The 72,089-nt window shown below is 37.7% G+C and overlaps 1 protein-coding gene across 3 annotated transcripts; it reads right to left on the reverse strand.

The window, feature by feature from the left end:
* Positions 1-2,300: 2,300 nt before the first annotated feature.
* LOC109863857 (transcription factor Sox-19b) lies at positions 2,301-31,828 on the reverse strand. Of its 3 annotated transcripts, XR_002251387.1 has the most exons (7): positions 31,309-31,828; positions 28,011-28,279; positions 20,642-20,836; positions 13,493-13,641; positions 9,569-10,039; positions 5,834-6,625; positions 2,302-5,748 (listed from the first exon to the last, which is right to left on the reverse strand). XR_002251387.1 is itself a non-coding variant. In XM_020444490.1 (6 exons), exons 1-6 carry the CDS (start codon positions 31,314-31,316, stop codon positions 6,605-6,607), a joined length of 1,113 nt encoding a protein of 370 aa, XP_020300079.1. In that variant the 5' UTR covers positions 31,317-31,828; the 3' UTR covers positions 2,301-6,604. The 3 variants fall into 3 exon arrangements, 2 of the variants coding, with proteins under 2 accessions (XP_020300079.1, XP_020300078.1); XM_020444490.1 differs by having other exon boundaries at positions 2,301-6,625; XM_020444489.1 differs by lacking the exons at positions 2,302-5,748; positions 5,834-6,625 and having other exon boundaries at positions 9,023-10,039.
* Positions 31,829-72,089: the final 40,261 nt, after the last annotated feature.

Raw genomic sequence — 72,089 nt, forward strand, 5'->3', positions numbered from 1 at the left:
AGAAACATATGTTTATCCTTGTCTCTCTCATGTCATCTATCCTTGTTTTGACTCGGTCCCGAGAAATGGCGCCACTTACCCGATAACAGCGGTTGAGTAGAAGCTGAGCGAACTTTTGCCAGCGGTTCAGCATCCTCTTGACACTTTTAGAAACAATTTTATATTGTTTCCACAAAACGAAATGCTATATAAGAGTTTACAAATTTTAAGTAAACGCGCACATCAGCTCAGCAAGATTATAAGTAAAAGAATCATAAGTAGAAGAATTTCGTCAAAAGATCAGTCATTTTTTTACGTGGAGCAAAAAATAATTCTACTAAAGTATGAATAGTATATACAATAGGTATATAGGTATATATACCTATATTATACTACACGAAGAACTGCAGGTTGTCGATCGAAACATTTATACTAACTCACCGTAATGATGAATGCAATGTAAAGACATTATGAATTAAAGAAAACGGTCGAAACGTTATTATACATACACATTACATCTTTAAATAAAAATCACCTTCACGTGTTTGCACAACAACATCCGTGTTTGCTTCAATTGCCTCTCATCTTGTTTTTTAAAGATATTATGTTTAAAGAATATAAAAATCCTGCAGTTTTTCGTGAACTATACATTTCTTTCTCTCTCTCTTTCTCTCTCTCTCTCTCTCTCTCTCTCTCTCTCATGGGAGAAAAATGTCGATGAATTAAATGCTACGTGATGCAATCCGACGATACTATTCATTCTAATTATATGACGTGATGACCAATATATATAGGCATACCTATATATGTGTAGTCATATATATGTACTATATATACATACACGAAGAAGTAGGTGACAGATTGTTCTATATGTATACTATATACAGCAAAATATCTTGTATATATTGTATATACTTATATGTATACATACAAGGTGTCTGACAAATTTCGACACAGCCGAAGATAGATTGGGTTAATCTGAAACTAGAAAGTTACGTTAATTTTGCAAAATTTGCAATAGTTATTGAGTGATTAATTAATACACGTGACCCAATTGTAAAAAAAATGGCTTACTTCATGCAATCTCCTAACAGCAAGAGGCGGAGTCTCAATAACATAACAAATAGTTCGAGATACAACTAATAAAGAAAGCAAACGTCATAAGAGTTTAAACCATCGCTTCTCACGCACTCATTTGATCACATGTATTTAATCACTCAATAACTATTGCGAAGTTTGCAAAATAATACATGATTTTTTGGTTCAGATTAATTCAATCTACCTTCACACTTCGGCTGTGTCAAAATTATTCAAAAACCCTACATATAGATATATACAATTATATAGATATATAAACTAATTTTTATCTCAAAAAATTAATATCCTGGAGCAAAGTATATTAAAATTATCAACAAAGATTAATATTAACAATATGTTATTAACATTGTTTTATCTATAAGATAAAAAGAAGTCCAATCATTTACTCTTAAAAAAAAACAAACAGTTATTCTGTGCCTATAATTCAATCTCAAACATGGAATTAGTCGTATTCTCTTCTTCCGTTTCTTTCTCTACTTCCGTTTATCGAGTTATTATGAACAGACATTATTTTGACCAATAATTTAAATTATTATTATTGGGTGAGCTGAGAACATTTGTAGCAATTTCTGAATACGGTTTTTGAGTTGAAATCACGGTAACGTTATTTTCATACCGACGTTTTGCGGGCATTTCAGTTCTCACTTGATAAGATTCAAGAACAGCTAAATGTTCTTACAACACATCGCGTAAACATCATATTTGTAAAGCAGATGTTACAAAAAAATCAAACGATTCTGTTGCAAATGCTCTAACTATAAAGTTTTAGCAAATGCTAAAACTATAATCTCTTCTTTATCACTGTTATTTCCTATGGTCTATATATACTGTTGATTGTTTCTATTATTTTTCTTTCGTGTGAAATCTTAGATTTTTATAAATATATATGTTCTTATATTAAGAACTGCGAAATAATCATGAAACGGTAAGAAAAACAAGATAATGATGGTAATGCTAATTTGGGTTTCGATGATAAAAATTTAGCATGTACTTCGAATTAAACATGTAAATAAATAACTAAATCTAAAAACCTAATTCTAAAAAACTAAAACTAATCTAGCATCTACTTTCTAATACAGAGCAGTGAATATCGAAATGTGTTGTTATGTGCCTACGTGTTTTAAGTTTTTAATTTTTTATAATTTTATAATTTTTTAATTTTTTAATTTTTTAATTTTTTAATTTTTTAATTTTTTTATTTTTTAATCGTTTTTTTGTGCGTGTGTATATATGTATATACACACCACGTAGTGATTTCGAATTAAATATGTAAATAAATATAACTAAATCTAAAAACCGAAATCTGAAACTTAACTACATCTAAAAGTAAAACTAATTACATGTGCTTTCTAATACTGAGCAGTAAATATTGAAACGTAGCCGCAACACGTGTACAATTGTATACAATTGTGTACATGTGTGTTGTTGTGGCCACGTTTTTTAATTTTTAAGTTTTAATTTTTTTATTTTTTTATTTTTTAATCGTTTTTTTTGTGCGTATGTATATATGTATATACACACCACGTAGTAATTTCGAANTAAATATGTGAATAAATATAACTAAATCTAAAAACCGAAATCTAAAACCTAACTACATCTAAAAGTAAAACTAATCTAATCTGCTGTACTTTCTAATACTGAGCAATAAATATTGAAACGTAGCCGCAACACATGTACAATTGTGTACATGTGTGCTGTTGTGGCTACGGTCTTTAATTTTTAATTTTTTAATTTTTTAATTTTTTAATTGTTTTTTTGTGCGTATGTATATATGTATATACACACCACGTGACATATACAACGTATGTCATTTTACGTAGTTATCACTACATGGATAATCGACTTAAGCTTAATTTTTTTTCACTTGTAGATAAGTTCTCGATAACTTTACCTAAAAGATGAAGTAAATATATTTTTTTTATATATCTTTATCTAAAGGATAGTTATCGGGAGATATAAAGAAATCGACACTTACAATTAGTAAGTCGAAGTTATGCAAGAACATTGCTACAAAACCAATATAGAGCAATGTCCGAAAAAAAGGAAGACAATATAATTTTCGTCAAAACCAAATTAAATCGCGATCCTTTTAATACGTAACAAGAACGTCTCGGCATCTTCACCTATATCCGAAAGTTAAATTCCATTCACGCATCATATTATATGTCGCGGACGCGGACGCGAACTCTCTGAGTAGTTTGAAAAGAATCACTCGACGAGTCGTTTCATGCTCGAGGAGTACGACTGTAAGTCGTTTTGTTCGGAAACGAAATTGATCTTCAGCATTATATACAAACATCAAATTCGCAATGTATTAATGCAGGTTTGTTTAGAGACGTTTCGATCAAATTTTTTAATTGATGTGATTAACAATATTACTACTGACAAGTCATTACGGAGACCGTTTAATGCGCGTCAGCAAGTACAGCGAGTCAAAACAATCGACAACATAGATAAACAAACAATAAAGTATGTCTATGCACGCAGGTTCTTAACTGCAAAATTAAAAACCGAATTGAATTGTCACCATATTCGCCAACACACAAAGAAACGGAACAAAGCATGACCGTCTTGCAGAAAATATACACATCAATAAAAAAAATCAGCGAATGAGCGTCTATTTACGTGCAAAATAATATCTCAGTGTTTCGCGCGTTCACACTGTGTCTAGCAATAGAATAGGAGCTAATATAAACAGTCTATAATACATAAACAATGCTCATGAAAATAAAGTAGCTTATCACCACATTACTTCGAGCGATTCGAGATTTTGGTAACAGAACTCGTCGATCCTCAAAACCATTTACATGTTTAACTTTTAGACCGCCGGGATTTTCCGAAATCCAAAATCATGGATATATATATATATATATATATATACATATATACATGTATGTACAACAATTTTTTTTTATTTTTTACTTTTTTAATTGTTTTAATTTTATTTTTTATTTACTGTTTTATAACAGTAAATGTCTTGTATCTGTACAATTATATACCCAATATATTTTGATAAAAACTTTTGTTGATATCGAAATAGATATATATTACTCTGAAAAGACACTCGCATTAAATCAGATTGAGCGTCTGTATATGTAAGAAGTTTCATCACTGCTCCTAGACCTACTCAAAAATTTCAAATAGGTGCTTTTAGTAACAATTGAGTTTCCTCCCACGCGATACACGGCCGTATTTCACAGTGGACGTACCTATCTGTGTCGGGCTCGTGCTCGGGTTATCACCTTGGAAAGAAAATTAATTCGGGTGTAATCTCTTTTTGAGGCCTGATTCAATTCACCCATCATTCAATCGATTTATCTGATTGAAAGAAATTAGTCTAGAAAAAATCCTAGAGTGATGAGCGAATTTGAAGTCGCGGAACCTCCACGTTTGCAGCTCCTGAGAACTCAGACTGCGAGACTAGTGCACGGTCGTCCATTGATTAGATGAACACAAACACAGATTAACACATAACAGACAGACATACACACTGCTGTACAGATTATAAGAAAACTAAATATAGAGGAAATCGAGGGTCGGCCCAGTGGTGTCGCGGCCCTGAGTGTGATGGCTGCGAGCGGGAGATGATGAGTTCGAATCCACATATCGCGCGGATTTTTCCGACCGGTCTCTTTCAAGTCAAATTTGGATTTGATTTAAGTACAGGGAATTGATGAATTTTTGATTAAAAAAATCGAACTGAATCGAGCCTTCCAATCAGTTTGAACCCTGACGGAGTTACAATAAAAATTTTGTTATGTAAAGGAAATTATAATGGAAGAGAAGTGGCCAATTCGAGGTAATAACCAGATCTTTGCTTCAATAAACTTCTTTATTTTGAAAAATTTTTGAAACAAACGTTTCGACCCCTAATTTAGAGTCTTCTTCAGTGTGAGGAAGGTTTGCAAGTATAGGAAGAACCTAGTCTATCAGTCGCGCATCGCCGTCAACAACACTCGAATTGGCCACTTCCCTTCCATTATAATTTTACACGAAAAAGAATAAAGAAGAAAATTATATTTTTGATCAGTAGACTTTGCGCACACTTGATGAGTAAATTGCAATATCTCAACTTTTGATTTATTATATCTCAAAGACTAGTCATTTTTGTGTGTATTGGGATATTTGTGATCGGGACGATATAAACTACATTATCCTAAATTTTCAGCTCATTTCACCGAAACCCAAATTTTATTAAAAAAAAAACAAAAAAAAACAGCAGGGTTCTATGAACAAAATTACTAAATTTAAAAATATCTTTAATATTTACAATTAATTAGAAGATCGTTTTAAAGTTGCAAATAAACAAAAAAGATGTTTACGTCATTTTGTATACTGCTTTCTCTTTAACGGTTACGAGTCCGCGCGCTTCGGTATGAAAATCGGTAAGAAAGCGAATATTTACGTGCAGAAATCCGGAAAAGCCATGTTTTTGCTACATTATTTACACAGAGGCTATGTACAATGTATTCTTAACACATTTAGGTCAAGACAGTTCTTATATAGTCACAAATTCATTAGTCACAAAGCGAAAGTTCTTCCAGTCTTCGTTGTTATTTGTAATGACTTCGGTGTCAGGTTTTTTGAAATAGAGCGTTAGTCAAGTTAAGTTTAATAATCTTGCTGCATCGAGATGATACTGTTGTTTGTCCGATTCAATGGTGTTTAATTCTGTAATATAATTATTCAATAAAAAATCTTCAATAAAAATCAATTTAGATATCAATGTGAAGTCTGATGCTCGAAAAAAGCTTACTCAAATTGTTGATTTTGAAATGTTTCCTAAAGTAATCTTTTATCTATCCATTATCCTCTGTTGTAATAAATTATCAATGGGTCCACTAATTAATTTGTATAGAATCTTACCAATAGAATTTCTTCACTCATCTTAGACCTATTTATTTATATATTTATTTTTGTTAAAAAAAAATTTTTCATTAATTTATTTTTCTTGAATATAGTTTCAGTTGTGTCTTAACAATCAGAGTCACGTCCCTATTTTGTCTCTCTAATCTTTGCTCCAGCTCTATGACTTCTTTGCTTCCAGTATGTACTGCATCGTACTGATACCGTATTGTACTATCTCCTGCTTCTTCGTTTTTTCTCTTTTCCTTTCAGCTCGTCTTCGATATGTTGCTGCTTCGATTAATTTGAATTGAAAAACAGTGTCATTGCTATTTCAGTATGACTAAGATGTGCAGCGGAAGTTTGCACGCGACTTGTCGCTTATTCTTTCACTCTTCGAAAAGTCATGCGCAAATGCGTTCCAGATGTACTGATAGTAAAAATTCGTTTTGATATTAGCTGACAGTCCACTGCCACAGCATCTTAGTTTCATCATTTAATGACGTGATAAACGGTAGCTATATTGTACTGATATTTTTTCTTTCCATTCTGTTATGTTTTTTGTAATAAATAAGTCGTATTTGGAAAACGGATGATGCAGCAATTCGAAAACCGAAGGTGTTTATTTACCAAAGTAAACACTTTCGATAATGAGCCGTCGTCTGATATTTTCTTTGTTCTTCTAAACAATGTAATCTGAAACCTGTTAATGACAACAGCAATGTGATTTGCTATTCGCTATCTATGCGTCAAGTCGTTTCGAAGTACTTATCAATTGCTCGTTCATATCAATCGACTACTCCGTATTAATTTATAAAGATCCGCGAATGAGCATGCATTCAGTGTGAAGAAACAGTCCAAAAGTTTCGCTCACGATTGCTAAGCGCGCGGTGACTCAATAGGAGAAATACTCTATAAGCAATGATTATTAATTATTTGTTGAAATAAAAAACGATTTAATGAATTATAAATAAATTAATTTAAATCAGGTTTGCCGATGGTCCAAATTTATCGAAACGTTCCATTTAGCATATATGTGTGAGTCACCCTATATAATTTCTTTAAGAAACCACCACCATCTGTGAACCATCGGCGAACCTGGTCTAAATTAATTATTTATTCAAATATCAAATCATAAAAAAATTAATTATTTATAAAATGCAAATTAAGCATCTCAGACAAATATCCGAACTGAATACAATTTGAATGAATTTCTATGTGTATTTTGCACGTTTAAAAATATATTTATACACACACATTCAGCAAATCTACTAATTATTAGTAATTAATTATTATATTTATTTGGGAGATATGCATTTTAAGTCACGCCTCATTGATTTCGATGCGCTTTAAAAATATTGCAGATCGTACTGAGAAATTTCTAAAATTTTTGCGGGGGGACGGCCTTGTGGTTTAGAAAATATGACAATTTGAAGTTTTAGAACTTTAATACTTTACTCTAGATATTATTCATAGGCATATTAAATGTTCACGGAGCAGATGTGAATTTAAAATTCGCGAACGTATGTTTTTTACGCATTTACCGGAACCTATACAAGTGTTTTTTTTTATATTAAACCAAAACATTATCCGCCTCCAATATAAGGAAAAAAATATCTGTATAAATAAACTTCCTTCAATATAAGAAAAAAAAAATATCTGTAAAAATAAACTATCTGTAAAAAAAATCGAAAACCGAACTTGTGATCGAAACGTTTGGCGATTAAATAAATTTACTTCTTTACAATATCAACTTGTATTCACTTCGCATTGGTTCTCAACTCTTAAATTTGACTTTTTCACAAGGTCTTTACTTTTACTTGATTTGCATATTTATCATTTATTTTTTGACAAAAACTTCTCCCATTGTGTATATTTTATATCTGTATATATTTGTCAAATTTCATACTTAACCTTTTCGCTCCGGGGATTTTTCCTTTAAAATTGACCTCGCATTTTAGCTGAAAAAGTTAATAATAACCTGCTATCTTCCCCCTTCAAAGTTAATTTTGAAGGTCAAAGAAGTAACCAGGATTTTTTTCAATTTTTTTCCTAAATTTAGTGCATTAAATTGACCTTATAAACATCTATTACGTTCGCTTTTCTTGCTGGTCCATATATGGACCAGTCCCGGAGCGAAAAGGTTAATAATCTAATAATACACTCTGTATTTTAGATGTACTTTATCAAGCAAAATCGAATCTCTTGATTTGTCTCTAAACACTATTATTTTCACACAAAATGCGCGAAACTTTTGGCATGTTTTCATGCAATTTCAGACTGTTTTGTGACGTACAGATGTAGATCTTCGTATTGCTTACACTTAGTTTGCACTTTAGTTTGTTGTCTTTGTCTTTCCAAAATATGAACATAAATAATATTGTTGCGATTACTCGACTTGAAAAAAAAAGAAGTTTAAGAGATTCTTGCAAACTCGTACTTTATTTACAAATCTACAAAATTTCGTCAAAATATTCAGAGATCAAGACTTTCTTTCGATTAAATTGTCATTTTTTGTTACTGGGTGTAGATGCACATTTCGCAACAATATCTGTCGTATTTCAAGTGCAAAAATGATAAAAAAGTGTAAACAACGCGAACAAGTCGTTGCACAGTGAGCCGAATTCAAGATTTAGGCGACCAAAACTTAAAAAAATAACAATTAAGACTTAAGGCTCGTTGAAATTGTCAACAAAAAATATATAAGGCCTTACGAGCCATTCGCTTTTAAAATTAGTTAGGGGGGTATCCCGGAGTTTTTCATATGTGAGATGCAAATCCAGCATTCCGTATGAATTTAAGAATTGAGATTTCAATTCAAAAAAACACTTACTTGTAAAAATTTACAAGTAGAATTCGTTACATGTATATACGAGGGACGGTATTCCCTAGCAGTAAATATTGTAATTGGTCAATTCATCGAAATCTGCTACAGTTAGTTAGTGCGGCGCCCGTTGGCAGTACTTACTCCTAGGGAATACCGTCTCTCTTACCCCTAGCTCCCGGGGCTACGAAACGATTCATTGACGCCGACTGTACACGCACAGTTTCCGCACAAACATCCTGCGAATGGCTCGTAAGGCCTTATATATTTCTTGTTAAAAAAATTAATTTCGTAGTATAAATAAGCAAGTTAATTTTTAAAATAATCAAATTATCACGTTCTACCATTATATGTTTGCAAATAATATCACAATATAATTATCTTCCGATCTCTCTTTCTTTCCTTTGTTCAACTATCTGACTCACGTAAACGAGTCACAGTTCACAACTTCACTACACGTTAACTTGATGTTTGGCAATTGGTTTTGATTTAATAAAATCATCAATATTTAAATTTTGCCCGCTCAGATCTGAGCTCACTGCACGGAATCAACTAATTCCATATTCCACATTTTTTGTGGATGTTTGACAAAATCTGTTTTGAATAAATGCTATCAGGATATTTCGAGAGAAATCAAATCGTCAGACTTGTGACGTTTGACATTCTCTTTCAACTCGCGATTCAAGCGAGTCGAATCGAAAACGAAACGATTTCTTTAATTCAAAACTACGGCCTATCGGGTCAGAAGATGACCGTCAACGGTCGCCGAACAATATCGTTTGGTGGTTGTGTTGTCGAGTAACCACCATACGCCTGACCCACCTGTGGAGGTAGCAACGCCTGAGTAGGCGCTGGGTAATAAGCTGGCAGAGATGCACCTGGACTCGCGGCTGATGACGTCGACGTCGAACTTGTGCTGGACGATCCTTGATCCGCCGTTCTTTCGTGGTGCTTGCTTGTGTCCGGAGATTCCGCAGCTGGTGACCTCGTAGGTCCACTTCCGACCACGCTTCCTGGACTGGATTCTTCATAGAGCTTATTCGGTTCGTAATTTGGCCGATTGTAATCAATCCCAAGCGGTTTTTGATCCATGTAAAGCTTTGATTGTTCGAAATACGCCTTTGCCGAATCCAAATAGCTTCGGTCCAAATACGGTTTGGGATTGGAATCCAGGTATTTAGGATCCGGGTACATGCTCATTGCGAGACTGGTACTAGTGGGATGCGACATGTATGCAGCTCGATATTTATCTGGATCAACTCCGTATTTCATTGCATCCATAGAAGTCATCACCTGGAACAGATGAAATAGCCGAAATATTTAACAAATAGTTGTGTTATTTTTTATTTTTTTATTTTTTTAATCCCGTCGCGATCGCTGTATCACAAAACTTCGCCGTATTCGAATGTTTACCTAATTCTATGGCTTACGCGACTTATCGCTCGCAAATGTAGGTCAAGGAACGGCCTTGAACACAGCTGATCGCATTGACATATGAACATACTTTCGCGGAAACGCGTTGTTTTTGAGTTATTGTCAGTCTTCTGTTGAAAGTTGCTGTGTTTCGAATTTTTGATCAAAATTAAAAAAAGAAATGATTAGTATATGAGTTTTATAACATATAACTAAAGTCAAATAAAAGTGGCGGGCTGGTTTGGTATTATCCGGGATGCATCACGTGGAGGTAGCATCTTTTCTCTTGTTTTTGAGTCTCCAATCACCTCACGAGTGATTGACTTCGAGATATTCTGTATATTTTAATTAACTTGATAATAGAAAAAAAAATAATATCGTTTATCACACAATTTGTAATATTACAATCGGTTATTATCACATCAATTGATAAAAAAAAATCATAATCTCACAAAATAGCGACAGCCTTGTAACATAGAAACGTATTTCGTCGACATTTTAACACGAGCGGATTTTCCGAAACGAATCCTTGCCAAAATATTGAAGCGGCTATAATATCGAGGATCGTGACATAATGCGAGGGAGTTGACTTTCTTGTTCTCTCTGTGCTCTCCCACCTCTTCGAGGCCATTTGGAAAATAAAGTGTGCTCATTCTCTTTCGCTCTCGACTTCGACGACACATGGCGCGAAAGGAGAATGCCAGCTCTTTTGTGAGCGAAAACAGAGGCGAATGGTATATGGTGTCATTGTCCTCTTTAACAGCGACATTGCAGCTGGATAATTAAGTCTCCTAGAACGACGGCATAGATGAAGGAACGGATTGTGACAATGACAGGAACAGACGAAACGGATATGTGACGAAAGGTTTGCATATTTACCATGTGCACGTGTAATTTTACAATTTAACATTCGCGCATCTGTGTCAAAAAAATGGACTGCTTTGTATTTTAATTTAAAAATGAAGATTGAAATGAAAATTGTATTCTTGCGCCAACACTGTGAATAGATATATTTACATAATTCTATATAAAAATAATCAAAAAATCATCTCAATCAAAACGTGACGTGCGTCGCAAAGAAATTTTTTTCATTTCCGGACTCGCCGTTGTAGCGGATCACAGGTGAAGGGCAAAGAGGAAGATGGAAAGGAAAGGGTCCCGAGGTGTGAGAGAAGCTGAGCTATAATCAATTGGTTGTAGCAGGCGGGAGAAACTTAGCATTGCTAAGACTGGATGTAAATCATCCGGACAAAGCCGCTTAACGATCCGACAAAGGATCTTGCATGGTTCTTCATTCGTCCACGAATTATAGAATCGGGAATACACATGCTGATTCTCGCCTTGCTTTCTTTTTTTTTGAAGCACAATTCTTGTTTTTTATTTTTCGTACATCTTTTAGGAATACAGGACGGATGAAATCTGCCTGACCAAACTTGTTTTTTGTTTCTTGTATTTTATGCCGTAGTATCCTTTTTACTACTGTTTCGCAGAAGCGCGATATTAATTATATTAGCAAGTGTTCGTTTGTATGTGATGTACAAAAAAGAAACACAAAGATTAGTTGTAACAAAGTTTAATTATATAATAATAATGTAGTGTGTACACAAATAATGTACACATAAACAAAACAAATTAACAGACACACACACAACAATTTAAAACACAACGAATAATGAAGTAAAAATAATTGGCTGAAATAATTGGCCAATTATACCAATAATAACTTGCCAAAAATAATTGGCAAATGTATGACAGAGTACTCATTATGCAAAGCAATAACTTCAACGCTTTGCATTGAAATACATAAATGTACCGAAATTATTTTCTTTTAATTTCCAAGTTAATTAACATATATATACACGTTTTTAAGTGTGAAATTTAGCTCTTTTGTTACAGCTGAGCTAGTCCGGAACGGACAGCTCTGTCGCGAAATGCGAAGAGAGCCACTCGTGTGACTATTCGTTCTAGAACGTCGCTTAGTCGCTACGGGAAGTCACTTTAGTGGCGCGTAGTAGGGCTTAATTAAGAATTACAAAATTGTTGTTTTTTTTTTTTTTTTTTTGATAAGTGCACAGGATAAGAAATACATGTACGAAATATATGACATTTTCTTTTACTTTCTTGTTGTTGTAAGCTTTTAAATATAAATTTAAGAATATTTTAAATTTTGTGTTTTCTTGTTGACGGAAAATATTGTTGTCACAATAAAGAATCTTTCGACTGTCTTTACTTGGCAAAAAAAGACTGTGTTTTATTGTTTTCTCTTTTTTTCAAGATTTCTGTAATTTTTCTTCTTTCTATGCTGCTGCTGATGGATGGATGACGAGAAAGAGAAAGAACTCTCGAACTCGGTCGGGTGAAGATAACGTTAGAATTCTTCAAGCATGCTGCTCGCCGTCGGTGTTCGCCAATAATGGTCGCTTGTATCGCGCCGGTGCGTCGTTCCAGACGCGTCGGCCATTCAGCTGTTGAATGCAGAAATAACTAGCTATCTGTTTGTCTCTCGTAGCCAGCTGCGGAAATTCATACACAGACCACAGTCTCCGGTTTCTGTTTGCGAAGCCACCCGGGGGCTCCTTTGTTGCGACAACGAATGAAACGTACCTACACTCATCCTCTCTCCCGTGTTACCTTCCGCTCTTCCACCCTCATCCTTCCTCTTCTCTCTAGAATCGACTCTTCCTCTCGCGTTTTGCGCGCGCGCGCGCGCGCGAATGATCCGTCTCCTCTTTTTCTTCTTTCCTTTTCCTTTATTTACGCGGTCCGGCGCAGCGATCTGTCTCGCGGACTCGATATATATCCAAGTTAAGCAATTGTCTTCGAGATAAATGGATTTGTGATTGTGACGTGCAAAATATTGGCGGCTTAATATTAATAGGAACGAAGAAAACGCATTAATTTCTTCCCTTAAGGCCAAAGTCACATTTGCGTTGAAATAACAGAAATGACGTTCTTTGTTGCATAATATTGTGGAAAAAATGTTTCTGATCAGACACATCTAACATTCATTGATCCAATCTTTATGACATTTGTTATTTTATCAAAAATGCATTCCGAAGAAATCGTGTGTGTCTTCTTTTTTAAGTTAAAGTCAAACGTAGTTCACATGACATACTGTCGACTTGTAATAAAGTTAAAAAACTGACATCAAGTAATATAAACATTAAACAATATACCTTCTTTCAATTTACAACGTGATTGAAATAGAATGTCAGTTTCTTATATCAAATCCATATCAAATCTTCAGTTTCTTATATCAAATCCATATCAAATTCTCATATCAAATCCATACACATACACACATACATGTACACTGTTTAGAAATATATTCACCTGAGGTGGTGCGCCAAGACCAGACATAGCAGCAGCAGATTGTTGTGCAGCCGCTGCTGCGGCTGCTGCCATGTTGGAAAGTTGTCCATACGCTGCAGGAGCGTAATAGGATGATATTCCCGCTTGTCCCATGCTACCTGCGGCCATTCCTGTGAATATGGAGCCTATAATGTAACACCTGTAACACTTACTTAGTATCGAGAAACTTAGAGCTAGAAACTAGAACTAGAATTCAAATTTTAACACAAAAATTCAGTGTTTTTAGTTAGTTTTAGAGAGTTTTTCTCAAAATAAAAAAAATAATGTTTTAAACCAAAATAAAACTTTTCTTTAACATTAAAATTTTATCGTTTAAAACAAAAGAAAAAAATTAAACCAAGCTAAATATACTGTTTTTAAAAGATTAATATTTAGAATATTATTGTATATAAATGTATAATATATATCTTTATATATCTGAACAGTCAGATTTTCTGTCAGAATAGAATTTTTGTGGTGCATTGAAAAAACAGTTTTGTGTTGAGATTGACCAAAAATTTGGTAAATCAAACCAAATACAGTGTTCTGAAAATCAAATTTTGAGATTACCAAACTTTGATAATCTCAACAAAAACCTGCTTTTTTTCAGTGTGATTAATATCAGATCTATCTGATATTAATCACCATAACCATATACACCAGAACCAGGTCTCTGCTTTTCCTCCATTTTGTCGTTATTATTTATTATTTGTTTAGAGAAAAAAGAGAGAGAGAAGTAAAAAAGAGATGTAAAATGTACTTTGGGTGCCTTATCGATTATCAACAAAGCCTTCGATAAAGCTCCATTATTGAGCGATCGATAGCGACTAGATAATGTTGGTCATTCGCTTTGTTTCAGCGAATTGATTTTAACGTAATTCGGAGGAAAATGATTAACGTTGAGTTTTTTAAGATTTATCAATCCATGACGACGACGAATTTCTAAAGATGAAACGGATTTAACAAATCACAACATAGCGTTATTGTTCGAGCTGAGATGCGAAATAATTGCATAAAGTTTCATTGCAATCAATACAAAACAGTCGTTTATGTACTGATCTCAAATATCGATTATTTCATGAGTTAATCAACTAGTCACAGGCATATATTACTGTAGCTTACCTTGTTACGTGATAAACCATGTGTACTTATGTTTAACCATGTACTTATTATTAACTTAACTTACCTTATATGATGAATCTCGTTAAATTTCCTTTCGTCAAGAATGTCCTCTTCTTAATGTTTTGTTTTTTGTTGTTGTTCTTTTTATTTCGTACTTTCTGAATTGCGAATTACATACGCGATTTTAAAATTCCCACGAAAGCGCGGGGATAAACGACACAAACCTGCGATTAAAAACCTAAATATTGTTCAAGTACGTTGTGACTTTTTTTTGCATAATAATTTAAATCCAAACACAAAAACTTTTGTTGTGCTTGGTTTTCTCTATACACATCGCATCTCATTTCAAAATTCAGCTCGAGCAGTTACGTTCTCGAACGTTACTCTTATGAAATTTTTAGAAAGAATGAATGTAAAATTTGCTGGACAAATATATACTATCTATAAAAAAATTTTCTTATATGATCATATCATATAGAGAAAAATAGCGCTCACGAAAACCCGTTACATCCTTACTATCATAATTACATCCAGTTCGTTTGCTCGCTCATCGTGCACTGACATACATCTCTTGTATCAATATACATTTACTTGGCAACTAATAAATTTATTTAAACATGTCAATACTTTATATATATATATATATTTCTCTCTCTCTCTCTCTCTCTTCTTATTTTTCTTGCCTGTTGTGCTTCTATTTTCCATCTGAGTTTCGTGGTCAGCTGTAGCATTTATTAGAGCGTGTATATAGGAGACGAAACGTTTGGCTTTTTTAAATAAAGAAATTTACTTCACACACGAACACATCCTGTATATTACTTCGTATCGGCCTATTTTTAATTATTGATTGACAATTTCACGAAGTATCTATCTACTACTGACTTGAAATAAGACTAAGTTTAGAATTAGTAAAATCATAAACTTAAATTCTCATATTCTCAGCTTTATGTTAAGTTTAGAATTTGTTGACAAAATGTATATATTAGTAATTTGTTGACAAAATGTATACATTATCATGTACATTATAAAACAACTATGTGCATCATGTGCGTAGTTTTTATGTATCTGAGAATTAAATTTAAGAAAAAAATGGCGCAGTAAGCATAAACTTAAATTTTTAAAATGCAAAAAATACAAAAAAATGTTAGGTTTAGAATGTAAGTAGTTTCTTATAAGATATTTTAGCTCAGCACTTCGCAAATCGATTGTATCCAGATATCTTTATCTCTTTTCTTATATCTCTTCAAGATTTTTGATTTTAATATATGGGTGATTCTCTCAAAAAACACGCATATTTGTGTTCTTTCAAAATAACTTTTTTGTATAATACAATTTTATTTCCTGACCAGCTCTATTAGAACGCGAGAATACTCTTTTCTACACTATTTAACTATAAAAATAAAATTTAAAAATCATTATATAAGTAGTTTTGTATAAGTTTAGCATTAAATTGTAATCTCCGTGGATGTCCCCATGCAAGAACTGCAGATATTTCCGCCTTTTTTAAATATATTCATAAGTCGTCGCTATCCGTTAGTTTAATAATAATTATTTTTTATTTTATCAAAAATGAAAATAAAATTTACACATTCACAGAGAATCACCCATTATATCTTCCATTAATTTTTAGTAAATATTTATTCATTTATTCTGTAATCACTAGAATGTAACTTTAGATAAGATTTTAGTAGATAAGACTTTAGATTTTAATTAGATTTTGAAATTCGACAATTTGAAACGTATGATTTGATATAAAAATGCAGACTGACATATTGTTATTGATTGTTACTGATATTTGTTAATTAGTTTTGTGTACAATTCTTCATCATATTATGAAATTCCTCGTGATAGAGAAAAAACAGACGTTAAAACTATTCAAATTTTTGGCATCAAAAGTTTTTGTTGTAAAAAAAAGAAAATAATAAAAAATCGAAGTTTGTGTCCAACTATCTTTATCATAACTTTTCTCTTTTCAAGATTTTTGATTTTAATATATGTTGTAATTATTATATGTTGCATTAATGTAATGAATATGTCTTCTCAATGTCAAATCAATCTGATATCTCAACATTCACAAAGATAGAGCGGAAAAGGTGAAGGAGCGCTAGAATAAATTCTCGAATAATTTCCCTTCGGCGCGGTAAAGCCGAAGGAAACTACTTTGCGAAGCGTGTCTGCTCGTGGATTCATTGGACATCGGCACGCGAGCGCATAAACATGTCGCTGGCTCATTATTTATTGAATTGTCTCAAGTTCCCGAGGTATTATACAAAAGTCCACGACTTGGTGGTCACGCCTAGCATTTTTGCCTTTGCAAACACTCGTGATCGTAAATCTGTCATTCGTTGAAAAAACAAAAAGAACAGCTCCCTATATATATAAAGAATATATTTACTCTGATAATTTATGTCCTTAAAAATATGTATTTCTCTTATCTTTTTCTTTTTTAATCGATCAATCAATCGCTCGTGAAAAGTTAAAAATAATTAAAAGGCCGATACGAGCAGTAAATACAGGATGTTCGTGTATATATATAAATATAAGTCTTTATTCCAAAAACACACCTATCTCTTTATAAGAGATTAGTTTCTGAAATGCTCCACATTAAGTTGCAGGATAATCCGTTAAATGTAATGTCGGATACTGACTCGTTGAAACCTTATTTCTCTTTACTTGAATTGTATAAATCAAATGTTTAGACTGTTACTTTTATAAACATGTTTTTCGACCTAATGTGAACTTTTGATCTTCTGATCATATAGTGGGGATACTTTTATATATTTGCTGGTTGTTATGTTTTCTTGTCAGTACACAGTATTTGTAATTCGTTGTCATACACGATTGACATCATTTACTTTATATTTTAGTGATGTTGTGATCTAATTTGTTTTTTAATTGAGTGAATTTTATTAATTTGTTTTTTTTGTATTTTATTACGATGTATCTTTTGCGCTAATTATCTATTATTGTCATTAGATGTTTATTACACTGAAGAAGGTCCAAAATTGAGGACCGAAACGTATGTGTTTTTGGAATAAAGACTTATATTTATACACGAACATCCTGTATTTACTGCTCGTATCGGCCTTTTAATTATTTTTTCTTTCTTTTTTCTTTTTTATGCAAATACAAGAGCTAAAAATTACAAAAATATCAGACTATAGTAGACGAGTAAACATATATTATGTTCTTTTCTTTTGTTCAATGATCTTTATTAATTTAATTTATTTTTGAGCATTGTATATGATTATTATGCTTGTAAATAAATAATAAACAAGTCTAAATTATTGTACAAAACTGATGCATTACAACTGTCATAAATGTATTAACATACAAAGATGTTTTTTCGGGTTTGAACCGCGTTAGTGTCATTTTATAAATTGTTATCAAGATATTACATTAACACCAGAAATGATAATTATTTCAAACTAATAATTGTTGTCTGACATTTTTGACTAACAGGCATGCGTTACATAAACAAAAATTTGAGTTGACATTTCAACTTTAAACCGATAATTTATCCCTCTCATGCTTGTCTTATGCACGTATCATCGTATCGTATAAATACGATCGTGAGAAAGCATAAATGACCAAAAAGAAAACCAAACAAACATAAAAACACAAAAACTTGAGGAAAAAACTACAAGATGCACTTATATCTTAATTATATTTTAATTATATTTCGTTCGATAAGAAAAAAATCTTTAATTATTCGTTCAATTATCTCTTCGGCTTGCGAATATATTGTATTTCTTGCGCGTGTTTCTTGCTCAAAAGTATCTATGTATAAACCATGCAGGAATTTCAATTCAAACCTGAATAGAAATGTGAATATGGGAAGAGATATCATTGAAGAGAAGGAAATGCGTTCAAAAGAGATACAAACGGGAGGAGCAGAAGAGACTTCTGCGTCTTCGATATATATATATAAATCGGAGATTACCAATCGCTTTTCGCAGAGAAGATCGCGTGGGCGTCGAAATAAACTCCAGCCTTAATCGCGACATCATTGCTGACCGGCACACTGGTCTCGCGGACTGAGTGTAAGGGCTGCGAACATGGAGGTCCCGAGTTCTCGAATCCGATCAACACCTTAGGATTTTTTCCGTGCCGGTCTCTTTCAATCGAGTTGACCGGTTGAAAGACGAACTGAATCGGATCTAATAATTAATTCGATTAAAATTTAATCTCGAATTTAATCTCTTCCAAAAACGGGTCTTAGTCACGTCAAACATGAACACGAGCCTGTGATAGACGGCTGTGTACCGATTGGTAAAAGCGCTTACTACTGCACAGAGATTAGAGAACGAAAGAAAGATATGTGAAAAGTATAGATTCAACGATCGAGAAGATAATGTGTGTCATATAGCCAAAAATACCGTGTAGGTGGCTGAAGACACTTAAACCCGTATGAAAAAAAAAAAGATATCACCATTGCTGGAATTAATAATTTCTCCAATAGAAGAGAGGATATCGCGTAAACTCGCCTACGCGGCGAATTACACAATGACAATAATTTATAAGTTGTAACTCGAGATACAAATATATTCGAAAGCCGTCGAAATAAAAGCCAGAAAGAACAACGCTTGTCGGGTTATAAAAAAGATGATCAAAATGATGAATAAGCAAAAAGTATGAATAAGCAAATATCGAGTTTGCTTGAAAAATGCGCGTTGTATTACGATGTAATGCAAATAACGAGCTCGTACGCGCGCCCCGTCCTTTGTGATGGCGTCACAAAAAGAGTGCAATTATTAAATTACAAATCCTCGCATTCACCATGCATAATGCGTTTGCGCCTTCGCTTCGTGTTAATTAAACAAATTGGTAGCGCATAGCTCGTTTTCTGTATTCTTCTACCGCTTTTGCGCTCGCCTTCATTATGTCCGCTCAATTGTCACAATAAACTACCGACAGACGTGACGTCAACGCAAGTGTTTGGGCACGAGTGTTTACGCAACTGCAGGAAGTGCAATATTTACAACAACACACACCACTTTGCTACATTGCAACAAAATAATTTTCGCAAAATGATTAAAAAAGAATTGAAAAAAAAAACAAGAATTTAGAATTATTTAGAAAAAATATAAAAAAAAACAACAAAATCTTTTTGTACAAATCGCAAAAAATAAATACAAATCACAAATGATAAAATAAGTCACATTAGAAAAACATTGTCCAAACAAAATAATTTTCGCAAAATGATTAAAAAAGAATTGAAAAAAAAAACAAGAATTTAGAATTATTTAGAAAAAATATAAAAAAAAACAACAAACATCTTTTTGTACAAATCACAAAAAATAAATACAAATCACAAATGATAAAACAAAAATAAATTACATTATAAAAACATTGTTCAAACAAAAAATAAAATAAATTAAAGTAAATCTTTGTTAAACATGCTATCATTTATATTTGAAATACGAGCAATATTGTAATTTTTCAAGCATTTTAACTTTTACAGGGCCGACACTTTTTTCTGAAATCTTGTGTATTTAATACTCAAAACTTGTATGCACATGTAACGTATGTCGTAAATGAAGTTATCGTGCAGATTTAGAGAATCACTAAATTCGGCCGGCCTTTTAAAAGTTAAACTATATCACATGCGGTTTTTAATTTTTACTGAAATAACCCGAGTCGAAATTTAGCGTCTACATTGAACCTCAATTTTTGAAAAAAGGAAATTTCGGACGTATAGCAGCGTCAAAGCAGCATCTACTTTTTTTCTTATTCCTACTTTGAATCTATCAGAGCCTATTTTGAGCCTATCAGAGCCTGCAATGCGCAGCCTGATCTGAGAATTGAACCCTACTTTAAAACTTTAGCAGAAAAAAAAGAAATTTCGGACGTATAGCAGCGTCAAAGTAGGATCTACTTTCTCTCTTACTCCTACATAAAAAAAAAGGAATTGAGGTTCAATGTAGACGCTAAATTTCGACTCGGGAATTTAATTAATATTATTAATTTGTAATAGAATAAAATAGATGAAACTTAGAGATGACTTGCCCGCTCGAAGAGCATCCATAGGAACACTCGGATATGGAATACTGTAAGGATAACCCTCTTTACGTAGAGTTTTCGGCTTCCGTCGTGGTCTGTATTTGTAATCCGGGTGTTCCTTCATGTGCTGAGCACGTAGTCTTTTTGCTTGATCGATAAACGGTCGTTTCTCGTCCTCTGTGAGAAGTTTCCATTCTGCTCCTGCAACAAATTTTTATTGCGTGCTAATTAGATCGTAAATACGCAATCGATTTTTTGTTGTAATTGACTACATGATTATTTTTGTTATTATTTTCTGGAAACAAATAATTTTTTTGTTTAACAAATGATGCAATCAATTTAAGCAAGTATCATGTTAGAATTAGATTAATTATCCTGGAAATATAACGGTTTTCAAAAATTTGTCAAATTTAAAAGTGAAAAAGTGGACATGTAAGATATTAAAGAGCGCAGCGACTGTTTCTTTTGCACACATTCTGTGACAATCTTTGGTGAGTTTTTTTGAGAGTTTCTTGACAGTTTCGTGACAGTTTTTTTGGCAGTTTTTTTCTCCAAAGGGCGCATGTATTTTTAACATCAGATGTATATTTCTTTTTTTGTTACTCGTAATCCTGACGATGCAAGTTCGACAACGCTTCAAGTTGAGTCAAACCCTTGTGCTAACAGGAAACGCAGGAAACGTTTTCCAATTTCCACGTTTCATCGTTGGGGACAAGTTCGGGAAGGGTTGGAGGGAGAGCGTCGATCGATCGACGATGCGGTAACTGCATTGCCGATCACTTCGTCTTTTCACTGTCTTCTCTGTCTGTGTCTCAAACAACAATTCATTTCCCTTCAACGTATTTCAACGTGAGATATTAATGTAAATTACCAGAATTTCGCATCGCCGAATTCTGTGGTTTTTTCTCTTTTCTTTCGTCACGAGAGAAATAATGAACTACTTGAAATAAAATCGACAATCCACTATCAACATATATTCTTTGTCGGCTTTTCTTTAACAACATTGGTCGTGTCGCAGAAACGAGAGCGACGTCACGGCCACGCCGGTGTGATCTCTCTCCTTCCTTTTCTCCTCTGCCAATTCTTCTTCTCTGTCTTTCCCTTTGCCGCTCTCGTCCATTAATTAACAGGCTTTGTACTTTTAAACGATGTTAAATAAACGGCATTGTCCGCCGGCGAAAGGACTGAAAAGCGGGTGCTATTGTGCTTTAAAGCCCGCTCCTCGTTGTCGATCGTGGTCGGCGTCGGTGTAGCCGCCACCGTCGTCGTCGTCGTCGTCGTCGTTGTCGTCATCGTCGTCCCAGAAAGAAGGAAAGAGAGAGAACGAAGGAGTATTGCCCGCGAATGCCAACTTACTAATACCATCAGTCCCGGGAAGCCTTTGTTCTAAACAAATACGTCGAACCTCGCCCACCTCTCGTATACCGCCTTCACTTACCCATCCACCCCTTTCTTGTTCGACCGTGCCACCTGTCTTTCAGACGGGAAAACGTGTATCGATTGGATAAGACATACTGTAAATAGAAAGCAGAGATACCTCTTTGCGTGAACGGAAGCTGTCGCCGCGTTTTTGAACTCCAAAGGCAAATTTGCATACACGATTTGCCAATTTGTTGACTTGGACCTGGGCTGTTACTCAAATTATATGTCAGATGATGGAGTTCTTGCATCGTTCCGTTAATTTGTTGATCGTTATGTTGAGTTGAAGAACCGTGACAAGTTATATCATTCAAGTTGCAATTTTTTTGTCTCTTTGCTACCAAATTCTCCGGTAAAATAAATCTACGAGCTGCAAGCTAGCGTCTCGTCGTGAGACGACCGTGTCCCGCCAACGTGGCAGCCATTGTTGGCGTAGAGCAGTGCAAACCCCCTCCGGAGAATATTGTATCGCCGTTGTATCAGCCGGTGTCTGGGTCGGTGTCGTATCCAGCGAGTTCCGTTTCTAGAATGCCAGAGCCGGGGCTTCGCGCTTTGTGCGCGCCTCGGTGACGGCCGACAACAAGTGGTAATTAATTCTGTGCAAAACAATCAGCTCGCCGCGCTGGCGGAAGACGAGGTAGTGGAGCGGTTGGAAGGCAATGTAGGGGTTAAAAACGATTCGCGATTCGCTTCTCTCTTCGTCTTCGCGTAATGAAACCCTTCTGAAATTCCTGAAAGCGTTTAAACACAAATCGCATGGAATATAAAATATGTGTGTAAAACAAAAACTCCAATTTTTTCAACTTGAAAAACAAACTTAAGACTATAAAATAAAAAAAAAGTGAATTATTTACTTCAACGGCACAGGTTAGACTCAGAATATATCCCTACTCGCACTCTCTTCCGCACTCGGGCTGCGAAATTACTGTCGTTAGTTTAATTTCAATAATCGATAATCCGTACACAAATTGAAAACAAAACATTTGTTTGATTGTATAATACATGCAACATGTAACATGCGCTTTCTTGTCTCGATGTTTTTCTTTCAGAAGTGCTTAAATTGTTATCAGCGCAATTAATACAAAGCACACCAATGTTTGACAATCAATGCGTGCGTTTTAGTATGAAAGATCGCATATCATTAAATATATTTATCAATTAAATTTGCTGGAACAGGCAGTTTTCAAATTCATTGGTAATGTAATTCTTGCATAAAGCACTCTGTTTAATAATGAAGACCCAATTACAAAAAAAAAAAAAAAAAAAAAAAAAAAACCAGTAACCGCTGAATTCTCAGGCTTACAGAAAACGCGCGAGAATTCTTCCTATTCGCGACGAGAATTACACACACGTTCGAGAGGGACACGCAAAAGTATCGTGTTTTCAAACGGCATTGATGTTGCACTGCGTATATATGTATATATATATATATGCTTATAATTCTCATACGCTTACGTCAGAGAGAGAGACATACGTCATCGGATAAGCGTTACGTTCGATAATAGCCGCGGGATTTCATTAAATACCATTCAGCGGCCGACGTGCGGTATAATTACGTCGTTAAATAAAGCGACACGGCTAAAGGGAAATCCTATCTCGAGTCCTCTTCGCGTGCTACGCTAATAGCCTTTACCTTTTCTTACGGCGCGAAAACAATGGCGCCGTTATTCTCGTTACCGGCGTCGTATCGTACCAATTAAGAAGATGCCTGGAAGGCACGCGTATTATTCGCTATATACTCGATTTTCAGGACCCTTTGCGAGGCAAACGGCAGTTTCATCCTTTCTTCTCGTGGCGAATACAATCTTGGGATATCTCTTATGTGATTTAACACAGTCGTCGTACAACCAAATAGTCTTTGACGCACGATGATTATTTTATAGTAAAACTTTGAATATATATATATTCTGACGTCGTTATTATCCCTCTCAATTCTGAATCTTTGGGTCTTTTTTTTATATAGCAGCACCTTTCCAAACTCTCCAGAAATGGCCATAATGTTGCGGCAAAATTTGTTTTCTATTCAAATCAAATCAAATCAAATATATAAAATCTACGTATCTCGCTTTTAAGATGTCCCCAAAAAATTTGATTCAAGATTATTTATGTACATGTTACAAAGAGTTTTTCGGTTTTTTTTTTCAAACCGTTTTTATTGGTGAAAATATCTCAGAAATAAACGTTGTACTTGCAACTGCACTCTTGTGTTCTCTTAATCTTTCGCAAACCTTTCCGCGTGCGAACCTCTTCTTGCAAAATTCGCTGAAGAAACGGATTTCGTTCATGAGTATCTCGAAGTGGAACGGCGGAGATTTTCGCCTTTGTGACACAAAGAGCGGCTCAAAGTAGTGACGGAGAGAGAGCTGCTTTTAAGGGAACGGGAGCTTTAAGCTCGCTCGGGGACGATCATTTTTAATCACGCGCGCACAAGGGGAGAAGATGCGTGTACCTGCACACGTGTTATATATATACTATATATATGTATATATATATATATGTATATATATAAATATATATATCTATACTATATCGCCTTTGTCGCGCCAGGCGTCATTGTTCTCGCGATTCTATAGGACATAGGTAAAGCGCAACGCGTTCGAGGTTCTCCGCGAATTATTTCCCTTCTCACGTATCATGTGAATCGATGAATGGTTGCCTTAAACGCGATCGAGTTTACTTCCGCCGTGAAAGATTTGTGAAAGCTAGGTGATAATTCTCTCTGTTTCGACAGTCACAATATTAAACAATTGTTAGTTTATTCGAGTTTTGTATTCGAAGCTAATCGCGCTGTCGAAAAATTACGATCATTATTAACGTTTCAGCTGACGTCGAGCATCGTTGTTATTTTCTTAATGCAATCGACTCAAGAAAAAAAATTCGTTTCTGACTTTTAACGACTGTTAAATATTTTATGCAAAAGCAGATCTTCTTTCAGTAAATACTGATTTTTTGCGAAAGAGCTTCAGTTTTTTACGACACGAATAAGCAAGGTTTGCGAAACGCCGACGGAGACGACGTTGGTCGAATAATTAAATTAAATTGTTCCGTAGAACTGTGGGATAAGCGACCTGTTTTCGAAAAAGATTACAAAAACTCGACAAGAGTCGTCTCTCTAACGCGCACGAAGAAAGTTGATGCCTCTTCTTCAAGGCTTCGGCAAGCGGCAGAAATACTTCATTACGATGAAAGCTTCTCCCGAGTCTCTTCTTCTTCACAAGTCCCCTACCATTTCTCTCCCATGTGTTTATATACCCTCTATTCCTCTTTCGTTTCTCCCTCTGTGAACTTCTCTCTCGGGGGTGTTTGCATCGCGTACGTGCGTTTTTTTTACGGTGTATAACGCTGTGATGAAGGTAGCTTCAGGAGTAGGAGAGAGATTAAGATTCCGAGATAAAATTGCAACATGATTGTCGAGCGCGGCAAAAAAAAAAAAAGATTGTGAAATTATATTTGAAAATCAAAATACCGTGAATGTAAAAATTACAGCAGTTTTATCGCGTCATTGTTACTACATGTAATTATAACAATATAATTTTATATATAATTATTAATAATAATATTATTTAAGTATTAATGCTGTATATATTAATATTAATAATTAACATTAATCATATAATTAATACTATATAATACAATTAGTAATAATTATTTGTGTTAATATATTTTTTGTATAGATCCTATATACATACATGTTATAGTTCACAGTTTGCAATAACAAATTTGCGTTTACATTTACATATAATTTTACTAAGAATGTTTACTTAATGCATCACATTTCTATCTTGATTTTCTTATCTCACTCTAATTGTTTTTTGCCATTATCTTTGAACCGCTCGAATTATTCACTCGAGTAGAGTCTCGAAGGTAAAAGGAAAAGGGTTGGTTTGGTCAACCAACTTGCGCACAACGGCAACGTTACAGCGAGGTCCAATAACTAGATTAGCTCTAAGCGTCTCTCAACAGACATACTCACACTTTAAAGAACCTTTCTCCCACTCACACTGGGATTACTCCCTTTAGGATCTACCCCCCTGAGCATCCAGCGTGTCGTGAAACGTGGCGAATTGTCCGCTAGAAAGATAAGCGGGCAATTCGCCACTGATCGCCATCTACTAATTGACGCAATAAAATCGACGATCGCTTTATCGCACTTTCCAACCGGAATTATTTCCCGCGTAAGTCAATCTCGAAAAACGAAAACGTATTTGTTTTTCGACGAAACAATTACTTTATTAGATTTCTGTTGCACTTATGTATATTAAATCTATCAAATTTCAAGTGCTTGGATTGATTTGAAACATTGAGAATTTAGAAAAGAGAGATGTTGTATCATACAACTTACATTTGTTTCGCTCTTATTTGTTTTACTTGTTGAGTAACATGATGTAATTCTCTTAAGTTTTAAAATCAGCGACGAAAAACGAGAAAAATGCAAAAAAAAACGTTCCAAATATGTATAAAAAGATCGTGATATGTATAAAAAGATAATATTAAAAGATTTTTTATTATTGCACTATTCCAAAAGAGTCAACGTCTACCTCTGCGATTTATAGTTTGAGCAGTTTTTATGGAAACCATTTTTGAAATTTCTAAAATGTTTATTATGCGCACCTAAACAATATAAAGAAAAGAAATTTTCTTGGAAAATTTATCTAAATCTTTGTCAAAATCGAAAAAGTCATAAAACGTGACTGTTTTGTAAGAATGTCAGATACAAAAACCTAATAATTGTAAATTCGTTCCGAAGTTGTTTTGTCGTAGCACGTAAGGAATTGCAAGAAGAAGGAAAATTTGCGGAGATAATGCAACGAAGTGTATCATCCTTTGGAAAATATGCTCGGCGGCGAAAAAGCGACGGAAAAGTGACGCGTTGACAAAAGGAGAAACGTGGAAGAAGAACGTAGAATGGGAGAATAGGAAATGGCTGAGAAGGGCAGGAGAATGAGAGATGGAAAGAGGGTGGGTACATCGAAGGTTCGAGCGTGCGCATCATTTTTATCGAGGAGGTGGAGGAGGAATAGTGGATGGCGAGTGGAGGTAGAGGAGGAGACGCTTCCCTTATTCGTCGTTGTCGGGGAAACGAAAAATGGGGGGATAGACTGTACGAGGCGAGGAAGAAAATGACGGATAAAGGAGCTCGAGGGAGTTGCGGAAGGTTCTTTGTCGACCGGGGTATTTAACGGAAATACTAGGCGGAATATCTCCGTCGACGCTAAATCACGCGGACGTGTGCGCGAAGTCGTTCATAAAAGAAGCGATGAGAAATAATATGTCGTGACAGATGATCTCCGTTTGTTCATACTGAATAATGTTTGCAGCAGAAAACTAAGTTCTCATCAAGTTATGAATAAAATGTATCAATCAATTTCAGATCAATCGATCTTCGTTTCTTATACCTAAACAGTTACCGTTTGGCATCTGAAGAATCTAAAGTGCAGATCGAGTTTTGAGTCAGAGATTTTAGACATTTTTCAGTTTTTTTGTTTGTCATAATCAGTCTCGTTGGAGACTCGAGTGCGATTTCCGACTCAATCATGCGCATCAAAATATTTTTTGAACTTTGTGCGTTAATTATCTCATCAAATCGTCACTCCCTACGTATGATCCCATAACTCCAAAACGCAAATTTTAGAGGAGAGCAGTTTAAAAGTATAAAGCTTCATATGTTTCCCTATAGTTAGGGATCTTTCGGTTTCAAATTTGTACCTTATTTATGAGTATTTTTTTTAAATATTTGGTGACCATAAAGAACATGACTTTCTAAGTGTCATTATGCAATAAACTGAAAATCCCATATGTGACACTTATGTAATTATACGTAGGGAGTGACGAAATGTGAGTATTCAATTTTGCTAAAAATTTTGAAAATGTTGAGTTCGAGAAGTTTATGTTATCTACCTGCAGTTTACATAATAAATAAGATAGATATATAAAAAGATTAGATTTTAACTCGTACCGAGTCTTTTGGAAATCTCGCTGTTGTGCATTTTGGGGTTTTCTTGAGCAATTTTTCGCCGTTGTAATCGAGACCAGACCATGAAGGCATTCATTGGCCGTTTAATGTGCTCGGCTTGCACCTTTTTACTTGCCGGACCAAGTGGACTCCCGAGACCGATTCCTATCGGAGTAATACCAGCTGCACCCGGTGACGACGTTCCTGTCATACTCTGTTGCATACTTCTGAGGGATTCCTGAAATGATCCGTCGCACATGCTGCCGCCGGCTCTGTAATTAAACACAGCCACCAATTAGCGACCCTTGTTAATCTAGTCTGTCCGGGGATCACGCGTAAATCCCGGGGGTAAATAGCGTCCGACAAATGTCAAAAGTGAAGACTTGGACTTGTCACCAGGGGGCTTTCGTTTTGAAATAATATTATGTTTTATCAGTTGTAATTCACAAGTCGTAAATTATTTTCGCAATGTCGGGGACGCGGCACAAAACATCGCAAATATTACAGTATTTAAATCGCGAAGATAGGAGTCAATTAATATCTCTTAATACTTTTCTAGAAAAATTAATTTTTTTATAATTAATATTCATTAATGTTAACGAAAATATTAAAACATACAAAATATAAGAACTCGATCTGTTGCACAGCAATAATTAAACTATTCCAGATATATTAGGTTAACCAAAAATTAAAATAGAATATAAAAAAATTACTTTTTCTTTTGTTTCTTGTTGCGATATATTGTGACACTGTCGCTAAAACTTATCCCGTGGAGAGTCAAAACGAGACGAGAGTAAACTTTTCTCGGTATCGACAGTATATAATTGCTTATTCGTTTGCTCTGCGATTCATAAGCAAATTAATCTTATCCTTTTCTTCGTATCAAAGCTATTAACCAATCTCGGCACGTTCCGCGTGCTCTTTCGTACTTTATTCTTCACCCTAAACGTCACCCCTGCGGCAAAAGGGTGCGCCAGAACGACTCACTTTCCTTTTTCTACTCTTCTGGCCTCCTCCCTCGATTTCTCTCTTACTCGTACCGATAATCCTAACTTCTCGAACTAACACAATTACCGCACTGAATCTCCTTGAGCGTTCGTTAAAAAAAAAAAAACCTGTAGTGGTCAGAGAAGAACCCAATGGAAAACAGAAAGAGCGAGAAAGAAAGAAAGAGAATGTGAGAGGGAGTGGTAGTTACGATTTTGCAGGGTTAGATTTGCCCCCTACTAGCGAGGGAGTAACGAGAGAGCGAGTGCCACCCTCGAGTGTCATTCAGGACGGATTAATAGATACGTCGGTTAGGCAAGGGGTGGAACAACCACCCCGTCATCATCGTGGTGTTTGGGGTGCTCTCGCGGAGAATACTCCCTCTTTTTACTTTCTCTCTCTTTCTCTCTCTCTCTCGAAGATAGATCTCGCTGAGACCGAAAGATGCTGGAAGTAATAGCTGTTGACAACGAGGTACGAAGGGGGATTAGAAAGTGCTAATTGAATGTTTACGCACGGGTCACCGAAAAAAGCAGTATAGCGTAGCAAGCCGCAATTATTGCCTATTTTAAGTAAGCGAGCGAGTAAAAAATAAATGAACGAACGAATATAGAAAGACGATGAAAAATTTTTAAATGTAATTTTCCATAAAAAGCACTAACAATGAATATAATGAATGTAATGAAAAATATTAAGCTTTATACTATGCGCAAGCGGAGTAAATAAAAATTATCGTGAATGTATCAAAACGCTCGTTTGTTAAAATAGTTATATATATTCATATATTGCAACAATAACGTACAACCGCGAGAGTAAAAACGCAGATTGAATTGTGCGATGTGAAGACAGTGAAGTTTTAAATGCCGAATTAATTCTTTTTTTTTTTATGATTCATTTTTAAACAATTTTATGTAATTGTTGTACAAACATTTTTTAAGTCTGATGATTTGAAAGCTGGTTTCTATTTTGTAGCGCACTGTATACTTGTAACATAGATTAAAAAAAAGAATAATGTAAAACGAAAAACTTTCGTAATCCTGAGAAGAATCAGTATAAATAAATCTAATCTATAAAACGGAAAATTTTTCTACACAATTTTGAAATCTCTATTCACTTTCAAACCTATTCAAATATCAACATTTGTTTTGCATCAACATTTTGCCCTTAATATTGTGAATTATTATTTTTTCCGAATGCAACACTGAAATTTAAAGCTATTACAAATACAAGGTTTGAAAGAATGAACAAAAAACCATTTGTTCAACATCTGATCTCATGTTGTTTAAGTGTAAAATACAAGGTTTAAAAGAACAAAAAATCATTTGTTTAACATCTGATCTCATATGTTGTTTAAGTGATCCCTTCCTATCTTTTTCTTTTGTTTTTAATGAGCATGAAAAACTATGCTATAAGAAAAGCTGTGCTTGTGGCGCGACGGAAATTTCATTTATGTGTCGGGGTTTCAATTAATTACCAATTTTCTTAACAAATGCAAAACAATTGTAAAAGTTGATCAAACTGAGAATGAATTTGGCAAAACGCAAGTAGTGAAGGTCTACGCTCGATGTGCTTTCTTTACCGAGAGTTCGATAATATTTTGGCTCGAAACCGTATCATGAGTCTGACTCGTGATCTTCATGTATTCAACGTCTCAAATTTAACTTGTTATTAAACAGAAGTTCACGTGTTCATGCGAATAACAATATGCGGTGTCTTACAAATAGGAACGAGTACACGACGTCATTCGAAGATCAGTTGGAACGTTAACTTTTGGCTCTGTTCTAGATCTATACAACGAAAGAGTTTCTAAGGTGGCATATCGCATTAATATATTTCGATTGTTTTCTAAACTTCGTTCAAAGCCGATTGTCAAACTCTTCAACAATTTTAACAGTCACTTGTTTATCGTTTACAATTTTGTTTTATTCGAACATAAATTTTCTTGTACAATTTAATAAACGTTTTCGGGAGTCACAGAAGATCTTATAGATCTAGGTGACATAAAGGGACTCTAGTAGCTCACCCGCTCCTATCTTATTATTATTATTAATAAACGTTTTTCTCAATATGGTTGTTTTAAAGTCGCAATTTTTTATCAACAGATAAGTTTTTTAAACTGAGTACATGCTTCAATGTACTTTTTTCACCTGTGTATATAAAACTTTATAAAATTTTTTATTGAGAGAAAGAGAGAGAAAGTGTGTGTGTTTAAAAATTAAATTTTGAAACCGAATTACACGAGAAATTTTGTCGTCGGAACATGCGTTTTAAATGATAGAATATAAATCTATTCTCGACCTTTTCACAAACTTACCTACTCATATAGCCGGCGGCCCGTGATGAATGAAAGTCCAGATCAATTTTGTCGCCGTGGTTGAGACTTACGTCTCGCAAAGTGTATATCTTCCAATTTGCCGCGAACGGCACTAAAATTCTACAGTCTCACAAAATGAGTGTTGATAATGAGAATAGTGAGTGATTGACCTTCATGGTCAATCGTGTCTAGTTGGTCCATCGCCGTACATGACGTAACCAGAAGACCAAATAAATTTCACTGAATGAATGAATTTATAAATAATGTTCTTCTCACTTCACTAATTACTATGCACACAATTGTAGATTATCTGGCTGCAATCACTGTTCACGTCACTACGCGTCCATATGTCAATTGTAACACACATCATAACCGTACTGCGAAATTAATTGAAATAACTACTTTTCTTCCAAAATAAAAAGTTTGCGCGAACGTTTGCATGATATTTCGAACTAATTATCGTAAATTATTTAAAAATAAAGCTCATATCGCATGTATGGATGCTGTGCACTTCCCCGAGGATCGTGGAAGAGTGCTGTATACCCAGCGACGACCGAGATGCAGCGGCGGAGGGCTTACTCCTAGAAATCCCCTCTTCTCCCCACCTATCGCGGCCTCGGCAACGCGTCAGCCAATAGTTCGCGGACGGGGGCGTACACACGTTATACGTAAAGCATTCGATGTTCTGATTGGCTTCTGAGTGGGAAAATTTGTCACAATATCTTTTAGTGTATTTCTTAGAGTACTTCTTCGCATCATGTATTTTTTTACGTACTCTTTTATCTGTCTTATTGTATCGCTCTTCCGCTTTCTCGAAACATTCCAATAAGTTTTTCTCAGGTATGTCTCTTGCCATACGAGTGATTATGAAAAAATATCTAGAAATATACTAGAAAAAAAAATATTAATTGAAAAAAATTAAGTTAACAGAAGACACTCCGAGACTTAAATGTGATCAGCTCTTTCAAATAAGCGTAATTGTTTGCTTAATTTATTAATAGCATGTACAATACATAACGGAATAGAGTTAGACTCAATTACGACGTTCATTGCGTCATACCGAAAAGTTATAGGAACTATAAAATTATATTTCAAAAGATTTCACTTAAAACTATATAATTCCAGTTTAATTGTTGTTTCTGGAATAGCAAACTGCACAAATTTATTAAAAATTATGCTGTTCTAAAAAAAAAAAGCTTTTAGCTTGAACGTCGCTGTCGTACGTCGTTTCCAAAGTAATTAAAGGAAATGCTGATGCAATGAATGAGAATAAAAGCAAAGTGTTTATCCCGAAGAAGATTTATTCCCTTGAGACGCGCGCTCTAAACTCGCACGTGCTGCGAACTTGGACGTACGCGCCCGTATTGTCGCATGCGAACTTACGGCGTATGAATATCTAATGCACCCCGTTCACAATTAAATTCGGACAATATGTTTTGTTTCGAGAAGGGCAAAAACGCGCATCGTCGGGCCACCCTCGAAGCTGCCTGAAGGGCAAGGGGTCCCAAACGCTCTCGGCAATAGAGGGTTTTAACCCCTCGGATGAATCTTTCGCTAATAACGTTCCGAGAGTATGAATCTCTGTTGCGCGAGAAGGATAACCAGTGACAAGCGATAATTTCTCCCGATTATAGAATGACACCTGCGGTTTTCCGAGGAGCAAAAATCAACAGGAAGAAAATATCTTACTCATCTATGAAGATTTAATTACAGTATAACAATAATTTATATTTTTTGGAATGCGTGTTTTTTATTTCGAGTACGTGTGTTATTTTATACACGAATATGAAATTTACATGTGCGAGCGAGTCGCTTGGTGCAGTGACGCATAAACCAGACATTATTATTATTGCAGAATTAAATTTGATGTGATAGTGAGTTGTGCATCAGTTTGTGGTCTACAGGTGTTTTGTGCCGCGGCCGAGCCAGCCGCAAATAATTAATAACAGAGTATGGCGCGATAAATCTTGCACACTGCGGTGTTCAAATACATACTTCGCGTTTGGAAACAAAACTGCGGGATCAAAGAGGGTGAAAGCGGCGAAAGGAAGGCGGGGATGTTGCCCGGTAAAATACCCGGCTAATGCTCGCGGTAAGTCTTTTAAAAGCTGTTCTGTTCGGAAGGGACACGGATCTCGTTCCGCCACCTACTTACCCACTTACAAAAGAGTCCTGGCTCTCCATACGATTGTTCGTTAAATTGCACCGAGATCATCCTTCGGCTAAATAAGAATCCAAAGCGAATCGATGCGCCGGAAGTAATTGTGTGGCGGCTTATTTGTTGTTCGTGCGTTTTGTCCGGATCGTTTAATTGGTCATTATCCGACAAAAGAACATTTGGTTTTGCCACACATAAATTGTATAAAAGAGTAACAATACGTGATAAACATACACTGACCGTATCGTGTGTGAATTGCGCGACAAGAAGAAACTGAATGTGCCTCGTTCGTTCTGCTTCACCCCACAGTCTCCGATTTCATTTTTTTCCCAACTACTCACTTATACGATTCACACTACGTACAATCAGTGTACATATCTTATCAATCACAAGAAAAAGTAACATTCAATAAAATAAGATAAAGTTCAATTTACCGTTAACTTTTATGTGTTTTATATACATATATTTTTTTATTTTCAATAAAACAAATCATATAAAAAAAAACAAAAAACATAAAAAAACAAATAACATAAAAAAATTAAAAAAACTTTATGTAAAAATAAAAAATATTAAGAACGTTACAAAAAAGAGAAAAAATTGCGAAAGTGGATCAGGCATCGTCGAATAGACTCGAGCATTTTTCTGTAAAAAAACCTTCCGGCGGAAATAGGCTTAATTTCGCGGAGAAATTGAGACGGTCAACCCTCACTCTAGCGGATCACATGAAGATCACGCGTGTCTGAATGCACATGTGTGTAAGTGACCGGTAGCCGGCTTCTAAGAATGAATGAGGGATTCGCATCTTCCGGGCGAGCATCCTCAATTCAGCTTATCCTAGGATTTCTTTCTCAGCCTACCGTATCGTTTGCGCGTGTCTGCCTACCGAGAATGTAACAAGTATACACCTGTAAAGGATAATACTTCCTTTAGGAACGCGGCGGTGCGCGATAGATCCCGCCGTAACACCCGCCGGATTTTCACCCGGACGATTTCCTTTGGCGCTTTTGTTTGTTACTACATGCGGCAAGAATCCGTCGGTAAGATCTTCGAGATCTTTTGCAAAACTTATGAGAAGTTTTAAGTTTTGCTACAAGAATCTTTCTTAAAATTAATATGAGATTACGCAAAAATTTTTGCATCAGAGTTAACTTTCGCTAATCTTCGTGGCGTAAGTCAATACATTGAATTTTTTTTTAATTGTTCAGAATATCGATCTTTTCGCGGCGCGAAGTAAAATCGATTGAGAAGATCTGGCACTGTACCATTTATCCGAACACAATTGACGGGCCATCTGGTTTACAATTGTTTGGTACGGTTTTCTCACAATGATAGAGCGGAGAAAGAGGGGAGAAAAGGAGTCAATCTATTCGAGTCAGTCCGGGTCAGCCAAATGATTGACGTTATCCGGCCATCTTCTAGATTAGGAGGATGGAGAAAGGCCGAGCGTGGATATACGTTGTCTTGGCTTTTATATCTCGAAAGAAGAGAGAGGAGGAGCTATCGTTCACCTAACGTAATTTGATGCCACCGATGCGAGGGACGACGACTGCTCCCGAGTATTTACTCGAGAAGAGACGATAGTGACAAAAGTCGTCCGTTGCAGATATTCTCTGTCGATATTATCTGTCGCCCAATTTTGCCAAGAGAAGGATAAGACTTTTTTCTTCACAAGTAGAAACTCGTGTAATTTTCTGTCACGTAGGCAAGTATATTAAAATATTTATGATTAATTATTATTAAATTTATTAAAGAAAAAAAAATAATAAATAAAATAAATGTGAATAAAAATTTTACGAGAACTTCATATACAGGTCGATCAAAGTTAAAAAAAAAAAAAAAACTTATCAAATTGCGAGGTGAAAATTATCGTTCCCATGCTACGGGAATACACAATATGTCGGAGTAATGTTGCAAAAGATTAAAGTCCCTACGTACACAAGGGTATTATAATCTTCTGAGCGGCAACCACAAAGAGCCATAAAGAACCAAAGAGAAGTTTACCGGATCAATAAGCGCTTTTCGAAGAATCGAAACAGATATGAGATCTACGCGAGAGAATAAGTTTTCTTTGTGGACCAACATCGCCCTCGTGCGCGATTTAAAGTACTCGCGTGAGTTCATACAGGGTGAACGCGCAAAGGTGAGGCTAAAACGGAAGCGTTAGTAGAGAATAAAATAGAACGCGATGCTGAGTATTAGGTAAATGTTTAAATACACATTTTTTCTACATTTCTCTTTATTCCGGCTAGCCGTTGTCGTCTGTATCTCTCGCGCGTATAGTTTTTCTTATATTTTTCAATATCTATATTTTAACGATATTGGAAAACGCGCGCGCATATACGAGCGGTTGTATCTATTCGCTTCGTTCGATTTTTTGCGTTACTTTACTTACAAGCGCATAGTTATGCATCATCCTGTATAGATATATATCGTATAAGCGATCTGTACGCAGCATGGTGGATAATCCTTTTGCATTGTCGTACACAAGAATAGCTCACTATCGTGGTCGTATAAATGCGAGCGAACGAGACGTTTCCCGTGCGCGTTCATGGTTTTTTACCTTTTTTTCTTTTTTTTTTTTTTTTTTATTATCTCGACAGATGCGACTCGATCGAAGTAATCCGTTTATTTCCGGAGGATTTAAGTCGTATTAGATCGTTCAGTAGATTTGCGCCATCTTTGCTCTGTGATTGTCATTGGCAAATATGCATGTGAACGTTATAGCGCGCGCGAACGGAATCTACATCTGTGTGTGGAGATCAATTCTCGCATCTTTATATCATTCCTTTGTATTCTTTTTATCATATTTCGCATATGTTATTATTGTTATTATCGTCATGTTTACGCAACGTGCTTTCTATTTTATCAATTTCCTTGATTATAATATAATAATTGATTATAATATAATAATGTACATCATTACAGGTCCTTTGGCGTCACTTCAAATCAATAATACAAAGATTAATGACAGACTATACAATACATATAGGGATTGAAAGAAAAATTTGGAAGATTAAAAGAAAAAAGAAAATTTTTTTCTAAAAAAACAATATATTTTAAGATTCTTTAAATATTTTTCAATTTTGTCATGCTCAAAAATCCTTTGAAAACGCCGTAACGCGCATATTTCACATAGAGATAAACATATGTTTGACAACAAAAAAAAAACATTCGAATACAATCGAACAAACATAAACATTCGTGTTACACAGATTTACAATCCTTTCTCATATATTGCGGCTTCTTTAAGGAGCTCTTTCAAGCTCCTCGAACTTTACGATTTACATGTGCATGTATACATAGAGCCTTTTCGCCAAGTAACGCAACACGCTGTATGCGCCTCGACCTGCTGTCGCAAACCGACGTGAATGCACGATCGACTTACGAGAAAAGCGGTGCGCGCGCCCGTATCGAATTACTTCCACGATGGAGAACGTTAACGGCCGATTAGAAATTATTCATACAGATCTTTTATATCGGCAGAGAAGAAGGGAATCCGCAAGCGTGTGCGTGTTACCTGTCTTCCATATGCCCTAAGACTTTTCTAATCAAAAGAATCGTCACACCTTTCTTTTCCGTCGAGGTTTCGTAAGGACAAGTGCGCGACACGCGCTGCAAAAATAGTGTTATAAGGCGTGGTATTATTGTTATATCATTATTGTAGTATTGTTATTATATTATTGTTACTTATTATATTAGTATGTGGTTGTGTATTATTAATTATTGCATTAAGAAACTTGATAAATATATATATATATATATATATATGTCAAGTTTCACGCTTAAGATTTATGATATTGCCTTTTACCGTAAGTCTAGACAAAGTGAACCGTCTAGTCAGCGGGTTTCTATGCTTTTTAAATACATACAATAGAGTCAATTTGTTCAATATTCAGTGGGAAACAAAAAAGAAAAACATTTTGTAACGACTTGTGCCTGAAAAAAAATATGAAAAAGAAAAAATGCTTTTCAGGCATTCGATTAAAAAAATTCCAACAATCACTTTTTCGAGACTGAACTAAGAAATGACTGAAGAAATAGTATAAAAAAAAGAAAACATTTTTTTTCTCATAGAAAGGAAAAATAAAATAAAGATAAAGCTGCTAAACTATCGCAGCTGAGGATCGATTCTGTATCCATGCAATATATTGAAAATTACAAATCGAGCAAATTTACTAGATGTTGGCCAATAAGATCATAGATATTTTAGTGAATTCGCTCACTTTTGTAATTTTTGCTACACTGCGTGATACAGAATCAACCTCCTGCTCTGAGGGAATGAATCGTTACGTTCATATATCGCGGCGTGTCGCTTATCGATTCGACTCGATTTGATTTCTCGATCACAGCCTTCTCATCACACATAGCGCCGCCGTTCCCTTCCTTATGATTGGATCATATTTTTGGCAGTTTCGAAAAATAGTCCTATCACAAGTGATGATCTTTCAACTGTTGTGCAACTGTTGAGTTTTCTGAACGTAATCAGATGTGCATTACGCAGATATCGATAGTGGAGATACGCGTCGAAGTTTTGCATGACAGTGGACCTCGAGATTCGTGCTCGACGTCGAAATGACCATAATAAACACATAAATGTGTTAACGTCAAAATCGGCTCGAATAGACGATGAGTATCAAATTACTTGCGCATCGCTAATTCCTCGCTGATGTTCGCCTCGATATCTTGTAATTGATTGTCACGTCGCTGATATCGGTCGTCATACTGTAACAGAAGAACGTCTCATTGTTAGTAGAAAAATGTTTTAAACAGAGAAATAACTTGATGTTGCTTAACCAAAAATTTTACATAAAAAGTAATACAAATAAAAGTTTACATTTACGCTAGAACACAATGAACATATCGGCGCTCTGATATTCCGCAATCGTAATTTAACGGTTCAGATAAATTTGACCGAAGACAAGAAGCGCATTCAATTGTCATCGGCCGTTGTAATGTAGCAGCCCGCCGCTTATGAAATTCAAAGCAATCCGTTGACAATCGAATGCTCCTCGTTTGCGAGAAAAATCGGTGACATTGACATCGAAACCCACGTCGGTGACGCTTATTATTGCCATACGCACTATACATTAAGTCGCACCCTTCGCATTAACATCCGAATCAGCCACGGTCGGGGCGTGCTTCTGGTCGATTTATTATTAGTTGATCGCGATAGCGATCTTTGTATATTAAGATCTGATTTACATGAAATCCTCATGTGTTTTCTTTTCCGAGATACATTTCTTACTGCGATGAAACGCTTCAAAAGCAGATTAGTATGAAACACATTGATTTCTTCTATTTTTACATTATTAAAGCGCAAATTGAATTGTCACAGTTTTTGTATTATTAAATTAAAAAAATTTACTTTTAATTTACTCTTTAAACAATTTATTGTCGTTTTCAATTAAAAAATACCCGTATCTGTGATTATTAATTTATAAACAGTTATCTTTTAGATTACTTTCGATCGAAAAGGAATAAGAGCGAATGATGAATGGCGGAATAGCATTGTACGTAAACCAGTCTTTTACCAGGTACGTAAGTGAGGCGTGGCGACCGAAGCGACTTTCGATATCGCCGATATAATTTAATATGCCCACGGGAGCCGAGCGATTGGTAGCGAAATAATAAAGCATTATTTATCGGTAGGCGTGTTTCGCAACGATGTCGAAGGAACCGCGATTGACTCGTTTAACTCTTGTCGTCTCTCAATGGGCTACCGAGCCAATAACGTTGTCGGGATCCGTACGATAAAAAGGTTCTTTCCGACGCGACAACCAATCTCCGACGGCATCAGCTGCCGCTTTAAACATTAGTACTTCTGTGCGCGTATAACTGTCGTCGAACAGTATCGTAAATTATGCCGCAATAACAGAAAGATATTGCAAGCGGTTCACGAAAGAAAGCCCGCCTCGGAGAATCCGTTGCGTACGAATTCATTTATGATTTTAATTCGGAACTGAGATGAATATTTTATGCGATCTTACATTTCCTTGTCACACACGTCACGACGATCACGTGTAATATTGATAACTGTGACTAGTGATGTAACAGACCTGTTTAGAATTACATTTGTGTACGTGCTTTATATTACATTCATGATTAATTAGTAGCTACAGGCTATATTGTTATCATAAATGTAATAAATCTTTATACAACTAAGTTTCTTTCAATTTTTTAAAACTCGAATACAAAACTTATCTGTCTTTTCTTTTTCTCTAGTACAAGATTTTTATTATTTTTAGTCTTCCGTTTTTTTTTGATTAATTTTCTGTTTTATATAAAATGACAAGACAAAAACATACATAATGATTTGTATTCGTTACGGAGTAAGCGCTTTGTGATTGCTAATGACTTGTACCTTCAAATACAATACAATAGATCAATAAAATCATGCAAATACAATAAGCACAAAACGTTAAAGTTCGTGGAAGTTTGCTGTTGAACGTGATCACACATTTTCTTAAAATAAAATTTGTCTAAAATTTGACAGACACAAGATTAATGTCACATTTATGTCAAAACAATTAAACTTTTTTTATGAAAGAAATTTTTTTGAAAATAGGCATTTTTGACAAATACCTGACATCAAGTTTATTGTCAAGTTTTTATTGTCAACATATTGTGTTTCATAGTCGTAATAAATCTTTTTTGAATAAATATATTTAAACACATTTTAAAAACCTTAGAACGATGCGTAAAGATTGGTCCGACCTCAGTGAGTTAAGAAAGAAAAAAGTTCTGGGAGACAGACGATCATTATGTGCATGCGTTTACGAAAATTCTGGAGAACATCCGCACATACTACAACTACTTAGAAATGAAATCAATACTTAATAAATATTTACAATCGCAAAATTGCACAATATTCTTTTTAACAATTAATAAATTATTCTTTTTAACGTTTGGTTTAAATATTTTGACGGAGCGGGTTTTTAATTTATCTTACTATTTGTATTGCTCACAGAGTTCTGCATCGCGCGGCACACGCGCAAATCCATACACCGTGTGGAACAACATTGTAGGTTTGCGTCTGTCAGCGATACCACTGCTGTTTTCGTCACAAGCCATTACACCGTTACACGCCGTTGAATATTCGGTTTGGCAAACCGAGTAAACAACTCCCAATTTGCTTTTACATTCGATCTTTTTACTAATCGATTTACGATTCGCACGCTCGCGAATACGTTCAATCGCTTTTTTGATTTCGCAGAGCGATGCCATTTCACACGTATGTGGCCGTGCACACGATAAACTGCCAATTTGCTATTGATCGCTGAATTGCAATGATTGGTACGGTAAAGCTTACACATACGCGCGCGCGCGTACACGTGTATGTGTAAGGTTTTTACATCGCAGTAAAATGTAAACTAGAGTAATTTAAATTCTTTATATAGATTGCAATAATAATAATATTATCAAAGATGATGTTTGAACCGCATTCAAACGTGTCACTTTTATATCGACTTTTTATGGATACTTCAGTTCGCTTTATTAGAGTTGTTTGACCAAACTACAATTACTAGTCAAAATATTTATTTTCTATAAAATATATGGAATCCTTACAGATACTTCTGTTTGAAGATAACCTTCGAACAATTTTAACAAATTATCAGCCTATGACGATTCATTCTTCTTGAATCTGTGATCGTGTCTATCATTGTCACATCACACTTTGTATTCACATTAGTTTTCTGTTACGCTTTCCTCTCTGCAATTCATTCTTCGCTATGAAAAACAGGGATACCTAAACAGAAAAGCAGTTCTTATAACAATCACGAAAGCATCAAATATCAAGATAATAAAAATATATTTGTTTTATTTATTTATATAAGAGCTCACATACAATGAACTTCTTTATATATTAATGACTTATCACAATTCTAATAATTCTCTGTAAATATTTCTCAGGCGATAACGTCTTCGCATTTCTTTGCGCTAAAAGTACCATGATTGCGAACGAGATCGATTCTATTCGATTACGAAAATTTCGCGCATTGTTCGCGATGGATTTTTCTCTCTCTCTCTCTCTCTCTCTCTTTCTCAAACTCTCTCCTCTTTCCTCTCTTTCAAGATTGATCCTCAATTCGCGCGGTAATCGTTGTCGATATACTCCCGTCGAGAGTAAATTAAACGTCGAGCTTAGCCGATTTACGTCAGCATCGTCCTCGAGGGCGGCGGGTCGTCGTCAACTTCTTCTTGGCCCCGTCGTCATCGTCTTCCTCGGCATCGCATCAATCTCGAATGCAAATTTACGCCGAAGCCGCGAAGAGTGGCCCGAACAATCGACGCGGGGCGTCGCGAGGGAAAATAAATCAAGATATCAAAGAAGCCGCGGCAACGACGTTGACGTCGTGGATATCTTAATCAATGCTGTCGTGGAATTTTGCCAGAACCAATCCGGAATAAAAGTGATCACACCGATAAAGTGGGGAACAGGAGGTTGGGAAATGTGATGGAGGGGTGGGGAGGTGGGTGTCGGGCTCGCACAAGTGCCCGACAAACAGATCTCGTCCGGAAAAACGGATAATTATCCGATGTGGTCGAGATGGTGTATTTACATATCCGCACGCCGATTTTCACAATGACGGCTCGCGCCGAGGATTTAAATTAAAATGTTGTTTGCGCCGATACTTAAATCTACCGATCCCGTCGCGCTTTGTCTTCCGCGTGTCGATCGGAGGGGAAGAAAATCGCGAACACGATTCGAAGAACTTCGGGTTCCGTTGTTTGCCCTACGTATAATGATTTTTTTTTTTTTTTTGCCAGACGGAAATGCGTGTTTTCTAATGCGAGATAATAAGCAATGAGAGTTCGATAACGCTTCCCGCCCTCGTACGTCAAACTTTGGCTTCGGAGAATGCGATGAGAAAGGGATGAAAGTGGAATTCACACGGATTATCGTGTCTATTATCAGATCCCGCGTCTATTTGCGCGGGACTCCGTGAAGCGAGAGTGTATCGAGAAGCAATTTCGCGTTTTGCGGTGACGTCTTTAAAGTAGTGCTCGAGCCTCCCAGTGTGACACGTGTGTTCCTGACACTTGTATACTACACGTATGTATTCGTACGGATGACGAAGAAGAAGAAGAGAAGGCGGGAGACTTCTCGTCCCGCGACTTTCCGCACCCTTATTTTTCGCGTCTCCCCCGTCGTCAAGGAAGGCCGATGCCTTCGACAGACAATTCTTCCTCTTTCAGTCACTTCGTTCCCGCACAATCACTCAAATAGTGTATTAAACCGCAAGTGCCCTTTCCCCGAGAAATCGATATCCCAAGTCCGAGAGACTGTCACGAGGGAAACCCTCGTTGAAGTCGATGTTTGCACTGTCATAAAAAAATATTGGATGATTGCGACACTAACTGGTATCGGAGAATAATCTATTTGTTCTATCTGTCGGGAACTATAGAGCTCTCGAAAATAAAACCGTCGAAATAGAACTGTCGATCTCACATATATATATATATATAAGAGTCTCTGCGAAATAATACGTCGCTCTCGCGCGTTTTCTCGAAGATCGTAACGCGACACTTTGCGCCCAACCGCGTATCCGCCAATGACAACACGTTGTCTACGAATTTATTCGCCAGGTGTCGCGACCCCGATCATCGATTATGCAGAAATAATATTTTTTGATAATCGCATCGCGAAAGATCGGCTAAAGTACGAAAGAGCGGCTTCTCTTTCTCTCTCTCCTTTTCTCTTTCCTTCTTGCGTCGGGATCCGTTACACTTCTCCGTGTCGATAAAAAAAAAAAAAGAAATCGTATTGTCCTGAAGAAACAGGATAACTTCGAGCACGAAAGGGCGAGCAACCGGAGAGTAAAGGGAGCGAAAGGAGCCATCCACGAGACGCAGGATATTGTATGCCATAAACGCTCTTATTGTGATCCACGTGTGTTACAAATTCCCTTTCGTGCCCTTTGGCTGGGAATAAACCCTTTCCTTAATTAGCATTGTATACAATTCCTATTGGCAAATCCGTCTACGTATCCCGTCTTCCCTTTTCATCATATATCTCGATCTCTCTTTTTCTTCGTTTGCTCGCGCTTGGAAGTTAATGCTCTACGACGACGATCCCGAGGCATCGATACGTTTATTGGATGTTATTTCAGTCACACAGAGTAGATTTCTTCGTTCCGATTCTGATCGAGGGAGAACTTTAAGAGGGGGAGGTTGAAGGGAAATACTAGAAACGACTTTTCACATATCGAAGCCGCAGCCTTCGTGTGTGATTGACAGTTCCTGAATATTAAAGCGCATCACTGTTTTCTTACACGGCGCAAATTTTCTGTGAAAATAACGTTCCAATTAGATGTATCGAAACTCTTGAATATTTGTGTAATAAATAAACGAATAATATAATTTTTAAGTGGTGACTTATCTTATATGTTGGAAGACGTTTTTATTTCAAACGGTACACATGTCTAAAATACGTCTAAAAGAATACATTTAAAAGATATCCAAAAGACGTCTTGTCGTCCTAAAGACGTCTTTCTCTGAAAGTCCTTTAGATGCGCTGTCTGGGATGACTTATTAACTTAAGAGGATGCTGAAGCGACGGTTGAAGTCCAATGCGACTGCCGCTCAGCCGCTACGTTATTCAGTAGGTGGCGCCCTCTAGTCGGACCGAGACAAGGATAAATAACATGATAGATACAAAAATGAGACGTATGTGTTTCTCCGGCGGTTCTGCGCTAATTCATACTGCCAATTTTGTATACAAAGTGAAAATGTTGTCTACGTGATAATAGTTCATGAACTTTTTTTCGTTTTTCTTGTTGATTTTTGTTTGGGCCATTTTTTAGCATATTTTTTTTTATTCTGAGGAAGCGTTTTTCGTTGCGATCAATGGATGCAGCGGCTTGTGCAAAAGAAGTGCCGGTAAAATAAGACGGTTCAGCATCTGTTTAATAACAATACCGACAACGTGTTAAACAACCAAAAAAGAAAGAAACTAATCATTGCATAACAAAGCTCTGAAGATGCGACGTCCGACCTGAGCGGTTTACCCACGTAGCGCGGCCGGGTAATCACCATCATTATTTGGCGCGATTCGCTAGGATCGTTTATATCATGTCCGCGCGCGTCGATGGACAGGCACGACAGACGTGTTCCTCTCGGTGGTGTCGCGGCAGTCGGGCGCGCGCGATTTTAAGTGGATAGTTGCCAAGACGGCAGTGACGGCACGGATGTGTGTTGAAGATGCGTCACGCAAGAAAACCTGAGACTGCGGTCGCGCGCGAAGTCGGGTCTTCCTGCTATCGGTGCGCTCCCTGGGTGGCTCCTCTTGTTCGGCCGCGACGTACATTAGCGGCTATCATTTCCCCGCGTCGGAGATCTGATCGAGAGCCGCCAGGCACGACACTATCTCGACATATCTGACAGCCGTCGGCCCGTCAAAACGACTAACGCGACCCGGCACAACCGTGTAACATATACACGCCAGCGTGCGACTCGGACTTTCGTGTCGTTGCCAATGTTACATTGTTGTAACGCGATTTTTAATTAACGATACGCTCAACTCTCAATCAGCGCGGTTTCGCGCGATAAGACGCTTCACGTACTGAAACATTAAGTATATATGCGTGTAAAATATAATAAAAATATAATGTGACATAATTCACGCGTTCTACGAGTAGTTCGAGTTTCAAATATCTAAAGAGATAACACATCAAGGAGCTTAGCCGCGATTTTTTGTACGTAAATTTGCTCGCGAAGTTTACGTTTTCGATAGAACGTGCGAACCTGAGAAAGGCGAGACACTCAGCGTCCAAGAAGCGCGATCAAGTACCCAATCAAACGTCAGATAACGATTATTTCTTAGTCGGTGTGAAAAATACCGCGGGGGGCGATCGATGATTCCGGATGACAGGGGAACACGCGTTGACTCGACAGCGTGCGGCGGAGGAGCTGGCACGTCTTCGATGTACGTTTCGTACGTGTTCAACCGCGAGTGCAACACCTGCGAACGCCAATCAGGTTCGGCATACAGCGGCGAGCGCTCGCAGCAATAAATCAACCGACATCTCTCCGGTGGGTATACGCGCGCGGCTACACGCGAGGAACGGCATTATTTATGGTTGTTCGTTAGCGTGGCAACAGTTCGAAAACGTGTGGAACCGATGCGTTTAGGACTCTGTGTGGCTTCGTTCAACCCGCGCGTCATTGACGGCAAAAGAGAGAGAAAAAGAGAGAAAGAGAGAGAGAGAGTGAGAGAGAGAGAGAGAGAGAGAGAGAGAGAGAGAGAGAGAGAGANGAGAGAGAGAGAGAGAGAGAGAGAGAGAGAGAGAGAGAGAGAGAGAGCCTCTCACGGGGGTCTCTGCCATACGATGCCCCGGCAGCATCACAAAACCGTCCGCAGCGAGTAATATTCCAATAGGATCATGATTGATAAAAAACAAGAAAAAAAAAGTGAGACGTGCGATGCGAAACGCGAACACAGCAAACGATATCCGAATAAAATCATTCGGCATTGTTAAAAAGCGTTTACAGAGTCTCGAGCGTCATCTTATCTCGATCAATTTATATATATATATATTTATTGGCGTAATGAGACCGCGAGCTTTTTTTCTCTCGATTAATTCGCCTTCGGCGACGACGATACCATATACGTGGAACGATGGATAATTGTCAAAGGTAGATTATAAACCGCCGCCGGAACGAACGATCGCGCGGAAAACCGGCTTAAGAGAGGAGCGATTTTTCTCGCGGTCGCATATTTACCCGCGGATTCCATTAATTCCGACATTTTCGCGCGACAATGCGGCCACCACCCCTCCAAAAATTCTGGTAGGGAAAACGACGCGGAGAGTGCACGGCGGACGGAGACACCACCGAAGAGGGTATGCGCGCGCGATATACGCTGGCTGTGCCTGGCTGAAAAGCTGGAGAAGGCAAAGACGAAACGGGGAATGGAATGAAAGCGAATCGAGGGGATGAGAGCCGAGGGTTTGAAACTTTTGCGAGAAATAGGAAAGATATTTGAGCAGCCACGGCGGTCTAATTATGAGTTTGCCGGATAAAGCGCAGGGCGTTATGGCGGTGCACTCGTGCATTCCCGCGTCACACAGGAAAACACCTCCATCGCCGCGATGGAAACCGAGAGAATTTCTCTGCTACCGCATGGACGCGGACGAATGGTTTGACTGCCTGCAGGCTGTGATGGATGGATGGATGGATGGATGCATGGATGAGATGCTAGGAAAGTTTCTGTGTTTGATACGCGCGCGCATAGAGGCGCTCTTCCAAGGCTGGCGAAACTTACAGCGCGAGGTGCGATGGGGGAGGGGGGGAGGGGGGAAGAGAGCGAACGCAGAATCCAAATGTTATTTGTAATGTTCGTCAACGGTGTCGTTACGCTGATGCTTTCACTATATGCCGCGTGTATGTATCGTTAATGCAGGTAATGCCGGTAATGGGCTTGCATATCGTAATTATGTGCACCGCGTTGTGCGCGCGGCGGTTGCACATTCGACTCACCGAGACAATTTTTCTTTTTTTCTTTTCTCTCTCTCTCTCTCTCTCTCTCTCTCTCTACGATTCGCAAGTCTCTTTATCCCTGATTTTTCTGGTCTATATTTTTCTGCGCCTCTTTGTTACGCGACATCTTTTTTTTTTTTTTTTTTTTTTTATAAAACAGTTTCTTTATCGCGCATCCCATTCGCATCTTTTGCACCGAGAGACAGAAGCTACACATCACCGCGGCATCAAACATCCGCGTAGCATTAAAACCGCTGGTTAGTTATACGAATAATGCAGCTCACATCTGCCAACGCACTCAGATTTCAAAATCTGTACATCCAGAACACTGCAGTCAAAACTTAAAAATGTGAAAACATCCTTTTCTTCGAAATTTAAACATTTTTAAAATTTTGAAAAAAATATTCATGCCGTATGATTGATTACCATTTTACGTCACATCACGTCTTGATACGTTTGACACGTGGAATTCGCCACGTAACGATACCGATCGTTTTGTTTGTTACGAGATACTTCCTGCTTTTAGGATTGGAATTAATCTGTTCGCGAAATGGACTGATGAAGATACATTTCTCATTTTCGTATCCCTACAGACGATAAGGGTTCTCACTTAGAGACCCGATGACCCGATATCTCGATTTCGTGGAAAACTCGAATGAAATCGCACAAAGTTCTCAAAGGATGACTGTTAATTTCGAACGCGTGATCGATACGGATACGCCATTAGCGACGTGTCTGATGCACACACATCATGCCGAGGTTTCTTCAGTCCACTAGCGAGCAGCAATTTCTATTGATACCGGCCTGGCGCAGCGTAGCGTGGAATTTATTTTGCCCTGCCGCGGTGGCGCGGATCGGACATTGCGCCGTGTTGGAAAACGCGTGAGAAAGGCAGGAACGGGAGATGACTATTAATTTCTTCTTCTCCGCACTTGGCATGCATTAACGCTTGATTCGTGCATTCGGACATCCCAGCCGATAGATAGATAGATGGGTAGATAGCGAGCGCTACGTTAAGAGGGAGGAAAAAGAGCGTGCGGGGAACGGAGAAGTGAAAGAGAGAGAAAGAGAGAGAGAGAGAGAGAGAGAAGAAGGAACAGGAAACGAGCAAAGATTGATAGGACAGAATTCTACCGGTGGATTCGTAATGGATAGCCCGTGTCCGAATTCGCCAATACCCTTTCTCTGCCCGTCCCCTCTGCTACAGTCCGCTCGCCCTGTGCATTCTGACCTGATACTTTCTAATGGAATCCCCGATTGTGTGCCTTATCAATGGCGCAGGGCGCGCGTAATACCCGGAGAGGAGCGCGGGGATTGTGGCCATCCATTATTGCAACAAGAGCTCTCGCTTCTCGAAAGAGAGAGAGAGAGAGAGAGAGAGAGAGAGATAACTTATTTTTTTCTTTCCGAAACTCTTTTCAATGTGCCACGCGGCGCTACAAGTGTTCTAACTCATTTTTTTTACCGTTCTTGCGTGGAGTTGTTACGTCACATGATCAATACAAATTAAAATTGGATAAAATACTTAGAAGCTCTAAGGTTGGCGCGGAGAATAACAGAAAGTTATATTTCGAATATTGTATCATTAAGTGTCGAAATATTATTTTCAGTAGAAAATGAGATTTTCGTTTTCGATATCTTGATCTGATAATAATTTTGAAAAAAAAATTTTTTTTTGTGAAAAGGAAGATAGTAGAAAAGTTGTCGAACATAACCCAAAGATTTCAAATGGTAGCGCACTTCGAAGTTTTCTAAAGGTTAATTACTTTTCGGTTATATAGGCAAGTAATATCTTCACAGAATCTTGTTGCCTTTCTCCGAGAAGTCGTCGCGTCGTCGCGCGCAGGCTATTAAATCATTCAACAGCGCGAGAGAGTCGAGAGCGAGATAGCTCGGCGCAAAGGTGAAGCCCGACAAAGAGCTTCGCTATCGGGTGTCCCAAGAAAAAAAGCAAAAAAAAAAAAAAAAAAAAAGAAAGAAAGAGAGCGCACGCCGGCGCTCGTAAACTATGTGAGCTTCGCGCAAAGGCCCATTGAACTCAGACCAAGCGTGATATTTCAGGCCACGGCGCGGCGTTTCGCACCGCTCGCCCCTATAAGATCCGTATTATGCAAAGGAGCGTGGAATATATCGCGTGTTGCGAATCGCGCGCTTCGCCTTCGGTCGCGACGCGAGCGTTTATCCTCTCCACGACCGGCCGTTAAACGCGTGTTACAAACGCACGACGGAAGTTACGGTGTGTTTTCTTCGAAAGCACGCGATTCACGTACGCCGCGACGCGACGTGAATTCGTGAGTCTGCGGTTGGCAAAAGTGAGGTTTCCACTCGGGAAATAAAAAAAAAAAAAAAAACGCACGTATGACGACTTCCCTCTCAATAAAAAAGAGTTTTTTTTTTTTTATTTTTTTATCGCAACGACGAAACAAATCGGTTCGAATGCAGGTCAACTTTGATCGCCCCTCGGCGCGATACTTTCCCAAGATGAATTGGGGGAAAGGGTTTTTGATTCATTCCTCTCGGCGCAAATCGAAATTGTTTCTCCGATTCCCCTCAAAACTCCCGGAGTGCGAAGTCTACGATCTGTTAACGGTCATCTCGTCCGCGAGGCAGGTGAGATGACAGCGAGAATACGGTTGTTCACGCGTTGTTGTTACCAACCCCTTTCGTTCGTTTCCGGATCCGTGTGAATTTCGCGCGTAACCCCTTCGCCAGCACCTTCTCTTTTTTTTTTATATATATATATAATTCTTTATAACGGCTTTCTCGCGACGGCAGCGTGTGTGAGATTCTTGTATTTCGGTTGACTCTTTTCTCAATTACGAACTCGGTTGAAGTTCCTTACCTTTAACCCTACGAAGAAAAAATTCCCCGAAGAAATCAACTCCGACGAACGAGAGCGCGTAATATATTCTTTTGGGCATTTTTGTGCGTCTCGCGAATGCCGCGAGAATGAGCGAAAACGAGTCGTTTGATCAGAAAATGGAAGAGTTACAGGAGGGTGGGAGAAAGAGACGGAAAGAGGGAAAGATGGGGAGAGAACCGCATAAATATTCAGTTAAGATCAAGAGGTGAGGCGGTTTTAACTTGCGGGAGGCCTGTGCTTCGAAGCGATTAATCTGGTTTTATGGGTCCCTGCCGCAGAGGTATGACAAAAATTGTGTAAATCTTTCCCTCTCGTATTAGAACTACCATCGCACGCGTGAAAAAATTTCCAACTTCCAGATCCACTCCAGAGTTTTCGATAACTATTTTAAATAGGTACAGTCTCTACATACACTTATCTACTGTATATTATTTATATTCTCTGCTGTAATTTCTGCTGTGAATTAAATTTAAAGCGCTTTTACGTGAAATGTATCTCTTTCTTCTCCCAGGATACAATAAATCCTTTCATCTTCTCACGCTATCTCTGTCTCTCTCTCTTTCTCTCTCTCTTTTTCTGTTTCTCGAAAATATGTATGTATGTACATATTCGCCATCGTATGTACACCATATGTACCTGCTTGGGCATACGCGCGTTCTCTCACATATAATACTGGTAATGCGACTGTCGAGATTGCAATAAATTCCACTTAGCCGCTGTCGCGACACTAAACGCATTTCGAGTTTCGCTGCTCCGTTTTTTCTTTTTCTCACATTTATGCGAGCTAGGTAATACGTTCAGGGTTATATTCTTATAAATTGCGCCGGTCAATTTATTGCTCTTGAAAGTCATAGACGCTTCGTTTTACAGACGAATCATCGGCATCATGTATTGACAGAGATTGATCATTATCTTTTCAGATTGGAAAAAGGAATCAGATCCGCGCAAATCTACAACTTTCGTGGTCGTAGTACGGATAGTATTACTTATTTTTGTTCTACACGCGAAGTATAATTCTCTTTACATCTCGTAACACAAGTATATTTTATATTCTATACTTTCTGTTTCGCACAAATATGCATTTTATTGTTTTTACTATGGAATAAAAATCTCTCAATCTGAAATATTGTTAAATCGAATATTGCGCGAGTATAATAAAAAAAACTCGCGGTATTTAATTTTGTATTTGAACTGATATAACATCTCTCGCGCTCGCTCGCGTGTTATCGTAAAAACGTCTCGAATGTAAAGCGCATTAATCCTCGTCGGGCATTAAAATTACGAACTGCGGCGCTCGCGCGCTTTTATTCGATCGAGCGATGCATTATTGGACTCGACACGAGGTTGGCTGGGCGTAATTTATTCGTCGGCGGGTCGCGCACATATAAGTGACAATGAGGTCCGCTAAGGAGGGTCGATCTATTGATGTGGACGGCGAGAAAACGCCAAAGACTTTGCTCGCGCGCAGCTACCTACCCAGAGAGAACGAATTATCGAATGTGGCAGCCCCGCTCGGTGCCGCGGTAGATTAATGTTATTTCAATGGAGGTAGTCTCTACGGGAGGGAGAGGCGCACATCGCCTTGTAACTGACCCCGATTTGCATCAGAATCGGGATAAAATCGCGAGGGGACAGCAAGGGGCAAGAAAAGCTGCCGTCGATGCCTTTGGGAACGCGCCAAACCGTATGCGTGTTGTCCGAAAAGTGACGCGATGCGATCCCGGTATATTGTACGTCCGGTTTTTCCATTCTTCAGCGAGCTTCATATCTTTCTTTCACGGGGTTCGGATCTCTCGCGCTAAAGGCGACATTATATACGCCCGAGAGAGAAGAGAATATACCGGTCGGCACGAAGAATCGACGAGTTACCCCTCGACAAGTTGCGAGTCTCGTCATAGGTTTTCTAGACAGAAATTCGTCCTGTATTTGTCTATAAATAAAAGTGTCTGTTTCCGCGTAAGCCGAACGTAACTAACATATATCATTTGTACGTATTTAAAGTCTCTTCCCGAATTACACCACGTCAACACAAATCCCTGTATAATTCCCGCCAAATCCTCGTAAAACTATCAGTGAACTTATTTTTATTTTTTTATTTTTTTTTTTGTTCCATTCAATAGTCGGTGGTTATTTATTCGTCCATGAAGTTTCATTTAGAGCGTTGAAATACTTCGCCCCGCATATGTAAGTTTTTGGAGCGTAAACCGGTTAGTGTCTCTCTTTTCTGCTTCTGAGATTGTAAAAGTTCTTTTTTTTTTTTTATGATATTATAGTATTATATATAGACGACTTAACGTTCGGAGTTGCCCATTTCCGTTGAATTAAATCGTATACGATCTTTGAGATATTACTCTGAGATTAGAGTCGAGAAACAGATTCGTCGAGCCGGTTTACAGTCGCTTTTAACGCCATAGACTGCTATTACGCGGCTCTTTTCTATCTGTGAAGCAATAAAGGAAAAAGAGATACACACAGCGAGTTCTTTTTTCCCCAAACAAATTTACGACGCGAGAACAAACGTCCTCATCATTTCGTATCTAAAGATGTAATAGAAAAAAAAAAAAAAAAAACGCAAGAGGTTAAATTAATCCTAATAATGTAATGCACGGCTACTATAGTGTTCAAATTCCATCGTATCTAATACTGATGTGCGATAAAAGAAAAAACTCTTAAGTTGTAATCTTCTGACTTTCAAAATAATTTTTGATTTTGTTTGAATACTTTGTGAAAATATTCAAACTGTAAAACAGTTATAGTGCGGTTATAGACGTGCCTGTGCGTGCGCGTTGCGGCCATTTATAATAGACCGGAATTCAAGTCGTTAGCTCCCGGAAGATTTGACGAACGGTGGCCGTGCGGCAGCAAGTTTCGGAAGTTGGACGCGTTCATTTTTCATCAGCGGCAAGAAATAGCGGCTACAATGACGCCTCGTTAATTCACATTGCAGCCTTCAAAGGAATAATGCATGTTGGCGCGAGCGGGATCTCATTACCGATAAAAGGCCGCCCGTGTTACGCTGCGCGCTTGTGGAGGCGATACGCGTGCCAGTCAGACAGATGAATTTTAATTCGCGACGGCGAATCGAATTTGTGAAATCGGTCGAAGGGAGGGGAACGGAAGGAGAAAGAGACGGAATGAGAATGGAAGAAAGCGACTTAACGGGATTAGAGAAACGAGCAAAGATGAGTGACAGCCCGACCTCTCAAATTAAATGAAAAGAAGAAAGATAAGAGACATAGAGAGAGAGAAACATTGAAGAATTATTTGACGATGAGTAATGGCTTCGAGAAATTTTAAACATTAATATCGAATCAAGATTGCACGCGTAAACCAAAATTTTTTTATAACACTGCGCGTGTATATCAGTTAAAGTTTGTTTTGAAAAACTTCACACGCACACACGCACACACTTTCGTGCACGAAAGAAAACTAACAAAATCAAACAAACATCCGAAAAGCGATCTTCGCGCCTGAAATTATCAATTTGACAGATATCTATTCCAATTGTCTCGGAACGAATTGCGGTGTTACTGCGCAGTTTATACTTTACCTGTAGTGAATTATTGCGTGCATTATAATCTCACGCACATCGGAATAGGCGCCTGTGGTTCGACACGTGTGTATATACTCGTCCGTGTATATTTGTGCGTGTGTAACGGAGAGTTTAACGCTCGGCGCGCACGGGTCGTACAATGCCTTGTATGGACACTATGGGCATTGTGCGGCGCGAGAGCGAATGAATATGTGCACGATGCATCAAAGAGTTAAGTCTCAATGGCGGACCACACAGACCCCGGAATTGAGAAGACAGTCGGCTTAACGGTTAACGTATTATTGTGCGGCCGCGCGCGCACGTTAGACCGACCGTCGTTGTCTTCGGGTCTTGCGAGATAAAACAGAATTTGAATACTTTTCGCAATGGATTTTTTGTACCTCGTACCATTTACGCGTATATTTTTGCAATGTCTTTTTATAAGAGAAGCCGCTCTCAAAAGATTAACTATATCTCATATTGCTCATTCGACATCAAGTACGTATAAGTGTTGTATATTTTTTTTCTAATACGAGTTACAAGTACTCGAAACGCGGATTTCGTAGAACAACGCTCTCGCATATTCCCTATCTTTCTTTGTAGAAATGTGAAGTGTTGCGATCCACACATGCGCGCGATAGCGCACAGGTAACACACTCGAGCCATTGGTCACTTCGGCGCTGTACACGGACCTCTTGACACTATTACAATAACAATGCTCGATCCTTGACATGAAGTATACTGCGTGTGTGATCTCTGTACTTCTTTTGCCCATAAATAAACGTTATTTATTTTTGAGTAGCTTATTTTCCATTTTTGGCTGAAAAAAAAAAAAAAAAGAACAGCTTAGTATAGTCATTTTTATATTTAGTCCCAAATTGTGGTGTAAAAATGCTATTATAACCTGCTTGGCGAGTTTATCTTGGAGCAAGTTAGCGGCCACTCACGGACGTCGGGTGTTAGGTAGAGGGCTGAGCGTTCGAGATAGATGCAATCCTGCGGTCCGCGCCCAGCAGGAGGGACGCCTGGCTCCAAGCAGTCTGCGGGAACCAGCCATCGAAGCCTCCATGGGGCGTTCTCGTGTGTATAACCATGTCGTATATACAACCATACTATCATGAAGTGGCACGGTTAGGACCCGCGCGCGACGAAGATGCGAGATCAGGGACGCGGCGAGGGTCAGAAAAAGAAGGAACGAGCGCGGACGATGATGGTTTGTGCTGGTGCGTGTAAAAATAGAGAAGGCAACGCAGAAACCCGTCTAACAGCATATTATTACCACCGACATCGGAATGCCGACGATGTGCCGGTACAACACACGTGTGTTTCAGCCACGTATCTTCACTCTCTTCTTCGACTTCGTTTCTCTTTTTCGTTTATCGAAGGAGGTCCTACGGACTCTTCAAGGCGAGGAACGCCGATCGAAATGCTTAGAATATAAATCAAAATCTCGAAATAAAAACCGAAATAACAAAATTAATCATCGATATATTTAAGAATCTGCGACTATATACACACACATGTTTTTTTTTAATTTAACAACCTTTCAAGAATATGAAAAAATATACTTGGAAATGAGACGTGATTTGACATGTAAGTCATGTAGCACGTACTTGCGCATTTGCAAAATTAGATAATATACGGTTCTTCTAATGTTAAACTATTCACAATTTTTTCTGAATTCATCCAAATATTTCACCCTTTGTTCGTCCGCTCCGAGTATAATATTTTTGTGAGAAATCTCTTTATTGTATTTACGCGGTTTTCACACATGCCAATCGTCTGGTGCCGAAAGTTTCTTAGTCCTTTGATCGCGGATCAATAGTGGAAAAGCGAAACAGTGTTGCTGTACCGATTATCCGACCTAGGTAGAAAAAGAATAAAAAAGGTGAACCTCTGAAAGTGTGTGATCTTTTCAAAATGCTCGACCGAGCGGCAGATATTAGATGTTTTGAAAACAGGATAGGGCGCATTTTCTTGAGACCCGAATTCTTTTGCTGCAACGTTTGCTAGCATAAAGAGAACACTAACAAGTGAGAAGCATCTGGTTCATTCATAAGGTACTAGGGTATGCTCCGATGAACATCGCCATGATCTCACTCTCCTTGTCATGTAACTTTTGAAGAGAAGCGATTCATTATATGGAAATTGAAAATATGTTAAAAACAAAAGAGAAAGAAGATGCACATGTCAGTAGGAAGAGATAGAGAGAGTCAATGCGTTTTATTATATTATTTCATTTACATATTTTACACAAAAACATTCTGCATTCGGTTATTATGATTTGGCAACAAGAGATATATTTTAAAACAAAGCTCCTTCGTGCAAAATCTGCACACAATTCGGTTATTTATCTTTGCGAGGAAGATCGCAGGACGAAGAATTACCGACGTGCAAGTGTCATGGACACGGGCACGGTGGATCCGGTACAACGTATCAAGTCGCGCAGACGTTATCTCGACTCAATCGAGAGCAATAGCAGGGGCTCGGATATCCAACCCCTTCCTCACTGGAGCCGGGATAACGAGTCGTTGGCCGCCCCTCTTCTTGTCTTCTTCTTCTTTTCCATTCCAATCAGCCTGAAAAGCGAAGAACCCTTATAGTCTTCTTCTCCGGTCGTGGGATCCATGGTCCACTGGCCTCGATCTCTCGCGCGAGCGGACCCCTAGTTAAAGTATCATGTATCGTATAGCCGCAAAAAAAGTCGGCGCATTCATACACAGATCGGTACTATACTTGCAAGACGTTTCCTTTTCGCGCACGCGCGTTACGAAAAAGAGAGAGTAGCTCTCCACGGGATCGTTAGAACGTGCTTACGAGCAGCACGTTCTTCTTCACGAGCCAGAGCATAAATCGTTCGCTTGACGATACATACAGGCGCGCTCAAAGGATAGTTCTGAATGGATTAACCGATACTTCGTATTCTAAGAACACACTTCCGCGAAGAGATGTGTATTCGTTGCGAGTCTAATCCTTCGAAGAGTCCTCTCCGAAGTAGCGAACACCTGTCTAAAAAAATGATAAAAATTGAAGTTCTTTAAACAAGGTGGAGTTCAAAGTTCAACACACACCGAAGAGTCGAAAGGTAAATTCTTATTATAGTTTCAACAATTTTTTTAAACGCTTTAAACATCTATGTGAATATTCTTGAGAGAGTTCGATCACGCGCGAAGTATCACGAGTCGATCGAAGCAATTCGATAAACAAAATAAAAAGAACTGAATCGATATGCGTGCGTGTGTGTGTGAGGTGAAAAAAATTTGAATCTTTCGGAATTTTGCGGCGACGCGTATTTCGATCGGTATCTCTTCGCGGATGAAAAGAAGACATTGGGATCGCGTAATGGTAACGGTCGTGCAAACAATACCTTTTACGCACAAATCGATCGGTTTGATATCGATCACGGTCAATGCCTCGGTCGATTCTTCGATCAAACTGATTATAAAGGACTGTCGCGGGCCGTCGTGAAAGGAAACAGAGAGAGAAAGAAAGAGAGATCGTCTTTTGTATTATATTTGTTACGTCTTTGGTGGATACCTGCCATTGTGCACGGCTACGACGCTTCTGACACCCTCCTGGTGTCCCTTTGTTTCGTGGATGATTTCACTCGTGTGGGACACTTCGTACGATAAGCCGGACAATAGCCATGGGTCTCCGTCCACAGAGAAGACAGTATCGCAATCTCATCTCGCGCTGGAGAGAACGTTCCGTCGCGGATTAGCAAAAATAAAAAAAAAACAACTAGGATCGGCATCTCTCTCGTTGTCTGCTTGCAGATCCATAACGAGATTTTCTTGGCTCTATTTGTCGGCTCAAACTTTTAATATAAATTCAAGAGATCTATGTAGAGAATTTGAACTTGGTATATTGTGTCGTATATAGCATTATATTCGTAGAATAGATTAGATACCGAATATAGTCAAATATTAAGTAAAGTTGTCAGATTCATATGTGATTTTACTGTCGTAAAATTTACTTTCCATTCTAAGTTTCAACTTTTGTTGATAGTTTTTCTTTTTTTTTTAAAGATACAAAAATAATCAGAAAAAATAAGTAAAAGTGATTTTGAATAGTAATACAAATATTTTTTGAGACTATATTTGATAGTTCTGTCTTTTCAAATCAATCTTCTTTTTTTTGTTTTTTGGATTTATAGATAAAAGAAAAAATATTGAAAGAAAAGTAAAAAAAGAAGAAAGGAAATATTTGTTTTTTTCTCTTATTGTAAGCATACGCTTTTCTTTATATTCTTTATATTCGTCCTTTTTCGATGTGACACTAAAAGTATTGCTTTAAAATACAATTGTTTTCCATTTTAAAATTTAAAAAAACAAATAGGACCTTTGTAAAACGGTCTAATCTCTAATCTCTGCGTGTTGCCTGTCACTGAACAATTCTATAGAATGACTGAGAATAGCCTATAAAAATGTTTTTTCTAGCAAAGAAAGAAATGTATCGTTTAGCAAAATGAAATATCGATAGGAATAAATAAAAAGAAAGAATAAACCGAAAAATATATGAACAGTTATTAGACTAACTACCTATAGAAAAGATATACGTTTTTTAAAAATATGTGACAAAACCGAAATTATCATTACACGACCTTTAGAACATCACGCTGAGAGTAACAATACATATTGAAAAATCGGAACTACGATATTATTACGACACGATGTTTTTCATTTCAATGACTTTTTTTCTTGTATACAAATTGCAGAATAAAGCGGAGTTATAGATACAAGGCGTATACTAATGAAGCGTACTGTTGTAGCTGTAAAACGATTATGGACATATAACAAGTGTATAAAATTCGCGTAAAATATTCGCTGATCAGCCGAAATCGATCGTTCCTTCACTGTCAATGATAGGCATAGGCGAGTTTGTGGACAACCCTGGGACACGTTCGCGATAACAATGGGTTAACGCGGCGGGTCCAGTGCGGCGCGTAGTGGTGTGGTGTGGCGCAAAACGCGGGTACGTAATGTAATTATGGCCGGAGCGCAACGTGTGCGCGCGGAAGGCAGTCACCGCCATAATGGGCGATTGTCCGCGGCGAATGGGCACCACAATGGCGGGTCTCATTGCCGTTAACAACTGACTGTCCAAATACATCGCGGCCGGACAATAAGCTGGCCGCTGTCCGGATCAGGTTCTCTTTATAACGTCGGACGTCGTATATCAATATCGCCGTTAGACCTCTTCCTTCCAGTTTTGTGTTTTCTTTTTATCTCGTTGCTTTTCGCCAGTGTTATTTAATTTTTCAAAAGTATACAATTGCGTGATAAATCTTCGAATTTGTATGAGAATTATCTACGTGTTATTTTCTGTAAAATATGACATAAACAAGCGCTGATTGAACACAAAATAATAAATAAATAATAATTACTATAATAATAATAATTTATAATTTATAACCAATATCTAGTACGCTCAGCAAAGTGGTCGCAATTGCAAGATTTTGTTTAAATAAAATATCCAAGAAATTTTTATGGTTTGTATTAGATATTTATGCAAGAGAAAAACTTTTTGTTACATTATAGTATATTTCAATATACTATATATTTCTCAAAATTGTCACTATGATAACTTGACGTGTTTTCGCATATATATATAGGGATTCAGACCTTGCAAAAATCTACAAATAGATTACCTACCGAGAGCGGCATTATCATGAGCAAATTCTTTTGAAATGCCTAGGCAAGGTGACTCTCCGAAAGTATTTATTCGACGTTTAGCTCGAGCGTTCAAACCGACATTCAAAGAATGCACGTTTCGACGATTGCGAAATCGTGGTTCTGCAAGTACATACGTACATGCATCGCATTCTGAGTATTCATTGTTGGTGAATTTCTCAACATCCATTGTACTTCGAGATGCGCAACGTCAATGCGGCAAGCACGTCTAAGCTTGCAAGAGCGCGAATGAGGTCTTAGAATTAATGGAGTAAATATATATTAGACTCTGTGTAAAATGTGAGAGATTTAATTAGACTTCACTTCGAATTTAATTTCCAGATCAAGGTGTTATTTTTCGGTTCTTAATTTAATGTTAACGACGATTTAAGAAAAATTTATAAATGTTATATTGAAATTTAAAACGTTAAGGAAAAAGCAAAGCCGGTAAAGGCGCGTAAAACGGGAAAAGTTGAGTTCATTCAGCCCCGTGTGTATGTTTCAATTAAATGCCACGGCACACAAGCACGCGCGGAGGCATGAAGCAGACAGAACAAGAGTTTTCACCAACAAGCATACACAACATCTGTCCGGATTCACAAATCATTCTCCGTTGTAAAGCGTGAGGTATGGCGCAACTAGGCACGAGCATGGGGTGACCGCGATTATTCATACACCGTTCCTAACTAGTCTGATCGAGTTCGGCCGCGCACATCCTCTCGAACCAGTCCAGACATTAAATTCGCAGAGATCGCTCATAAACGTCAGTCCGAATGAGTTCACGAGCGCATCTCGTCGTAATAACTTTCACTACGATAATGGGGAACAACGCGGGGTGTATCGCGATACTCCTATTATTATCGAAGTACACACAGAAATGTTTGTGTATTAAATATTTAAATTGCAAATTGCGAGTTGTCATATTACTTATTTAAAACATATTATTTTTATTAATATCAAATATCATACAAATATAAATATTTTATAAATATTATTTATTTTTATATAAATATTATGTTTATTGATGCCGAGTAAATAATAATAATACATAAACAAATACATTATAGTTAAGTACATTAAGAACTGATATCTATCTGTGACACGTGAGCAGTAGAATTGAAAATTAGTTTTTATTTAAAACTCTCTGTTTCTCTCTCTCTCTCTTTTTCTTTCTCTTCCTCTCTTCTTGTAATATCAGAAAGAATTTGAAATAAAGGCGTTGTGACGTGAAAGCGTCGCATTACAAGCGCCTCTGTGTCAGAAAACTAATTCCCCGCCGAGACTCCGGATTGGCGCTCCGCTTTTAATCAACTTCCACCCTGAACGTCGACGAACAACGAAAGAGGAAGGGAAGAGAGAGAGGGAGGTAAAAAGCAACGAGTCTTATCGAGAATCGACGCGATCGAACCGAGGATAATTCACGCGAGCGCACAAAACCCGGCGATATTCGAGCGTGGCATAGGTGAGCGTAATTATACCCTTTGAAATCGCACACAATGGGGCAGGGGCGGTCATTGAAAGTCGAGTACCTGCGCTTCTTGTGTGCACCTCTTGTACACCGGCACGACCGTTGTACATAAGGCATTGTGCGGAAAAGACAGCGAAAGCAAGAAAGCACGTAAGAAGGAAAAAGAGAGAGTGCGGAATATATTTTATTTGTAAATTAATTAAAATGTGTGACGTTTCTGCAATTCGAAACATCGGGATTTTAGATAAAATTTCTTTTAATTAAAATCTTTCTGATACAATTGTCGAAATGATTTCAAGTTTTATTTTTACATACAATGCAATGTTGAAAGAAAGAAGTAAACAGATCTAGTGATAGTAAACTAGACAGATCAGTATCGATGGTAGTATTGTGATACCTTCTTCTACCTTTTTTTCTCTCACCCTCTCTCAACTTGTTAAAAGTCAAAGTGGACCAACCAGCACACCGTTGCGTCGGACGAGTATATGGTCGCTATTGTTGCGCGCAAATAGCGCCATTGTGGCATCATTTAAATGAGCGAGGCCGCCGAATACGTTAATGACTTTTATACACAACGCGACTGGTCGGTCCTGTGAAGTCGAGCGTGTTGTGTGTTATTTTATTATCGCCTCGTGAGAGAAAGGGAGAGAGCCATATAATGGGAGAAGAAAATCAAGTCGCGGAGTACTCGACCAACTATGAGAACAGAAATCAAGAATCGTTTTGTAAGCTCTTCGAGCATTGCGAAAGTAACCGAGGTCCTTCTCTGCGTTGTTGAGAACACTTCGTATTGTTTTGATCTTAATACCTTTCTCAACAATATGGTTTTGCACCTTTTATGTACGACAAAAATAAGCGGCAAGATAACGCAAAGTCTCAAAGAAGATTAGCGCTCGATGATAAATTAAATAGTTTAGAATAAACAATTTTTTAAACATGCTTTTTGTTCTTCAACTCGTTAGATACTTCGTAACAAGTCAACAATTATTGCGCGCGACAAAGTGCACACTTTTCTCATTTGTGAGATGGGTATGTATATATATATATATATACAAAAGCACAAAAAGATTGCTCGTAAATAACAAGGTGTTTATATGAAATTGTGTTTCTCAGAAGTCTTACCTTTCTCTTTCGATTTTCTCCCGAAATTTACGAGCACCCCGGTCGGCCAGCGCCGCGGTTTCGGCCGCGTGCGGACCAGAGCGACAAGGTGGACAGCAACGAGTGTCCGTCATCATATTAGCATTCCTCGAAGAGAGCAACGACGACTATTCTTCTTTCGGTCTTGCATTATGTATCCTCCATTAACCAGACGACCGGCACAAAGCTATTGTCGGCGACGAATAGACTCGAGTCAACTCGCGGAACGACACGTGATTCATAGTACTACTTACACACACGCGCGACTGCATTAGCCAGAGAGACTTTTAAAGCAGAAGTTGCGTGTCTCCGAGTGTTGCGGTTGCGCGTAACAATACAAACTATAATGCAAAGTGCACGTGTACACGAACACGCAACAGAACCGTGAAAATGTTTAAAAAATGCTGTTGTAACATAAATTTCAAATTTTTTAACAAACTAAAATTTTAAACTAGTGAAACTAAAATTTTCAACTTTTTTTGTTTTACAAAGATGGTTAAATCCTGCGTAAACACCAAGACAATAACATACAGCGAGTTTTATCAACTTAGTATATATAATATTTCAATAATTTTTAATACGCACAATATTTCATAATATTGTCTAGACAACTTCTCTAAACAAGAATAGAACGACGGTCCTTAGATTTCTTATTTTCTAAAAAAAAAAAAAGTAAGAAAAAAAAAAAAGAAACGAGATGAGTCGTCAGACGAATTGTGCAGTTACTTAAGAATATCAAAAAATTGTCAATAGAGGGAAACTATTGATTCAAAGGGGAAAATTTGAAGCAATGCTCGAAATTATTGAAACTTCACTGAATGATATACATCAAATACCGCGTTAAACTTTTTTTTAACACGGTATTATGAAATATTGTGAAACGTTAGTGAGATACATATTACATATAAATAAAATATATATTATATATTTTTTAAAACATAAAATTTTACTCAAGAAAGAAAAAACCCGATGTATTCAAAATTTCAAACGGTAGGAATAACAAACGGATTATATCTTTATCGCATCCATCAGCTTATCACGACGAATGTGATTGCCGTTGGCACGGGCTATGAATCATAAAATTATCGGAGAAGCTTCTTGCATGGTGGGCGCGATAAAATGTAAATCAAACGATCTGCGTTCCGGGCCGCGCCTAAGTCGCGGAGGCTAACAATAAGATTATCTACAGGCTAACACATACGGGTGAGAGAGTAATAGATCTCGTACACCGGTCGATGGGTCTCGAACCAGACTGCCTGGTGCCGTCGAACAAAAACGGCCGCGTGTCTGTTGGAACCCAATTTAGCGTCTAAAATCCGGGATACCGAATACTGACCGCCGCATTCTGACACGCACTTGTCACACCCATTATATGTACGTATAAACGCAAAATAAATATTTAAGATTACACTGACATTTTAATTTGCAAAGTTTTAATTAAATTTAAAAACTAATTAAAAGATGTTCTCTCGCATTTTCAGCCTCACAGTAGGAGTAGAAATGGCTCCGTGGAATTCCACGCCTAACAAAATTATAGAATAGAGAACGGATGAAGGTGAGTCGAGGTCATCGTTCACACAATGCCACGAAAACGCGATTGAAATTGCACATTTTCGATTAATTCTCTGAATCGAGACATAAAGCGTTTCGAACTGTTGTTTTTTTTCTAAATTCGAAATATCAAAAACTATCGAAATTTTTTCGTTCAAGATAACGAAAGCTATCGAAACATCAACAAATTGACGCGGCGTGGTGTGTAAATCGCGCGAAGCAATCCCGACGTGTAGTGCCGACGCAGGAAGTGACGGAGCAAATTATTTCGGGAAACAAAATATGGCAAGTACAACGTTCGGAAGAAAAACAGGCGCTGTTCGTCGATTTTTAATTTACGCATTGTAGGCCACGTTTGTCCGTCACAAAGGCGTTCTCACGAGCGGCCAGTGAGTCTGCAGATATAACAAAAACATTGAATCGCGCCGCACGCTTCTTTCTTCCTTTCTTCTTTTCCACTAGTTGTTTTTCTCTCTTCACGAAAGTCGAAGTTGAAAGTCTCAGGATCCGCGGGATACACGGGGCGACGGTAGCACACCTTTTGTGCACGAGAGAATTCGTCTGCGAGCACATGGAACACGTAGCTTCTCCCTCTATTTCTTTCACTCTCTCTCTTTTTTTCTCTCTCTCTCTAGGCAATGCCGAATCACCAATTTCATGGCCTGTTATTCCAGAAAATAATTTTATATCACAGCTTTAATTTTTCTCGAGATCGCGACTACTTGCAAACTGTATATTTATCCTCTTTTGTTTTTTAAAAAAGAAAGAACAAAACGATCTCTGTAATAAGAAGTTACGCGAGTTACGAACATTATTCCGGAAAACGACTCCGTTCACCTCAAATTTTGTATGCAGACTTCTCTTAGAGGAAAAGTGTCATAGAATAATTGTTTTACGATTCGGAAGCAATTCTTTAACACTTTTGCGTTGTTTTGGATGTTTCATGTTATTTTAAAAAATGCTTTTATGAACAATGTGTGTATTTCTGTCAAAATATCGCTCGGAAATTTGTTTTGGATTTGGTTGGAATGTCTTGAAATTTCTGTATAAACAATTTTTTTTAACGAGTGTGTTTGCTCTCCTGACTCCTCTCACGTGAAGTTTCTATTCTTCGGAGTCTCGCTCTATAGTGAAAACGCGGTTCCCGGGGAACCTTGCTTAGAAATGCAACGAAATCGTCGGGCGAACGAGCACGCGTGATCGACTCGCCACAGGTGGGCCAAATGGGTCGAACCAGAAAAAAAGAGTATCATACAAGCGTACCAAGTGAAAAAGAGAGAGTGAATGAAAAAAAAAAGAGAGAGAGAAAAGCAGCAAAAAGAGCAGCAACAAGCATTACTCGCTCCAACGCCCACGGATTGTTCCAGTATTATGCACCTTGGCAGGTGAGCCAAAAACGACGCGTTATTCTAGTTACAACACGACTCGATTTGACTCATAATTGAATTTGTCATTTTATTTGTAAATTGTTATTCGTCATTTTACTTGGGTATTGTTTACAGCAACGTATCAAAACCGATGTCTTTCGGCTAAACGGAATTAACGACAAACGAGACGAAGCAAGGAAATGTAAGTATACAAATATACAATCATGTAAGTATAAACAAAACAACACATATTTATACCTCAATATAACTTAGTATGAAAAGTTAATTTGTTCGAAAATCGAATTTTTGTAATTGAACTTACGTAAAATTGTCTGTAAAACGGAATGTTATTTACTATTCGATTCATGGCACTTACCTTTTCAGTCATTCTGCGTGTCTTATTAATTGCGCGTGTCTTATTAATTTTTGTTTGTGCGAATGATACGTGTAATTATTACGTCAATCACGTTACGACGGAGCGGGTGTATTTTCGCGGTCCATTCTGAATTCTTTCTTCTCTCGGTATGGACGATGACGAGTTCTCCCTCGTCCTTCTCGTCGTTGTTCTTTATTTCTCCACGGCTTATTAGCCGGGTCGCGGGGTTATATCCATCAAACGCCATCAACTCCTATTGTTTCGCTTAACCTGCGGAGCTCCGACGCGACTCACAGGATTCCTTTCGATCGTTTATGCATATGCTTAAGTACAGACTGTTAAGAAAGTTTTTTTTCGCACTTTTATATTTCTCGTGTGGTTACTACTACGAAAGACAGATTAAAATTTTTGTTATTCAACTAACGTGATAATATATTTTCAAAGTTATATGTCAAATGTGCGCTCGAGATCCTTCTCTTCACGGTATATATATATATAAATCCTTCATCATTAAGAGTCGCGTCCCATAATACTCTTCTATGCTCGTATCTCGCTATCTCTCAGTTTATACGCCCGGTGCGACATATGCATCCTAATCTCGTGGTCTCTCGCGTCGTCCGATTTTATCGACCTCGTTCGAGATGCCGTGACTGTCGGCCGTATCTCACAATGCGTCACCGGTGTGCAACACACACCGGTGAGTGAGCGCGCGGCATCGATCCGCGCTCTTTCGCTTTCGAGTAGCAGGAGTAGCGTCGGCGCTCGCTGCGGCTTCGTATAGCAACCGCGCGAGCATTCAATCTCGGAATCACAATAACGCCGTCGTTGATGTATGGCGGAGCGCGCACCGGCATTAACATAGGATCCAAATATGTAATCCCAGACATCGCCGGCGGCCATCTGATATGTTCATTATATATTATACCCCGTTACGGGAACAAGAGTGGGTGCATTGCCCCCAACCTCCCCTTTCCTCCCCCTCTCCCGTTCTCACCGTTCGTTACCGGGCCACGGAGCGTCTAGTTAGATGCATTTCCGGTATCTGCACGAACCTCATTTACAGCCGGCGACACCTTGAACAAAGAGAGAAATTAATTATCGCCACGGCAGCGTCACTCCGCGCGCGCAACACTCGCTCGCGCCCTCCCGCAGAACCGTCCACTATCCGTGGAAAAAGTTGTGAATCGTATATAGTGAATATAATGTAATCTATCATAATTTGCGTCGTTATTGACAGTATTGACAGTATAATTTTCTGTATATTTGCGAATATTTACGCAAAATAACAGAGAACCAATCGAAACGGTATTTTCGACTTTTTGAGAGAATATAAATATTGTTTTACATTAAAATAAATATTGTTTTACATTAAAAAAAAAATTGTGAAAACATGTGTGACGAAGACGCATTTGTATCCTTCTCTTGAAATGTTTTTTTTTTTTTTTTTTTGTATCAAAGATATTGTCAAAATGTGCTTCACGTGGGCGTAAAATCGCGATGGGTCGATTCTCTTATCAAGCACCTTTTATCAGAATAGCGCGCGCGGTAAAACGCGTATCTTCCGATCGCAGGACCTCGACTCGATCGACGGTGTCATCGTAAAAAGTCGAGTGCTCAGGAATGCTTTTAAAATGCTAAAAAGATCAGCGATACGATTCGACGTTGTAAGGTCGAGTGCTTCTTCGTTCTGCAGGAATGACACGATCGCGCTTGCTTGCGGTCGACACAGACCGCAATATTCGTTCAGTGGGTCGAAACAAGACGTAACAATAGCCACACGGCGCGTAATTTGCAAGCAATCAATATGTCGCTGACTTTGGTGTTTTTATGACAGACGTTTATGTCGTTCTTGACGTTGAAATCTTCGTAAAAATAAAAATCGTGAGAAGTAAATATGATAATTAATTTAGCACAAGTTTAAATTTTTAAGACATTAAAAAACTACATAAACTAACAAATAAATAAATAAGTACATCGAAAAATGAAATAATTCAAATAACAAATAAAGAAAATCAAAGAGTGCGAATAATTTAAATAACAAATAAAATAGTAAATAACGCGGACAAACATTTCGATTCAGTTTTCCCACGAAGCAGCGTAACACCTTTTATCCGTGTAATAGTACACTATAATTCGTAATAGTATCCATAAAAGGTTGACTATTGTGCGCGATAGTTCCGTTTAGGAAGTAGGTGGGTCTGACCTTGGGTCTGTTACTCGACCGTGCGACAAATTCGCATTCGTGTTTCAATTTTCCGGTCCTCGTACAATCGCGGAAGCTAATTGCGACGCACTCTAATTGGTCATAGCACTTATGTACATATAAAAAGTGTTCGACAGTCTTACTCTCGGTATTCTCGCCGCGTGTAATCTTGGCCGTTGCTTTGCACAATGTTTATATATCGCGTAAAAGAACGGCTTTCCCCGTATATCGATAAAATCGAAGGGTCGCTTTGGCAATTGTCACTGTCAGGATATACGCGGCCTCGCCACAATAGACGGCAATCACAGCGGGCGCACACGGAGTGTCAAGTCTCCTCTAATTGTGCGTTCTCCACAATGGTTCACGGGAAACGACATGGGCGTGCGTCTCGTCCATGGTAGCGTCTAATGGCCTTTGTATCACATCGATTAACGCTTGCGGATGACATTCATAGCCTTTCTTCTCCCTTCCCACCCTGGAATATTCAAGCTATATGGGGATTTGACGCCGTAGTTATATACTTCTCAGTGTCCGAAGTCCTGAGAAAAAGGCGAAAAGGGAGACAAGGGAAAGAGAGAGAGAGAGAGAGAGAGAGAGAAATCCTTTGACTAAAATCACGCAACTCCTACCAGAAACACTCGCGCGAACTGGTTTAGTCACCTCTCTCTCTTTCTCTCTCTCTTCTTCCCCGCGATTACTTCGCGGAACCCCTTAGGAAACGGGATCGAGGAAAGGGAAACGGAGTGAACAATGAGAATTGAGTTTCATAACCAGGCCACACGGGCAACAATGAGCCAAAATTGCGTTACAACGAGGGTCCGGATTTATTATATCGACGGCGGTCCGCGCGCGCGGCAGAGACATACTGTGGAAAAGGTAAGAAAAAGAGGGAGAGACGACGACATGTGTTTTCTTGCAAGCCGGGAAATAATTACCTTTGGAAATGAACGGCGCTGAAAAAAAGTTGAAGAGCGGTGAGCTGTCGGTGTTTCACCGATAACGGGTCTATAATTTCCAACATGATGACGTGTTCGTCGCACATTGTATTCACAGTCACAAGTTCACACAGTTCACGAGAACAGTTTATAAAAAATTGTAAATCGAAAAAAAAGGATTTTAAGCGGTTCTAAAAAGTTCTGAAATTCAAGTTTCAAAGATTCAAAACTTAATTCAATTTTGTTTCACTCACAGACTTCTATAGTATATTAGACCGCTAGCTTCCTATGTAAGTCTGGCTACAAAAGAAGGATATAAAAAAGTAATCGATTTTTGTCCCCGATGTGGCAAGTAAAATTCGAGTGATTTTTTATAATTAGATTTTTGGTCGTAGAATCATATTTAGTTTTTTCATAACATGTAGGGAAAATATGGAAAAATTGAGAAAAAGTAGGAAAATATGCGTTCAATTTGAGAAAAGAATTTTGCTGTGCATAGGAAGAGAAAAATAGGGATGGCGTTGCATGCGGGATTGCCGAGACACTTGCTGACAGTCAATGGCTGTAGAGTGAAAAGACTTTCTTGTAGGAAAGATGCGCGAAACAAACGAGTTTTCGTCTATTCGGTTTCTCTTCTCAAATTGAATTTACAGTGTGTGATTAAATAATCCATGAAATCGTGGCCAATTAAACGACACGATTGTCGAGGAACTCTACCGAGAAAGGTAAAGGATCAGAGAGAAGTTTCGAAAAGCTTCACCGACACACAATTCCTTTGATGCAAGAGACGCAACGACGCGTGCGAGGATCTACGTTTCGGTTGGGAAAAAGCCGCAAGTGGAAGACAGACTTCGATCGAGAGAATCTCTGTGGACGCAGAGGAGAGAAACAACACAGGGGACGAGAGTTTCAATCTAATTCAAGGAGACAGTGATTGCGGTGACATCCCGTGAAGCGATACGCGTAACCTGGAGGTTTATAAGCTCTTGTGCGACGCATCTGCGGATCATCCAGTACGGCGAATGGGCATCACAGAGGGGTTTTGAGGTCGCGTACACTAAGGGGGTAAGAAAGCCGCCAGGAGCAATGAATGATATAATTGAATTTCACGCCGCACTGAATTTTTGGCCTCTCCTCGGATCACATTCAACCGAAATCTCTTCCGTGAAAATTCTGTAAAGTACAAGAAGAGAGATTAAAATACATAATTTAAAAAATTGGAATTTTTAAAAGAAAAATATTTCTTCAAAAGTTTTCGAAAAAAAACATTATTAACCTTCTAAACAATCTTAAAAAGTAGCAAAAAAATCTGTATAATGGCATATGAGCATTGCTGGTTTGCTCATCCTTATAAAATCAATATAACAATAAGTATTAAAAGGGAAAAAGAAGGAATACGTGAGAAAGAAAGAGAAGAAGCAGAAGAATAAGAGAGTGAAAGAACAGAGTGTGTTAATGATGGTGATAAAAGTGTTAATGAGAAGTGCTGTGGAAACAGAGGTCCAGGATAGTTAGAACGTGTGTGTGTATATTAGTTAAAATTAAGCGATAAACTAGTAAATAAGTTTGTGATAAATTAGGTTTTTTGTAAGTTAGTTTTTATTAGTTTTTTTGCAAGTAGAAAAAGATAGGATCAAGATTTATTATATTCGAAGAAAATTTGTAACGTTGTAAAGGGAAATTTGTAAAGAGAAAAATAAAATTAACCTCTAACTTGTATAACTAATTATTGAAGTCAATATACGAACCATTATGCCGGACGTGCAATTCTATATATACATATATATAATATATGTATATATATTTATTTTATTCTTTTTAACGTGTAAAATTAATACACGTGAAGATTCGAATTACATTTAATTCGAAATTTCTTATATAGAATGATTAGTTTGCGTCTAAATGAAATATCCAATTTATCTCCCTATAAACTTTTCATTGCGAGAAAACCATAAGAATCCTACGAGCATTCCCCTGGATTCTCGCATTCTATGCAGACGCCACTTCACGTACACGTAAGAACTTAACAGATTTTTTTTTCACACAAACTCAGGAAACACGAAGGAGTTTTTTCACGATGAAAGAGTTATTAATTTTGACGGGCAACACTCGAGCTATATTCGAATCGGTCTGGCGGAAAGTTTGCAAACAGGCGTCACTCGCATCCGCGCCATTAACTATCCAGCCAGGGTTACACTATACTTACACGATGTGTGCAAGGAACAAACGCGGTGGTTGAATAGTGTTTCGTATGTTTCGTCATTCACTGTAATAGCGGGGTGGTACCCTCAATAGACGCCGCGCGTATTCACGGGATTGAACGCGCGCCGTGAGCATTTAGCGCTTTCCCATTGTCCGTTTGTCTGGATGTCAGCATCACTCTGCGCCAATCAGAGAGTGATGCTGACATCCAATCGCCATTGAAAATCGTTAACTGTTGACTACAGAGTCAACTCTCTGGCCTTTCGGTTGAAGTTTCCCTAGTTTATAATATTCCCGCGATTTTCGGATAAAATGATCGAAAATATACATCGCACTTTGCGATAGACGTTGTCTAATCCGCAATGAATTGAAACATTTCAATTAATATTGTTTTCTTAGAAACATTTTATATTTGCGATTTTAAATATTTAAATTATGACTTTCTTCGATATGTCTCGAATAAGAGAATAAGCTAATCGATTTTTCTTTGTATGGTCAAAAAAAAAGAAAATTACGCGTGCAATCGGTTTATCTGAAAGAGAAAGAGTCTAAATTCTTTCTTGAAGAAAGCTTCGGTGGTGGTTCGCACAAACGTGTTGTTTCGCCTATACGTGTCAGATACGTCGTTCACCCTCTCTTTTTTCCTTTTCAACTTTTTCTACGTTTCCCCCCTCTCCCTTCCTTTTTAATCTAGTCATTGTTATGGTAATGCGCAGTGTTAATTTCACAGGAGGTGGAGAGAAAGGACACATTATATCGCGCGAAGAGGGTCACGTATGAATGCGTGAAGAGCGTTCGCTTGTGTGCGTGAGTAATTGTGTGTGAGTGCGTGCGTCTAGAAGAGAAGAACACTGCAAGAACCGCTCTAATTTCGAGGGGAAATGCGAGGATTTGTTTTATGAGCACTTCAATCTCATGAAAAGCAGTCTTGCATCCTGAGTAAAACCTGATCCTAAGTCAAAATTCGTGCAATTTTCTTTTTTTTTGTTTTTGATTATTAGCCCGGAAAAATGATTTGGTAGGAGAGACCGAAGCTAAGTCGGTAGTATTTTTTCTTTGACGATTTCCAATAATAAAATAAAAACTTTTAGCTAAATAAATAGTACCGTTGGAAAGAATTATCCCTTGTCTACATAATTGCTCAAGACAGTTTTGGTCCACGTCGCTACAAAAGTTTACTTGGTGCTACCCTTTGATATCACTTCTTCTGTAAAACAGGTTTTTTTTTTATAGACAATACAATATACATATATACGTGTTGTGGGTATATATGCGTGTACTTGGCGTCTGTTCTTACCTTTTTTTTAAAAAAATAAAAACTCGATCACTTCTTAACATCCTTCTTTTAGACGTACAGACACAACGAAAATACCGTTCATTAGATGAGGAAAGGATATCCTAGGGGAGAGGGAAGCAGGACACCGATAGTTAAAATTTCTTTTGCAGGAATTAGGGATATATTCTGGTATTTGAGGATGCAATGAATTAAACATAAATTGCTTCTTTGTCAAAAGTGACATCTCAATAGAAATTCTCAACAGATACTTACAATAGAAATTTGCAATGCTTTTATGCTTTGTACTCTAGGAAAGTCCTAGGAAAAAAAGAAAATATGTAAAAGAAAGTTTTTTTCAAAAGACAAGATCAATATATTATTGATCTTTTCTAGCGGATACTCAAATCAATCAAGAAAGAAATGTCAATATTCATTAAATATTAAACTTTTCATTTTTCAAGGAGCTTTGCCCTTCCTCTTGCATCCCCTCCAAAAAAACCCAACTTAAAAATAAAAGGTTAAAAAGGTCGAATCCGAGCAAGATAAGATGTGATTATAT

The sequence above is a fragment of the Pseudomyrmex gracilis genome, unplaced genomic scaffold (assembly GCF_002006095.1).
Source record: "Pseudomyrmex gracilis isolate BER0280 unplaced genomic scaffold, ASM200609v1 scaffold_14, whole genome shotgun sequence".
In the NCBI taxonomy this organism is placed as follows: domain Eukaryota; kingdom Metazoa; phylum Arthropoda; class Insecta; order Hymenoptera; family Formicidae; genus Pseudomyrmex; species Pseudomyrmex gracilis.

Excerpts from the sequence above, each read along its gene's own strand:
- LOC109863857 (XM_020444489.1), bottom strand. Across the intron at positions 20,837-28,010 it reads CGAGATTTCCAAAAGACTCG|GAGCAGAATGGAAACTTCTC; the intron begins GTACGAGTTAAA and ends AATTTGTTGCAG. Across the intron at positions 13,642-20,641 it reads TATGGATGCTCTTCGAGCGG|GAATGGCCGCAGGTAGCATG; the intron begins GCAAGTCATCTC and ends CCATATTCACAG.